The sequence below is a fragment of the Eriocheir sinensis genome, chromosome 26 (assembly GCF_024679095.1).
Source record: "Eriocheir sinensis breed Jianghai 21 chromosome 26, ASM2467909v1, whole genome shotgun sequence".
Taxonomy (NCBI): Eukaryota; Metazoa; Arthropoda; class Malacostraca; order Decapoda; family Varunidae; genus Eriocheir; species Eriocheir sinensis.
The window spans coordinates 10,379,079-10,450,693 of NC_066534.1; the positions used below are offsets into that span (position 1 = coordinate 10,379,079).

A 71,615-nucleotide genomic window follows, 5' to 3' on the forward strand; every position below is an offset into this window, starting at 1 on the left:
TAGGATGCGCGCTCACGGCTTCAGCGCTGCGCTTGTTGGCCGCGAGCAGCGTGAGCTTTACCATCAGGAACATCCAAGCGACCTCCCAGAGCAATCGCTGCGTTCGGGAGAATCGTACTAGCGGGTACCGGAATACTCACGTGTGGTCACGTTTAGTAGCGTCCCGGACAGGCAGCCATATGGTGCGACTCTTTGAATACCAGGCTTGAACTGGACACGACGGCCCGCTTGGATAAGGCACTAGCTCCCCCACTCGGCACTGGAGTGGGGGAGATAGAGTTAGGTTGTAAATACACTGACGCTCCTCGTAAGAGGGAGGCGGCACTCCGCCTGATCCGTAAGTTGCAAGCCTAGGGAACGAGGGGCGTGGCGGGACCGCCCCACGAATCAGCCCGGCGGGCCCACGGGGAGAGGGTCACCTTAGCAACTTACGCCCCCACGATGTCCGAAGGCACCTGGTCACCCTGCGTGCCCCTTGTTGCGCCTTACGGACATTGTCCTGTGCAAGGTGGGACACGCCTTACGGGCTTCCCTAAGAGAGTACTTGCTGGAGACTGCGAGTCCAACGCGTTATTGCGTGCGGACGTGGTGATCTAAGTGATCGGGGGCTGAACTGTCATGGGGAATTTTTGATAAGGCCGCCGCAGTCTTTTTTTACAAGGCAGCGGCCCCGCATATTAAGATTAAAATGAATATGCGAGCGCCGGAGGCACGAACAGTAAGATGGCATAACCCCCGGAAATTGAATTTCTTTTACTTTTACGGAGCAAAAGACAGTATTTTGTGTTCTTTCAGGGCATTCAAGTGGCGCTCTTGTAGGCGCAGGTACAGTGTAACGGTGCCATATTCTTTATGTTATTAAGATAAGTTTGGAGTCTGAAATAAGAATGCTATGAGGTTTTTAGGTAACAAAGGGAAATCCTTTGCATAACTGGCGCCACTTTAAAAATTGCCTGCGCCATGACGGGCTTGGGCCGACCATCTGACCCCTGAAGAAAGCCTACCGGCGCTGTAGGCGGAGATGTAAAAAAAAAAAAAAAAAAAAAAAAAAAAAAAAAGTTAAAGAAAATGAAGATTTCCAAAACATTATGGGCCATTCTTTATCACTTTATAATGCATAGCACTAAATGGTTAACGGTACATGGTTAATAAAGACACAAACAGATACAATGTGTGAAACACCAAATGTTTAGGGAGCGCACCGAGTTTAACACACCTGGTAGTTCCACGTTATATCAGTTGATTGTGGAGCTGATATTGCATGCGAAACTGCCTGGTGTGTTAAACTGGGTGTCCTTCCAAAAAATGAGATATTTCATAAACAGCTTGTTGTAATTATATACTGCATTCATAATTCCGCAAAATAATGTTTTGTGATGGCCTCTAATGTATGACTGTAGAATAAAAAGTTTTCAGACTTCAGTTATTTACGAACAAGAGTGTTACAATGCAAGGAGCCTGTGAGGTTCTATATGCTAGAGGCAGCCACTGGATTAATTATTTTCTCATTACCAAGTTTTGACAGTAAACTTTTTTTCTGTCGACATCAACATGCAAGCCTCCAAGTGATCATGTGTCATGGTGCTCCTCAGACGAGTCTTAGTGTTCCTCAGAAAAGAATATGATCTTTCACAGGCCACTTGTGATACAGGCAGTGTCAGACGCCGCTTGTAGGTCAGACCAGTGCTCTTGTAGGCATCAATGAAGAGCCTCAGTTCAGTCGAGGTTCGCGCCACGACCCCGACCTCTACTTTTTAATTTGTTTTTGGCTAAGGATGATTTTTTTTTTGGGGGGGAGGGGGTGCCAACCCTTTTCCCAACCAGCCAGATCAGGGGCTGGCCTGACTGTAGGGCAGGGACGCAGGACCCCTGGGAGGATTAGTCCCCCGGTTACCCAAAGAAAGAAGCATGAACAGGAGAGAGAGAGAGAGAGAGAGAGAGAGAGAGAGAGAGAGAGAGAGAGAGAGAGAGAGAGAGAGAGAGAGAGAGAGAGAGAGAGAGAGAGAGAGAGAGAGAGAGAGAGAGAGAGAGAGAGAGAGAGAGAGAGAGAGAGAGAGAGAGAGAGAGAGAGAGAGAGAGAGAGAGAGAGAGAGAGAATTACATAGATAACCAGACCACACAGGCCCTAAGGTCTGTCCTAAACCTAAGTGACAGTTGTTATGCGGCCACCATGGCGTTGAAACTGACCTAGTGAACATTTAGATGGAGGACTCTTCAACGATGCAATCGAGTTACACTGCACCACTGATGGTGGTAATCTGTTTCAATTTCGAACGACAGCATTAGTGAAGAAGAATTTTGTGTAATCTGAATGAACTTGTCTACATTTGAGTTTAGCGCCATTATTTCTCGTTCCCGTCGAATCATCCATCACAAACAGCTTGGTCGGATCCACGTTGGTAAAACCGTTAAGTATTTTAAAGCACTCGATCAGTTTTCCTCTGAGGCGGCGTTTTTCAAGAGAAAACAGGTTTAGATGTGACAGCCTTTCCTCGTAGGGTTTGTTTCGTAATGAAGGAATCATCTTGGTTGCTCTACGTTGAACACCTTCTAATTTAGCAATGTCTTTTGCATGGTGGGGAGACCAAAATTGCACGGCATACTCCAAATGAGATCTGACGAGAGAGAGAGAGAGAGAGAGAGAGAGAGAGAGAGAGAGAGAGAGAGAGAGAGAGAGAGAGAGAGAGAGAGAGAGAGAGAGAGAGAGAGAGAGAGAGAGAGAGAGAGAGAGAGAGAGAGAGAGAGAGAGAGATCGGGGAGGTTGAGGACGCTGCATTCCTCATTCAGATAGACGATTCACCTTTGACCTGATTAACGAATGTACCCATGTCCCTTGTGTTTATCCCGTTTGTTTATGTTCTCATAGCGATAGCAAGGGGCGGCAGGAGGACCGTCAGCTGAAGTCAAGGTTGCTCAGGTGCGTTGGGTACCTACATGTGTAGTTGAGGTGTTTGGCGGCATGCACGTGCTTTCCGTGACTATATAAGGAGACAACAGAGACGACGGACGGCAGTCTGTCAACATGCTGCAGCCACTCAAGCTGACCCTCGTTGTCCTCGCGCTCCTCGGCCTCCATAAAGGTGTGTGTGTGTGTGTGTGTGTGTGTGTGTGTGTGTGTGTGCTTGTTGTTCTGTTTGCTTGTTTGTTTGTGTGTGTATTGTTTCACACATTTTTACTTCCACAGCTTCATTGAACTTTTCTACTTCATCGTCATTATAAGTGAATGTGATGTGAAGTATCTTAAGTTTGCATTTTTAAATCAGCTGGCTAATGATTCGTGCCACTCTTTAGTTGAGTCTTTTAATGATAGCTAATTTTCATAGTGTCACATGTTTTGTTCATATGTTTTCTTCTGATACAAAAAATGATATTTGAAGAACTGGCATTAAAAGAACCATGAGGAAGTCATTCGCCTCTGGTATTATGAAATTAAAAAGTTTACGGCACGTTTACTCTGTGATTGGAGTTTAGAGACACAGCACAAAAACAAATGGAAAGGCTTAGAGGAGGTCTGTGTCCTGCACGGCAATGGGATAAGCTGATGATAGAGCGTTTCCAGTTACATGCATTGCAACTCTTAAACTCTATTTGTCCCTCATCAAGTTTCCCCACCTCAGTGAATCTTACAACAGTATTTCATATTCGGCTGCTCGTCCACGATTACTAACAAGCAGCTTCCGTTCTTAAAACCCGTGTATTATATAGTAAGTGAAAATGTTCAGTAGCCAATGGTGGCCTGGTCTATTGCTCTGGATATTCTTTGCCCGCCTTTGTCCAGAGTGAACCTGATCGCCACCGTAACTAATTCGAAAGGGAGAATGAACAGCTGGGTGTGCTGGCCGCTGACTGCCCAAGCTGGGATCGAGCCTAGGTCCACTTACTACTAACTAGGCGTGTTAACCACTGCACATAAATGCTAGTTTAGAAGCTTTTATGATACACTATGATTTAATATTTCTGTATGCAGAATACTAGGTAAGTGATTATCCTCAAATCATACATTTATTTATTTATTGGATAATCACTCGCTTGGCCTAGATTTATAGGAAATGTATTTATGTCTACTGCTGCTTCATTTCAGCTGAAAACTAAAAATAGCTTTTATACAGAAATGCAAGTGTAATTTATGATATCTGTCCATGTGTGTATGCATCAATTAACTCTACATGCAGCAATATATGACACGATCTTCATTCCATACTCAACAAAATATGATCCAAATCTATGAGCATTCACTTTTCTTAACCCTCTCCTTCAATTATCTAATAAATATGTGATGTGATTATCGAGTTATTGCTTAAAACAATTAACTGAACTTGGAAAAAAATCCAAACAATCACATCAGCTCTCTATAGCGATATTCCCCTGAGCATGCCAGTGCAACAAACCTTCCATGAGTTCAATATTTCTATTCTGGCGACAAAGTCCTTAGAAGTGGGAGCATTGTTTGTGTGTGTGTGTGTGTGTGTGTGTGTGTGTGTGTGTGTGTTTACGTATTCGCCTATGGCGCTGGTGTGGTGTCGTCTGCCATCCTTTGTCGTGAGACATCTCATCCTGAACTTTGCATCGCGGGACCCAATTTTTACTATCACAGAGTAAGTAAGTGAAGCATCTAAGTGTAAAAAAGTACCAAGGAGGACCTAAAAAGCGATGTCACAAGGTCACAAGAAGAAGAAGAGTGATTGTTGCCATCTTTGTTATATACATACATACGTTATCATTTGCTTTGATAATAATATAAATAAACTTGGGTGGGACAGATCCCGACAAGCAGTCGACAAAAGACACGGTACCATGTCGAAATTCATGTATGTATTCAGGATGGGATGTCTCATGATACGGTATGTCTGACGACACCACACCGGTAGCCTTTCTTGTTGGGGCCTGATGGTTGGCCCCAGCCCGTCGTGGCGCAGGCAAGTGTTTATAGTGGAGCCATCTTGCATTAGCTCATGCTGTCCTCCCAAATTCAACTTTGTTCCTAGAATCTAGTGTCCGGGTTGATAGTGGGCTTCTGGACAGCATGTAGGTAGTTTTAGGCCACTCGGTGGTGACTGAAAAATCCCAGCTTGTGGCACTGGGCGGGGCACGAACCCGCGTCATTCTGGACGCGGCGCCGTCACGTGTGTGTGTGTGTGTGTGTGTGTGTGTGTGTGTGTGTGTGTGTGTGTGTGTGTGTGTGTGTGTGTTCTTCCTTTAATATTATTGTTCTAAGTAAAGTAAATCCTAAGTAAGTTGCCCATAGTGTCACACATTATTATATTTCCACACCAGGGGCGGAGGGGCAGATGTGTCCAGTGATATACATCGACAATGAGTGGGACGGCAACTACAACGCCATCTTCTCCATCGTCACCACCATTCCTCTCTTCTACCTCGAGGTCTCCATCACTTTTGACAACCCCTTGGACTTCATGGAGGTGAGTGGCGTCCCGCCTCGTCATGATGTCTGTATTTGTTGTTGAGGGGTAAAGAAATCTAAAATCGTATATACTATGTGGAAATCTTTTTCCCACTGGATAGGTTTGCTTTTTGTTTCGGTCATGTGTTCAGTGCCGGAGGTGCAGTAAGTAATTATTGACCGCATTGCATTTTATTTAATATAAAATATGTTTAAACACAATACTCGCATGTCTAAAAAAGCCCTTTTAGAGAGAAATGGGAAATAATTTGGATCACCGATTACGAACACGTGACGGTTCATCATGATGTTCCATTGGAGGCTTGTTCATAAAAGATTCGTTTCTTGTGTCTTCTCATGGCTCGTGTTTTCCGGATATAGGTATTACCAAAAACTTTCTATGGAACGTCCATCCCTCTTCCGTTGCAGTACTGGCAGGGGACTATAGAAGTGGTCGACAGCACTCACTACGTCCTCACCAACCCGAATCTCATCGCTGAAGCCAATGATGTTGTCGAGTTCAACTTTCACGTGGCCTACTCGGGCGAAAAGCCGTTGGCAGTGGAGGTGGTGATGAACGGAGAAGATGTGTGTGGTAAGTATAAAACATTCCTGATTGCTGTCACATCTGTTTCTAAAGCTAAACTCTTCGCTCAAACTTTCTCTGAAAATTCCACTCTGGATGATTCAGGGCATATTCCTCTTACTAATCCCCCTTCGATTTCACTGTGTCTGTTGAGGCCTGGTAGGCGGCTCCAGTCCTTAAGTTGAGCGGGCAAGTTTTTTTAAATTTTTTATAATGGCACCATTCTTGATTTTCTTATGCGTCCCCCTGGATATCCACTTGATCTTCTTAAGAGAGTTTCGCTTAAGTCCATGCTGATAGGTGTTCATCGGGACAGCATGTGGGTTGTCTTTCGTGACTCGGCGATGCCTGAAAAATTGTCAGCTATAAAAGGTGAACTTGAACGCCGATCTCTGGGTTACTATGTCCGTACACTAACCACTCAGACAGTGCTGATCTATCTCCGATGCGGTAGACTTTTACTGTTCTACCCCTAAACCTATAAATCGTGGTTCTCCGCAGCGCTCTGTTCTATTTTCTGATCTCTTTCTATTCGTCAATACTGAACTTTTCAAAACAAACTGTTTTATCCACTCTTATGCCGATGACTCTATTCTGCATTACTCCACATATCTTAACATAAGACCCTCTCATCAAGGATTACACAACTGAAGGTTGGCCGCTACAAAACACCTTAACTCTGACCTTGCTCTCATTTTTTAATAACAATTTTTTAAACTGACAACTCGACACGATCTTCGAAACACCTATCCCCTATTCTTCGACAACACACAGCTGTCCCCTTCTTTTGCAGTTAACATCTAGGGCTTCTCTCACCTTTTTTTAAAACTTCAACTAGAAACTTATTATATTATCACTTGCTAAATAAGCGTCCTTGAGGTTAGGCGTTATGTATCGTGCCCAGCAATTTTTTTTCACTCTCCCAGAAGCTGAGCAGATGCTTGTTATTTATTTATTTATTTTTTTCTAACGTCTACGCCTAAAGCGCCGGTAGGCTTGCTTGAGGGGCCTGGATGTTAGTCGGCCCCAGCCCGTATTGGCGCAGGCAAGTGTTTATAGTGGGGCCATCTTCTCTTAGCTTAGCATATACAAAGGCCTTGTCCTCCCCTGTATGGAGTATGCACCTCGTGTGTGGGGGTTCCACATACACAACCCTTATAGGACGGAGTAGAGTCATAGACTTCCCTCCGCGCACCGACTCTCTTCTTCCTCTGAAACTCTGCTGCAATGTTACATCTCTTTCTATTTGTATCGGTGTTTCATTGCAGACTGCTCTTCTGAACTTGCTCCTGTGGCTTCGCTGCACACGGCTTTCTACTCTAGCCCACCCCTGTGCTGTCCAAATCCAAGAGTTAAACATCATTCTTTCATCCCTTTCGCTGGTCACCTCTGAAACAGTCTTTCTTAGTCTGTCTTTCCACTTTTCTACGACTAGATCACTCTCAAGAGGGATATACCGATACATCCTCCTCGAATTCTAAGTTTGGATCTCTACTGTTTGCTTTTGGGGAGCAATGCTTTTGCGTTTTCTCCATTATTTATCTTTTTGCCCCTGACTGTCTCATGTGCTGTAAAAAGAAGAAAAAAACCCTTTTCGCGGACATTATGGGTACCGATGTACATAAAAAAAAATCCTCAACTGTTTACAGACAGCTTTCCATTTTATTTCCTATCCGCATTACTTTGCAACCCTTCATCCCAAATAAGTGTTATGTTCCTACATCTTTTCCCTTTTTAAATTTCTTTACCCCATCATTCCACTTCCTCCTCGCGGCCCCGGCAGATGGAACCGGGGCCTGGACGACCCACCCGCCCGTCGATAACCCCTGCCCGGCCACCGGCATGACACCCTACGATTACAGTCAGGTGAGTCCTCGCCCACCAGCGGTCAGTCACAAGATGCTTGGCTGGACCAACAACTTGCGAGGATCCTGGAAAAAATAATTCCCCAAGTTCTTCCTTCTCACTCTATTCCTAAGCCTCGTTTGGACGGGATATTAGTGTTTAGGCTTCGGGTGTAAGCACAAACAATGCAGTTTGTTTCTTAAAATTCAGTATTTTTCTACTCAACCTACATTTCTTCATTCATACTTAGGTGCAGCTTGGCTGGGCTTTGTACATTGTTAGAATTTGAATTCAAATTGAAATTAGAATATGTTTTCAGATTTCCCGGATGCATTTATTTGTTAAAACTGTCCAACTATCGTTAAGTACTTTCAAATGTATTTTACAGTTTAAGTTTCGCTAATACTTAAATCAGCTTCCTCGAGGTTGGGCGTTCTGTCTCGTCTCCGCCAGTTCTTCTCCCCCGCACAGATGCTTTCCATATATAGGGGCCTTGTCCGCCCTCGTAAGGAGTATGCATCTCACGTGTGGAGGGGCTCCACTCACACAGCTCTCCTGGACAGTGTGAAGCCTAAAGCTCTTCGTCTCATCAACTCTCTTCCTCCTACTGACAGCCTTTTACCTCTTCAATTTCGCCGCCATGTTGCATCTCTTTCTATCTTCTATCGATATTTTCACGCTGACTGCTCTTCTGAACGTGCTAACTGCATGCCTTCCCCCCCTCCCGCGGCCCCGCTGCACACGATTTCCTAATCATGCTCATCCCTATACTGTCCAAACCCCTTATGCAAGAGTTAACCAGCATCTCTATTCTTTCATCCCCTTCAATGGTAAACTCTGGAACAGTGTTCCTTCGTCTGTATTTCCTCCTGCCTATGACTTGACCTCTTTCAAGAAGAGTGTATCAAGACACCTCTCCACCCGAAATTGACCTCTCTTTTGGCCACTCTATACTTATCACTATATGAGAGCAACAGTTAGCGGGCTTTTTTTTACATCTTCTTTTTGTTGCCCTTGAGTTACTCTCTGTGCAGTAAAAAAAAAAAAAAGCTGAAACTTGGACAATGATGCGTAGATTACGCCACAGACCGACAAAGTCTGGTAGTGTTCTTTACATTTCCGCTCGAAATTGTACCAGATCTATTCTCCGGCTAATCAAAAGCTCTTTCATAAATAGAAAGTGCCGCAACATTGCTTTCTCTAATTCTTCCTGGGACTTTTGGTACCTAGCTAAAAATGTCTCTTCCATATTAATTTCTTCATTTTCCCTCCTCTTCTTAACCGCCGTCTCGTCTGTCTCTAAGGCTGAACTCTTCTTTCAAACTTTCTGTAAAAAACACTCTGGACGATTCTGGGCATATTCCTCCTACTCATCCCCCCCTTTGACTCCTTTATGCCTGCTATTAATATTCTTAAAAATGATGTTTTCTATGCCCTCTCTGACTTCAATTCTCAGAAGGCTTGTGGGCCCGATGGAGTGTCTCCTATTGTCCTTAAAAACTGTGCTTCCTTGCTGACACCCTGCCTGGTCAAACACTTTCGTCTCTACCTTTCAACATCTATCTTTCCTTCCTGCTGGAAGTGCGCCTACATACAGCCTGTGCCTCAAACTACCGTCCTATAGCTTTACTTTCCTGTCTACCTAAAGCTCTTGAATCAATCCTTAACCGGAAGTTTCATATGCACCTATCCACTACTGATCTTCAATCTAATCGCCAGTATGGGTTCCGCCAGGGGCGTTCTACTTGCGATCTTCGTGCTTTCTTAACTGACTCCTGGTCATCCTCTCTTAGCCGTTTCGGTGAAACTTTATCAGTTGCGCTAGACATATCGAAAGCTTTCGATAACGTCTGGCACAACTCTTTACTTTCTAAACTACCCTCCTACGCATTCTATCCCTCTCTCTGTACCTTTATCTCCAGTTTCCTTTCCGGCCATTCTGTCTCTGCTGTGATAGGCGGTCACTGTTCTTCCCAAAAACCTATCAACAGTGGTATTCCACAGGGCTCTGTCCTATTTCCCAATCTCTTCCCGTTATTCATCAATTATCTTCTTTCCATAACAAACTATCCTATCCACTCATACGCTGATGACTCCACTCTGCATTATTCAACTTCTTTCAACAGAAGATCTTCATAGCAGGAATTACAAGACACCAGACTTGAGGGTGCAGAACGCTTAACTTCAGACCTTGCTATCATTTCCAACTAGGGTAAGAGGAACCTTGTGTCCTTCAACGCCTCAAAAACTCGATTTCTCCACCTTTCAACTCGACACAATCTTCCAAACACCTATCCCCTATTCTTCGATAACATTCAGCTGTCACCTTCTTCTACAATAAACATCCTCGACCTATCCTTAGCTCAAAATCTCAACTTGAAACTTCACATCTCTCTTGCTAAATCAGGTTCCTCGAGGTTGGGCGTTCTGTATCGTCTCCGCCAGTTCTTCTCCCCCGCAATAGATGCTTTCCATATACGAGGTCCTTGTCCGCCCTAGTTTGGAGTATGCATCTCATGTGTGAAGGGGCTCTACACACACAGTTCTCTTGGACAAAGTGGAGTCTAAGGCTCTTCGTCTCATCAGCTCCCTTCCTCTCACTGACAGTCTTCTACCTTTTATATTCAGCTGCAATGTTGCCTCTCTTTCTATTTTCTATCGATATTTTCATGCTGACTTATCTTCTGAACTTGTTTACTGCATGCCTCCCCCCTCCCGCGGCCCCGCTGCACTCGATTTTTTACTCTAGCTCATCCATATCCTGTCCAAATCCCTTATGCAAGAGTTAACCAGCATCTTCATTCTTTCATCCCTTACACTAGTAAACTGTGGAACAAGTTTCCTTCGTCTGTATTTCCTCTTGCCTATAACTTGACCTCTTTCAAGAAGAGTGCATCAAGACACTTCTCCACCCGAAATTGACCTCTCTTTTAGCCACTCTACTTTTCACTTTTACATGTAGGAGCAGCAATTAGCGGGCTTTTTTTCCTATACTTTTGTTGCCGTTGAGTTGCTTCCTGTGCTGTAAAAAAAAAGTGTGCATGAGAAAGGTCCTTTCCAATAGTGGTTGTCATGCATGCTTTGTGCTGGCTACTTGTTGACAGAAAATTGCTGGTTGACACATCATAGATCAATAAATCAAAATTCTCTTGAAACCAGTTTTTTCTCCAAGAAATAATCTTTAAGTTAAAACACCATAGGTATTCCGTTAAGCGGGATCGCTTTGAAAGTTTAGAGCAGTGGTTCCCAACCTTTTTCTGTCGTTTCCTCCTTCAACCAGTTCAACAATCCGGATTTCCTCCGTTCAAATAGACAATGAAAAAAAGTAGCCAAAACACGAAATTCATTTGGTTAATAACACAAATATCATAATAAACAAATAGTAGTCAAACAAATTTATTTGTCCAAAAACAGAAATCAATCATTCAATGCTCAGCTTCTGCCCGGAACTCCCTCCATCGGGTTGGCCATGACAAAAGAATCTCCAGTTTTCTCTCCAAACATATATTTCTCCCACATCTCAGTCCTCGCATCTCTCTTTCACCCCTCTCTTTCATGTATTCCTCAACTCTATCCTCCCAACTCACTGGGGGTCTTCCTCTCACACCTGTCCCCTCGATATTACTCACATATTCTCTTTCTAATATCATCCATGTCCATTCTTTACACATTGCCAAACCATCTCAAGGTATTTCCTTTTACCCTCTACACAATATCATACATAAAATATAACAAATAGTAAATACAAAAAAAATCTTTCTTATAGGTTAATTTTCCCCCCTGGAATCCTGAACTTTCTTCCCTGGGTGAAATTTACCCCGGGTTGGAAAATGCTGGTTTAGAGCGTATCCTATGGGTAGTCCTGCTTTGTAAGAGTGTAAATAAACTAAACTTTTCACACCTTTGATCCACAGGTTCTTTGTATGTCGTACGTGTTTTACGAGGCCCAGCGGTCTGGCTCCCTGCCGTCCACACAGCGCATCACCTGGCGGATGGACTCAGCCCTCGACGACGGCTCAGATGTTGGACACGACCTGACGGGCGGCTACTATGACGGTGTGTGTGTGTGTGTGTGTGTGTGTGTGTGTGTGTGTGTGTGTGTGTGTGTGTGTAGACATATTTACGAATCTTTGGGTGCAGTTGGGATCTCACACACCCCATCCATCTTGTTTAAGGGGAGACCGTACATCTCCCTGTCAGCGGAATAATCTTTCGACCTGAACAGGGCTCGAACCTCAGCCTGTCAGATGGGAGCATGGCAAGGCAGAGCATTATTAGTCCACTGTACCATGGGAGAGGTTTGTGTGGGTGGGTGTGAGCGAGAGAGTAATAAACGAATAACGAAGGAACAGGTGAAGGTGACGCCTCTTTCTTGCCCTGCAGCCGGTGACCACGTCAAGTTCGGCTTCCCCATGGCCTTCACCGCCACCATGTTGGCTTGGGGCCTCGTCGACTTCGCTGAGGGACACGATGCTGCTGGTGAGTTTATATTTTGCCCTTTTCTGCCGCCACTACCTTTTGCCAAATGGCTAATACCTCTAGCGGTTTTCGCCACGACCAACCTTTGCATAATTTACATCAGCGTTGCCACTACCACTGCCACACCTTTAAAAGTTCTTTACTATTACAACAATCATCAGCATCCCTTTTACTGTTGTCACCGCCGCTATCACTACCACCACGACCACCACCACCACCATTCTATTAATACTACTATTACTACTTCTTTTCTCGTCAGCTTTTTACCTGTATTCATATGGGGTCACTGTTTGAGGGTTGTGGCTTGGAGGTTTACGACCGGATGCCCATCCTGGCGTCACCTGGCGGCACTGGGGTTCAAACCGCCTTGCCACGGCTCTTTGCTTTCATGGCTTGACACTCTGACCCACTACGTAAATCACCCCATTCCAGCACTACTACTTCTACTAGTCTTCATTATTAACACTCTCTACAGCTCTACCACCATCATTCATTCACTCATGGGACGCTCGTCATTCTTCCATTTCTTGCAACGATGTCCCGAGAAACGTTTTACATGAGTGTCAAACCAAAATAATGAAGGTTATTCTGTTAACTATTTTATTACGCCAGGTTGCATCTTTAAAGCATGGGCGGCCAACTCAATCACCGCTTCCAGAATCATCACTCTTTTCCACATCTAGCCTCAAGCATCCATGATAACTTACAACACCTTTCACCTTTCACCACCATCACCACCACCTCCGTCACCACCATTACCATCACCCCCGTCGCCACCTTCACCCACACCCTCACTCTCACCATCACCGCTGCAGGGCAAACAGACTATGGCCTGGAGGCCGTGAAGTGGGCGACGGACTACTTCCTGAAGGCGTACACGGACACCACGGAGTTCTACGGACAGGTGAGCGTGGGATGTCTTGTTAAGATTGGATATACAGAAAAGTAGGTATGAAAAAGTGCTGTTTGCTTTACAGACAAGTGAACGGCCGTTGTGATTTGTGTTTATGAAATTGTAAGGAGGGAAATGTATACTAAAAATATTGTGCTTATAGAGTCATCGTCAGGTGTATAAAGTTCTAATGGTAGAAAGCATCACGAAGGATTAACTATTGATCACTGAAGGATAGGAAGAATAACCTAATTATTTGATTTATGAAGCAAGGTGTTTGGTGAGTGTGTGTGAAGATTAACAAGGCCGAGTGTCTAGGGCAGGTCGGACTAGGGTCGCCTGACCACGGCTACTGGGGCCCGCCCGAGGTCATGACGATGGAGCGCCCCTCTTTGAAGATCGACGCCTCGGCTCCGGGTGAGTGTGCTCGCGGTGACTATATCGCCGCCATACCGGAACACCTTTGTAAAATGGGCTTTATTTAACCCGACCACTGCGATTAGCATGGATTTGGCCTTCACTGGTAGCCTGGTAACATATACTCCCAGGTCTCTCTCTGGCTCTGTAGTGGATAGTGTTTCCCATGTGGTATTGGTGTGCTGGACATCTCCTCCCAAGGTGCAGGACTTTATATTTTTCTTCATTGAATTGTAGCAACCCCTTTTTGTTCTATTCCTGTAGCTTGGTGATATCTTCTTGTAGGAAATCCGCAGTCAAGGGGTTAATGTATGTATAGGATTGATAGATCGATTTTCCTTCCCTGCAATTCTTAGGAAGTGAAAGTATTATCTCTCTCAGCAGCCATCCACACCCCACTCCTGACGCCGTTTAAAGTGGTTATAATTAAGAAACCTGTCCTTGAGCATATTTTAAATCCCTCATGTTAATTTCTCTTCCCCGAACTGTGTAATTTCTCTGTCTGATGGCCCTCTGTTGATGCCTGCAGGGTCCGAGCTGGCGGGAGAGACGGCCGCCGCGCTGGCCGCTGCCTCCATTGCCTTCAAGGTTTGTACACTCACGCATTCAACTTAATGATCTATTTAGGGTGTGGAGCCAAACCTAGTAAACTAATTTCGTTTGTAGTTGTTTCAATGATAAAAGTTGCTGAAAACATCCAGTATTGTAAATGATGTAGTATATTTCCTTATTTTTTTTAGTAGTATATTTCCTTACTTTTTTCAATAACTTCCAAAATTACATATCAGCAGAAAAAATGTGAGATCGAAGACATAATCCAACTAAATCTATTGAATCTAAATATATATGACACGTGGCCACCACACGCTACCCGCAGGACGTGGACTCAGCCTACTCTGACGAGCTGCTGGCGGCGGCGAAGGGCCTCTATGACTTTGCCGACCAATACCGAGGAGACTACCACAACGCCATCACAGACGCTGCGGCCTATTACAGGTGTGTGTGTGTGTGTGTGTGTGTGTGTGTAAAATTATAGCCCTGGTTGGGTGTCTAATAAGGCTTCACTAACACGCCCCAGGTCGTGGAGTGGGTACGGGGACGAGCTGTGCTGGGCTGCTCTCTGGCTCTACCGCGCCACGGGGGACGCGTCCTACCTGGACAAGGCTCAGGCTGCGTGGGACGAGTTTGAAATGGCTGGGGATGAGGTGTTACAATTCTCTTGGGACGACAAACACGCCGGCGTGTTTGTAAGTCATACCACATGTTGATTGTTGTTACAAAATTTTGAGAAAACATTGATAATTGATAATATTGGGTTTCTATAGGTAACTGATTATCATTTCAAGTTAAAAAGAAAGTATCGTTTGCAAGTTTTCAAATTATTGAGCCTAAAAACTTGCAAACGATATTTTCTTTTTAACTTGAAATGATGATAAGTTACTTATAGAAACTCATCATGTCAACCTTATCTTAAGGTCATTTACTAAAAGGTTTGTGCCACAATGTCATCTTAATGACGTGTTGATGCTTTCAAGGCCTTGGGCTCGATGGTTGACCCAACAAACAGCCAGTACGAGACTGGGCTCAAGACCTTCCTCGACTTCCTGAAGAACGACGCTCCCTATACTCCCGAGGGTCTCGTCTTCCTCGACCAATGGGGCGCCAACAGGCACGCCGCCAACGTCGCTTTCATCGCTCTTTGGGTATTCGATTGATTTGCATTTTGTGTTGTTATAAGCATCCATCAATAGCTTTGCATGTTTCATCTACGCTTTTGATTCGTTACCATTATTGTAAAATGCTCACAGTGTGAAACTTAAGGTAGTTTTGTTTGTGGCAAAATATTAATTGAATTCAGGCATAGACAAGTTGGACCTTGTGGGCCCTCCCGGAGCTGACTTGCAGAGTTCAGTGGAATGTTTAGAAATTACTATACAAAACAGTTTTTGCAATACGCACCTGATCAGCAATTTTTTTTCGAATGTCTTTTCCCTGTATTCCATATGTATTAATTACACCCGTATTCAACTTCTAATTGAACACGCTGTTTGACCTTGTTTCTTCAGGCGGCCAAGTATGGTGACTCTGCCGAGGCCGCGGACAACCAGGCGTGGGGGACTGGGCAGATCGGGCAACTGCTTGGCGACGGCGAACGCTCCTTCGTGGTGGGCTACGGCGCCAACCCGCCCGAGAGGCCCCACCACCGCTCCAGGTGAGCCCCTCCTTACTTTTTTCTCTCATTCTTATTACTGGCAGGAAGCAGAAGTATGATTTGACCAGGAGCTCCTTGACTTTTAAGTTTCCTCACTGGCAAAGATTAGGAACAGAATGTAAGTTTTAAGTTTTAGCATTATCTCTGTGTCGGGGAATACACACATTTGTCGATAAAAGTTTCAGTTTAAACTTTACTCACAATTATGATATATAGATTCTTAACTGATCAAGAAAGTGTTGGCCTTCAACTCTCCAGCCTGGATTGTTCGTTTTTCCCATTGTCATGAGCACTATGAACACTATGAACAGTAATCTGATAACAAAATATTGACATCTAATTCCTCCCTCCATGGTCAGCTCGTGCCCGTGGCTCCCCAACCCCTGCGACGTTAACTGGGCCCAGCAGCAGCCCGGGCCCAACCCTCACGTGCTGTGGGGCGCGTTGGTGGGCGGCCCATCCGAGGTGAGTGCGGGAGGGTGATGTGTTTGTACGTGCGGAGACTCTGGTTGGTATTGTCAGATGCTCCCACCCCTCACACCAACTAATCCAAAGGGCCAAAAAGGAGGTTAATCGAGTTCTAATGAGTGTTCTTTTAGGTTCACGGTACAGAAGAAGACTCAGACTACCACCAGGGTCATAAAAGTACCCCTGGAAATGCCCTAAACTCCCACGAAAGACTAGTAAATTACGTGTTCTTGGGCGCAAAAATGTTTAAAAATATGGCCCTTAGACACATAGATCGTTGAAAGATCCAATTCAGAACGAAGAACAATCTGGTGATGATAATAAAAGTCTGGACAGTTACAAGCAGTTATTTAAACACTGATACATAAAATGCCGTATTGTCCACTTAGTTACTACCTTCTAGTCTTCTAAATGTTACAGCGCTTCATTCCATATACAAATAATCGAGATATAGCGGCCAAAATATTTTATAGTTATTTTTGACGGACTTTATGAGGTCTGTAACTCCAAGGTTCACAGAACTGAATATCTTTTAGGGATAACTTGAGGTAAAAATAAATCAGCATTTGGCCGGTAGTTTCCGCTTTAAAAAGTTCCTTGCTCTTTATGCATTAAAGGAGACAACTTGAGGGTAAAACAGAAACAAAATAGCACACAAAACACTGCCTCTACAAACAGTGGGAGAGGAAAATTCCCAAAATTATCGTTTTCTATTCTCGTAATGGTGACTGTCCTTGCTATTTACTATTCGTCCGTTTGTAGGGTTGGAGTCATTCCATGAACTCAAATTGTGCAGTGCGATCTCGCCACACACCTTTCTTGTTCTCCTGTTTGCACCTCAAACCTCAACGTTTCAATTTTTCATCACCATAATTATACCTCTTCCATCTCTCGTTGCTATATCCCTGAACCGAATTTTCATAAAAAAGGCACGTGTAAAATGTCAAAAGAAGAAAATAAGAAATTATAATATTATGATAAAATAATAATTTGTAAAACCAACAAACAAAAGAGAAATTACTCCGGTAAATGGAAAAAAAAAATGTTGATAAATGGTAAATATGAAATTCGTTTCAGTAAAGTCAATGCAGTCATGGAAACATATACATAACAATCACAGTTAAAATGACATGTACCTATTATGAAAACCTTTATTTCTAAACCTGATGTTAAACCCACTTCACGTAGAAGCTAAGTAAGGTCTATAATAATTATAATTGGAGTCATTGCAAAGATTCCTCAGTCGCTGCTGAAGTTCTGTGTGCTATGTACGTTTATACCCGTTGTGTCCATTTAACGTGTTCTCCTGTGAGATATCTTGCTAAGATTCCAACAACGATGCTTTGTTGTTGCAAAGCTTTGATGCGCCTCCAGATGGAATAGATGACGGTGTTCTACCACACACACGCACACAAAAAATCAACGGTCCATCATTCACGCTAGATATTCTAGATACCAATCAGCAGACAGGTGTGCCAGTCTTTCTCATGTGTCAGTTTTGTCATTGTACCTGTGCTATACATGTCACGCCTCTGTGGTGTAATATTTAGCACTTCTAGCTACGAATCCGAGGGCCTGGGTTTAGAATCCCGCCAGTCAGCGTGCAGCTCACCCAGCAGTTCATCTTTCCTCTCGGGCTGGTTGGTAAATGGGTACCAATAGAAACCTGGGGCAGGTAAATGTGGTAACCCAGATGTTGCACTTGCCCTGAGTCATGGGGTAATGGTTCTCCCTCACACAGACTCAACGGCCAATCTGAAGGAGATGCAAGAACACCGCGGTAAGACGTAACTATAGATGAATGTGGATCGATGCAGGTGGAGGGAATTTTTCTTCAACCACATCTTTACCTCCCAGAAACTGCACGTCTCTGTATGACTTGAGATAATGTAACTTAAATACTAGACCGATCGGGGTAAGTTGATGAGGAAACGCGATGTCTTAAGCTGCCCTCGACGAACTGACAAGGACAGCTGCACGGGGTCGCCGAGAGATTTATTGCTGGTCCTTCCGCGACAGACAGACAGGATAGTTGGGGCAATAGGTCTTGAGTTAGTCTTCCCTTCCCTCCTCCACCTTTTCCTTTTTAGTTAGTTCTACGCGTGTTCAGACCTTCCAACACCGATCACACCGGCTGCCCCAAGATCACTATTACTATGGCAAAAGAAAATCTCTTCCCATTTTTACTTGTGCCATTTTTGCCTTTTCTGTTTTCACGTGTGCTCTTTTTACCTGTTATTTTTACCCGTGCCATTTCTATCGCGCACCTGTCTAACTTCTCCTATCGCGCACCTGTCTAACTTCTCCTATCGCGCACCTGTCTAACTTCTCCTATCGCGCACCTGTCTAACTTCTCCTATCGCGCACCTGTCTAACTTCTCCTATTGCGCACCTGTCTAACTTCTCCTATCGCGCACCTGTCTAACTTCTCCTATCGCGCACCTGTCTAACTTCTCGCCCCATCACTGATTGAATGAAGTTCCATTCTGCATCCTCCCTGAACTGTCCATCTTATCCTCAGGACGGTACATACGTGGACGAACGAATGGATTACGTACATAACGAGGTGGCTTGTGACTATAATGCTGCCTTCTCCGGTGCTCTGGCCGCCCTGGTGGAGCTGAGCTGAGGCGCGCCATCGGCTTCCCTGCAGTGCCGCACGGAGGGAGCGGGATGATCCTTGCCCCACCTACATTGTGCCCTGCTGCATGTAAAGGGAAAACATTTACTAACCAACGATCACATCTCTTATTATCCTCTTTTTGTCATTTCTCTTGTCTTTCCCCCTAACGCCTCTCCTATATTAATCCTCATTGAATGTCTATCTAAGTGCTATGGAGTTGTTATTGAGGTTCATGGATACAATGACTGCACTAAGTTTTAACGTAAAGGGGCTATTACACTGGGCAAATTTTCCGTGGATCTTCAGTCAAACCACGATTTCCGCTGGCGTGGTTCTCATTTGTTTCTTGTTATTGCTGCTGCTGATGATGGAGAGTAATACCGGCGCCCTTCGCTGAAATCTATCGTTGCTTTGGAAGATCGTGGACACGTCAGAAAACCACAGAAGTATGAGAACCACGCCAGCGGAAATCGTGGTTTGACTGAAGATCCACGGAAAATTTGCCCAGTGTAATAGCCCCTAAACGTGACTCCAGAATTCTACCGATACTGACATAAGGGTGATCAACTGTAAATTTCCTCAACTCTACATACTATATCGGCAGTGTTACCAGAGTTGTCTGTTCTCAGAGCTTCCGGTCTTCATTCCCTTTTTTTAAACGGTCTGTTTCCGGAAAGCAAGAAGAAATGGAAAGAAAGGCGTATTTCAAGAGAAGTCTGTTCTATTTTAGGCAGTATGCTTCCAACACATATATGCAATGTGAGAGTTGATAAATGACATGCTCCTCTTTGTGATGTCTCCATAACTCGAGGACCACCTGTGCCTTTTGAAAATTAACACGCGAAAACCATTGTACTACTTATGACCAAGACAGTTCATCAGCTGCAATCTTCTTCCTGGACGAGGGGTGAGCAGCGCTGCTTCAACCCTTCCAGCGTGCTGCCTCGTCCCATAGATCCATATTTGATCGATGAGCACCGTAGGCCTTTCTGGGGACCGCCTTTCTTTACCAGCACCGCAGCGAGCGTCGGTATAGTGTTATCTGAGTATGGCTATGGAAGAAGAGAGTAACGCTTTCATATAAAAGTTATTTCTGAAAGTTTATCAATTACTGTACGAAATATTCTTGTGAAATATGAGCTTCATGGTTTTTTTTTCTCTTTTCCACAATTATGGCAACAGCACGGCTCACGCTTTGCAAACTGCTTGAGTAAAAGTTGTGTCAGGCAGTCAGCGTCCTGCCCTCTCAGGTTTGTTCATCCCTTTATGTGATTTGCAATGACCAGGGACACTTGGTGAGAACAGATAGTGCCTGTGTTGCGGGGTAAGGTGTCTTGAGAGTCCTACTAAGGGAGCTGAATAGTTAAATGCATCGTGGATACACATTCTTAGGTTCTTTTATTGATGCTTGTCGCTTGGTTCACTAATATAGTCAAAGATATACCAACAGGTTCGCTTCCCTCGATGTTCAGCACGCATCATATTTTTACGAGTTTGTGGAAAATATAATGAGACAAAACGAGCAAAGAAGAGGAGTATTATAAACAGTCCCAGCGAGTAAAAGCCATATTTTTATTCGTGAAGAACATCGTGTCATTGCGTCAGGAACTTCTGAAGATCGTACCGGAATTGGTTTCTCATAATTAGAATACAAGTTTGTCGGGAAGAAAATTGTCAAGCATAACTACTGCAAGGGCCGAGGTGTTTAAGGCAATGAGTCACTAGTGGCGTGTTGAGCAGCTCTTCAATGTTCTCATGCAAGTTTTTCTCCCTACAGGATTAACTCGTCCACTGCGATTGGCACTTATTTTGCCTTCACTGATAGCCTGGTAAATTACAGTCCCGTCTTTCTGTGTCTCTGTGGTGGATAGTGGAGTGTTTCCCATGTGGTATTGGTGTGCTGGATATCCCCTCCCAAGGTGCAGGAGTCTATACATTTTGCTTCATTGAATTCTAGCAGCCACTTTTTGTTCCATTTCTGTAGCTTGGTGAGGTCTGACTGTAGGAAATCCCTAGTCAAGGGGTTAAGGGCCAGTTCGACAGTCCAACACAGTCATTGTAAGCGCCCACAACAGACTTTATTTTCCACAATCATCCGTTATTTCTACTCAATACCAGATATTAAAGAGGTTTCCTGTGCGGCTTCCTAAAGTTTCCTCTTTCTTATATGAACGTCAAACACTATATAAGGAATTTTCATCGTATTTTGTGTTTGGTTGTGGAGCATACAAACTTGCTGTACTGGACTGTAAAACTGGCCCTAAGACGATCTATCTAATCATACACTAAGATTGGAATACAATGCGGACGTGTGTAAAAACAACAACTGCAGAATGAATGCAAGATATATTGGCACAGATGTAAGTACAGTCAGTGTGTTGGAAGTGTCCTCACTACAACACACACCATGATGATGCTACATTGATAATAGATGATGGAGTGCAAGGAGTCTTGAGGTTAAACTGTGCAATCCTGGGGGGGGGTTAGGGGTGGGGGTGCTGGGGGGAAGAGAACTAGCCGACGCGCCAGCAGGTGGGGCGTCTGTAGCCGTGACGGAGTGGTGGTTCTATTGACGGCGAGCCCTGCGTCGCTCTCAAAGCTTCTCATAAAGACAGTGTAGGCGTACGCGAGGATATGAAGTCACAGATTAATTCAAGCGTGTGTGTGTGTGTGTGTGTGTGTGTGAGGCCCAGGGAAAGGTAACGCTGGTGTTGCCCGACAGCTCTTTGCAACGTGATGGAGTCTCGGCGTTTTGTGGCAGGAGGCGAGCGTGAAGCGGAATCTCAAAAGGAAGTGTTGTGCTGCTCCGCTAAAATTGCTTATCAACCAATGGGGCTCAACCACATTTTTTCGCGGAAAGTAATTAGTAGAAAGAGGTAATGAAAATCCAGGAAAATACAATAACCCCAAAACTTGTAGCGTGTACGATATGTTGGGTCGAGACGAGCTGAGAGTTGAAGGCGGCTGGCGGCTGGCTGGCGCTGGAGGACGAGGCGGGCCAGTTGGTCACCAGGTGTAGTGGGTGTTAGGCGTAACTTACGTGATGTCTCGTACCTGTTGAGCGCGTGGATACTTTCAAACTACTTTTCTAGTGCTATGTGGCCGATAACTCAGTCTCGCTCGTGTTACTTGTAGTGTTTAGGAGCGTCTGAAGAGTCCGCGCCGCACGTGACACGGCTGCCCACGCTGAGGTAAGTACGAGATGAAACTTGTTATCTACTACCCTTGTGATAATTGTAAGTGAAATCTGTGATGTGAGTGTGGCTACAGCGAAGACTGGAAGTGGTTTTGAGTGAGGTGATTGTAAATGGTGGTGTAGTGTTGTCTACGGTGGTGATGTAAGAAGTTACTTGTGGTGATATCGTGTAGCGGAGACAAGGACATGGGGAAGAAATTATGGTGTTAATTAATAAGGCGCAGGTGAAGTTGATGGTCGCTTTTATCGTCGTTCATGTCAAATATGGCTGTGGTAATAGACGGTAATGGTGTGTTAGGTTAGGTGGTAGTAGCTGTGGTGCAGTGATGTCGTGGATTGGAGAAACATGGAAAGGTGAAAGTCTTTTTGTTTGTGTCAGTTATGGTGGAAGTTATAGTGGTTGTTTTTGTTAGGTCAGTCCGCTAATTGGCAGTCATGGCGGTGTGACGATGGCGTGGGATGGAGGAACATTCAAAGGCGATAGGGTGGTGGTGGTGATGACGGATGGGGATGCCAGCGCTCTAGGAATAATGGAGTTGATGAGTTGGTGATGATAATGATGGTGATGATAATGATGGTGAGGGTATTGAAGGGCCGGAGGGAGGAGTAGGGGGGTGGTGATGCTAATTATGGTGGCGTTAACGAGCTGTTCGGCGGGATGGTGATGGGTGATTAGAAGTAGCAAGTAGTTCCGTGATCTTAGTAATGTTGAGGTGGTGGTGGTGATGGTAATGGTGTTGTAAGGAGGTGGTGTGATGGTGGTTAGTAGTTTAGTGATCTCAGTGGTGATGGGGGTGTTGTTGGTGATGATGTTGTAAGGAGGCGGTGTGATGGTGGGTAATAGTTTGGTGATCTCGGTAGTAATGGAGGTGAGGGATATGGTGTTGGTGATGATAATGGTGTTGTAAGGAAGTGGTGTGACGGTGGTTAGTAGTTTGGTGATGTCAGTAGTAGTGGAGGTGGTGGATGTGGTGTTGGTGATGGTATCTGGTGTTGTAAGGAGGTGGTGTGATTGTGGTTAGTAGTTTGGTGATCTCAGTAGTGATGGGGGTGGTGTTGGTGATGGTGTTGTAAGGAGGCGGTGTGATGGTGGGTAATAGTTTGGTGATCTCGGTAGTAATGGAGGTGATGGATGTGGTGTTGTTGATGGTAATGGTGTTGTAAGTGTGATGGTGGCAATGGCATGGCGGCGGTCACAAGCACTTCGACATTCCCTCCCCCTTCTCCCTTTAGCCACCTCCCCCTCTCTCCCCGTCTGTCATTTCCCCCCCATCCCAGACACCCATTGCCAGGCGTACGGCTTAACCCTAGACGCTGTACCATTATGATGAACATGCCGTATCTTGTTTTATTTTCGTTATTTTCAAAGTGCTAACGTGTCCATCCCATCGTAGCTTTTGGCAGTCCACTATCAAATATTTCGTGTTTTGTCCAAACTCTCACAAACTACACGACTATTGCTCCTTTCGTTACCTAACACCCTCCTCCTGTCTCCCCGAGGCCTCACTCTGCCTCTTCCTATGGCGACACCTCTCATAATATTGCGTCAATTGAAGGTTTCTGCTATTTTCAGGTTCACCGTCAGGGAGGGATTTGTCACAGTAATTCTGTGAATTATCATATTATAAAAGCTAATATCCTGGCCGTCGGTAAATATTGTGTGGTTCATGAGGTGTCGAAAGTCACGATTACGAACCATATTTTCATGTAAATAAATACGAGTATATGGCGTGAAATAATTTTCTTGCAATATTCACAAATCGTTCTCATATTGTCAAGCGGGAAATGACTTACCACCAATACCAACACAGCTGTGGCAGTGACAAACGCGTGCGGTTCGTCCTTGGAACCAATCGAAACGTGGTGAAGCTTCATACTCATCAGTGTTACCATGTTCAGGGAGCATCACACCTCGCGGGTGACGGGTTTGTTTCATATTATGTCTCCGACTGTACCTTATTCCGCCACTACTACTACTACTACTACTACTACTACTACAGTGGGTTCTGCTGCTGAATATTCGTATTTTGTTTATCATTGATTTTCTTTTTCTTTTTGTCTGTATTATTATCACTACTGCTGTTACTATTACTTCTTCTATTATTACAGCCCCTACAAGCAACACCTACTTCTACTCTGTTAGGTGCTGCTGATGATGCTGCAGTTTGGTAATGTTTTAATTATTTAAGTTTTGTTTGCTTTATTTTGCTTTCCATCAGATATAGTAAACTTTCCTGGTGCGTGGTGGTGGTGGCGGTGGTGACGATATCGTGTTGGTGGAGCACGCTGGGGGTGTTTTATAACTGTCTCGGTGGCAGTGAGTGGTGGTGGTGATGGTGGTGATGATGGTGACTGTAATTGTTGATATCAATTACTCCACCGCTTTATTGTCCTCACAGACTGCCGCACGCGTAGAGGCCCACGAGAAGCGAAAAGTGTGAACCGCTGTGAACCGTTGTCGTGTTGAAGATTGAAACTTGGAGCCTCAATATTGACCTTGTCTTGATTCTCCTTCCCCTCTTCTACATGATTTTTCTTACTCTTCCCTTCTTATCTTCCTCTTTACCTTGCCTGCTCCTACGTAAATGTTACCTGTGTGTGAGATACTGTCACGGAAAAAGGTTGTTAGCGAGAGCGCACGTTATCGCTGGGGCATGTTAGGGGTCCTTTCCGTCACCTAACCCCTTATACTTCAAGAGTGTTTAACCGTAAAAGAAAGAAAACGAGGAGTAACCGTTCACATGGCGAGCTCACGTGGGATTTGAATGTAATAAGAAGAAATATAACACAGATTGTCTACACTGAACAAGAATACTTAACTCTTCTCGGCGTCAAACTTAATTGCAACATTTTTCAAGATCGTGTGTGTAATTTACAGCAGGCTATTGCGTTCATTAAGGTAAAAATCGGTGTCATTTAATCTGAAGCATGGAATTAAAAAACAACAACGACAGAATGTATATATTTTTCAAAGTGAAGTACCTTTTGTTGTTCACGAGGGGATTGCAGGCGCCAGTTATTAACCTCGGGCCAGGAAGCTTGTTATATGCTGATCAGTTTTCGTATCGTCGTTGATTGTGACTGAGGGGGCTTATTCTTATATAGTTTATGTATTTCTGTGTGTATATTTAATTACTTACATATCCATTCGTGTGTTGACACTTTTTTTGTTGCTTTTTTTCATTTTTCTTCCCTTATCTACGCACTTTTGCTTTTATTAACCCCTCACCGTTTATTTCATTTATTCATTTATCTATTTTTTTTGTCTTCTGCGTGCCGGTACTCCACTATCCGGCACTGGAAGTAGAGAAGGGACACCAGTGAGAGGAAGGGAAGGAGGTTCACGGGACGGGCGCGCGTGTCCGTGGGTCGACGGCTAACTGCAGGAAGGATGGAGTGAAGGAAAGGGCTGGGCCAGGAGGGTGTGGGGAGGCTACTCCTGGATGGGCCGAAGAGGGAGGCGAACCCCGAACGTGTCTTAAATCTCCTTGGTGATGTTAATAAAAAGGATCGAATTTAATGTAGTCATTCTTATATTCGCTTACCTTTTTTATTTTCTTTATTTTTCTCCTTTTTTTTACAGCAAAGGAAACAGTTCAAGGGCAAGTTCTCCTCCCGAAATTGACCTCTATTTCGGCCACCTCTTTTGATTTTTTTTTTTAGGAGTAGCGAGTAGCGGGCTTTTTTTTTATTATTGTTTCCTTTTTTTGTGCCCTTGAGCTGTCTTGTAAAAAAGAAATAATGAAAAAAATGCATTTACTCATGTATTTATTTACCCTTCATCATTCATTTTCATTTCTTTATTCTTCTTTAGCCTTGTGCCTCTCCCTTCCCTAACAGCTTATACAGTTAATAATACGACCTCTCTACCCACATGCAAGTAATATCTATCTCTTCACCTTTCTATCGTTTAATCAACTCCACAGCTCACTCATCGCATCGCTCCGGGAGTCACGTGATAACCCCCCCATCTGATATAATGTCATTACGGTTCAAACATGTTTTTAATCAGTATTACATATGGTATACGTAACTTGATTTTGTGCGCTTGCTGTGTGATGATGATGTAGCTGCAACGATGGTGCTATATGGGGGGAAGGGGGGGGGGGGCAGTGTAGCTTGAACGACGGGAATGGACGAACAGCTGGAAAAAAAGTGTAGCGTGGACATGTTGGTGTTAGTATAAGTGGTTGGTATGTACGTGGGTAGACAGTTCCGTAGACTGAATGAATGCCAAGTATAAGTGGTTGGTATATACGTGGGTAGGCAGTTCCGTAGATTGAATGAATGCCAAGTTTAAGTGGTTGGTATATACGTGGGTAGACAGTTCCGTAGATTGAATGAATGCCAAGTATAAGTGGTTGGTATATACGTGGGTAGACAGTTCCGTAGATTGAATGAATGCCAAGTATAAGTGGTTGGTATATACGTGGGTAGACAGTTCCGTAGATTGAATGAATGCCAAGTATAAGTGGTTGGTATGTACGTGGGTAGACAGTTCCGTAGATTGAATGAATGCCAAGTATAAGTGGTTGGTATATACGTGGGTAGACAGTTCCGTAGATTGAATGAATGCCAAGTATAAGTGGTTGGTATGTACGTGGGTAGACAGTTCCGTAGATTGAATGAATGCCAAGTATAAGTGGTTGGTATGTACGTGGGTAGGCAGTTCCGTAGATTGAATGAATGCCAAGTATAAGTGGTTGGTATGTACGTGGGTAGACAGTTCCGTAGATTGAATGAATGCCAAGTATAAGTGGTTGGTATGTACGTGGGTAGGCAGCTCCGTAGATTGAATGAATGCCAACGCTGGTCGCGGGTTGTTTTGCTATGTGGTGAACAATGTGCAGCATGAGCATTAGGCAATTATTTATAGAAACAGGCAAAGATAAAGGCGACAAGCTGTGTAGGAATATATATATAGATTGTAAGTGGGGCGGAGCGTATAGATGCGATTATTAGAGTAAATATTTTGATCTGTACGCGTGATGATAGGTGTCAAGGTGGGTAGGTAGGTATATACATGTAGATTAAGAGTGTTACAGTGTGCAGAGGCGGGGAATAAGGTAAAAGTGTGGCCTGGACATCTACAGGTATACAAATAGCACCAAAGTGTGGCAGAGTGCTTTACAGGTGCGTTTTCAGGTGAAGATGTGAGTTGGGTGTGTACAAGTGGATATAAACGGTAACGATGATAGGTAGAAGGGAGGCACAGAAGGGAACTGAAGGATTTTTAACCCCTTGACTGCGGATTCCCTACAAAAAGACATCATGTTACAGGGATGGAACAAAAAGTGGCTGCTACAGTTCAATGAAGAAAAATCTAAAGTCATGCACCATGGGAGGGGATACCCAGCATACCAATACCACATGGGAAACACTCCACTATCCACCACAGAGGCAGAGGAAGACCTGGGACTATAATTACCAGGCTACCATTGAAGGCCAAATCCGTGCCTATCGCAGTGGACGGGTTAAGAAAATGTAAAGGAGAGACAGGAACGGGAAAAAAGAATAGAGGAAACAAGGAAAGGATTAATATTAGGTGGTGAAGGCGACGATTGAATACGTGACTGAATTTGGATGGCTGTCCGCTATGTTTAACTCGAGAAGGATTTTGAGTTGCTATTGCTAACAGCCTTTCCCATAGAAGAGACATCAGTTGTTGATTATGTGTTTTTGCATTATTCACTATTATTCCTAACCCGGTAGCAGCGACGGGCCAAATTTGTGGCTTTACCGTGTAGCAGCGACGGGCCAAGTTTGTGCCATGATTTAAACTCCCCAAAATAGAAGATACATAAACTGATCGCAAGGGGACCATTAAGAAACATGATCCCCTCTGCTACCGGGCTAAAGTCGCAATCCCTCCAGTAAAATTCCCTCTCCATACGCCAAACGTAAATGAATGTGGATCGATGCAGGTGGAGGAAGTTTTTCTTCAACCACATCTTCACCTCCCAGAAATTGCACGTCTCTGTATGACTTGAGATTATGTAACTTAAATACTAGACTGATTGGGGTAAGCTGATGAGGAAACGCGATGTCTTAAGCTGCCCTCGATGAACTGACAAGGACAGTTGCACGGGGTCGCCGAGAGATTTATTGCTGGTCCTTCCGCAACAGACAGACAGGATGGTTGGGGCAATAGGTCTTGAGTTAGAGCCGATTTCACAGTCCAACACAGTGTCTTCGTAACAGCCCGAACCAAACTATAGAATCCCATACAATCCAAAATGGGGAGGTCTTCGATGCTACACTAAATACACAAGACTTTTCCTGAGTAGTTTCGTCAAATCTGTGAACTTGAATATAAAGACCAGACACTATACAAGGAAAATTCGAAGACTGGTATTGGTTTGGGAGCTTACTAACCCATCTTGGGGAACTGTGAAACTGGCCCTTAGTCTTCCCCTCCCTCCTCCACCTTTTCCTTTTCAATTAGTTTTACGCGTGTTCAGACCTTCCAACACCGAACACACTGGCTGCCCCTTAAACAGAGCACTGACCCAACTCACCCGTGTAATGAATTGCAAGAAAAGGAAGAATTTTTACAGGTTTATTTAATCTTAATTTTCTAATATTTATTTTGTGAGCATTTAGGATTTAGATTGCAAAGGTTAGCAATTACTCTTTTGTCTCCAATTTTAATATCATGTTCCAAAAGATGAATAGATGGGTAGATATGTATACGTATGAATGAGTAAAGGAAGTGAATGGATAGAACTATATAGGTGGATAGATACGTATATTTAGAAACGAATGGGGTGAGTGAGTAGGTGGAAGAATGGAGATTGATGAATGATAGGACTAACAGATAGATACGTAGGTGGATTGAGCGTTGTGTGTGTGTGTGTGGGGGGTGGGGTGGGGGAGGGGGGGAGAGGATTGTTGAAAGTGCAGATGTGAAGATGGCCAGGATTTATGTGCGTGGGTATGGCAGTGAATGGATATTGATGAACGGATTAGGTAGACACAAGGGTGACGGACGCAGCTTTTACAGATTTTTCCTCGATTATTTTTTTCCCCTCATTAGTGAACGGGTGATAACGTTCTCTTAATAACGGGAAGGTTAGATAGATGTCATACACAGAATCTCACAGAATCATGAAATTGTTTATCATCGATGACGAACGAAAAATAATGGCACAAAATTGAAATGTATGCAAGTAAAATCATACTGCACTAAAATGTTCTTCACCAACGTTGTAGTGCGAGAATGGAATAAATACCTTCAGTGGTCCAATGCAACACGTTTGACTCCTTTAAAAACAAGCTCGACCGACACTCCCTTAACACGATATTTACTAATGTAGAAATTCAAAGTCTTGGTGCCATATTTCACTTAGGTTTGAGGACAGACTACCTTGCCTGGACCATAATGTGTGCGTGGTCTTAATGTCGATGTAAATATCTATTTATGTTAATCTCTCTCTCTCTCTCTCTCTCTCTCTCTCTCTCTCTCTCTCTCTCTCTCTCTCTCAAGTCGCCAATTATTGTTTATTTCTTGCATAATTATAACGCGTCTCCTTCCCTTGATTTTTTCCCCTCCATTTGTCTTTTTTTATCTCCATCTTTTCAGCCGTTAGTTTCCCTCTTCTCTTCTTTCTTCCTTTCCCGTTACTTCACTCCTTTCCAAAACTCTTAGCTTCCTATTAATATTTTCTTTCTCTTAAGCTTTCTTGTTATAAGCTGATTCTTCGTCTGTCCATTTTTTCCCTGCATTATTTTCCTCTATTTTTCTTTGATTCTACTACTGTCTCATTTTTTTTTCCCATCCTCGCTTTCCTCCACTCTTCCATCATCCTTTCTTGTGTCCTTTTCTTCTCTATCATTTTCCTTTTCGACTCTTTTCTCTCTCCTCTTGTTTACTTCTTTACTCTCACTCCCTTTCCTCTTCATCCTTCTTTCCCTTCCTTTCCTCCCTTCTTCCTTGTCCCCTTTCCTTGCCTCCTCTGTCCTCTTTCTATCCTTCCCTTTCCTTTCTTGTTTACTTCCTCTCTATCTCTCCCTTTCGTCTCTCTCTCTCTCTCTCTCTCTCTCTCTCTCTCTCTCTCTCTCTCTCTCTCTCTCTCTCTCTCTCTCTCTCTCTCTCTCTCTCTCTCTCTCTCTCTCTTCTGTGCCTCTAATTTCTCCTAGTCTCCCTTCTTCATCTCTAATTTCTCCTAGTCTCCCTTCTTCATCTCTAATTTCTCCTAGTCTCCCTTCTATCTCTAATTTCTCCTAGTCTCCCTTCTATCTCTAATTTCTCCTAGTCTCCCTTCTATCTCTAATTTCTCCTAGTCTCCCTTCTTTCTCTAATTTCTCCTAGTCTCCCTTCTTTCTCTAATTTCTCCTAGTCTCCCTTCTTTATCTAATTTCTCCTAGTCTCCCTTCTTTACCTCTAATTTCTCCTAGTCTCCCTTCTTTATCTAATTTCTCCTAGTCTCCCTTCTTTACCTCTAATTTCTCCTAGTCTCCCTTCTTTACCTCTAATTTCTCCTAGTCTCCCTTCTTTACCTCTAATTTCTCCTAGTCTCCCTTCTTCATCTCTAATTTCTCCTAGTTTCCCTTCTTCATCTCTAATTTCTCCTAGTCTCCCTTCTTTACCTCTAATTTCTCCTAGTCTCCCTTCTTCATCTCTAATTTCTCCTAGTCTCCCTTCTTTACCTCTAATTTCTCCTAGTCTCCCTTCTTTACCTCTAATTTCTCCTAGTCTCCCTTCTTTATCTAATTTCTCCTAGTCTCCCTTCTTTACCTCTCATTTCTCCTAGTTTCCCTTCTTCATCTCTAATTTCTCCTAGTCTCCCTTCTATCTCTAATTTCTCCTAGTCTCCCTTCTATCTCTAATTTCTCCTAGTCTCCCTTCTTTATCTCTAATTTCTCCTAGTCTCCCTTCTTTACCTCTAATTTCTCCTAGTCTCCCTTCTATCTCTAATTTCTCCTAGTCTCCCTTCTTTATCTCTAATTTCTCCTAGTCTCCCTTCTTTCTCTAATTTCTCCTAGTCTCCCTTCTTTATCTAAATTCTCCTAGTCTCCCTTCTTTACCTCTAATTTCTCCTAGTCTTTCTTCTTTCTCTAATTTCTCCTAGTCTCCCTTCTTTACCTCTAATTTCTCCTAGTCTCCCTTCTTTCTCTAATTTCTCCTAGTCTCCCTTCTTTATCTCTAATTTCTCCTAGTCTCCCTTCTTTCTCTAATTTCTCCTAGTCTCCCTTCTTTCTCTAATTTCTCCTAGTCTCCCTTCTTTATCTCTAATTTCTCCTAGTCTTTCTTCTTTCTCTAATTTCTCCTAGTCTCCCTTCTTTACCTCTAATTTCTCCTAGTCTTTCTTCTTTCTCTAATTTCTCTTAGTCTCCCTTCTTTACCTCTAATTTCTCCTAGTCTCCCTTTTTTCTCTAATTTCTCCTAGTCTCCCTTCTTTACCTCTAATTTCTCCTAGTCTCCCTTCTTTACCTCTAATTTCTCCTAGTCTCCCTTCTTTACCTCTAATTTCTCCTAGTCTCCCTTCTTCCTCTAATTTCTCCTAGTCTCCCTTCTTTACCTCTAATTTCTCCTAGTCTCCCTTCTTTATCTCTAATTTTTCCTAGTCTCCCTTCTTTCTTTAATTTCTCCTAGTCTCCCTTCTTTTTTTAATTTCTCATAGTCTCCCTTCTTTATCTCTAATTTTTCCTAGTCTCCCTTCTTTCTTTAATTTCTCCTAGTCTCCCTTCTTTTTCTAATTTCTCCTAGTCTCCCTTCTTTACCTCTAATTTCTCCTAGTCTCCCTTCTTTACCTCTAATTTCTCCTAGTCTCCCTTCTTTACCTCTAATTTCTCCTAGTCTCCCTTCTTTATTTCTAATTTCTCCTAGTCTCCCTTCTTTATCTCTAATTTCTCCTAGTCTTCTTTCTCTAATTTCTCCTAGTCTCCTTCTTTCTCCCTTCTTTCTCTAATTTCTCCTAGTCTCCCTTCTTTACCTCTAATTTCTCCTAGTCTCCCTTCTTTACCTCTAATTTCTCCTAGTCTCCCTTCTTTACCTCTAATTTCTCCTAGTCTCCCTTCTTTACCTCTAATTTCTCCTAGTCTCCCTTCTTTACCTCTAATTTCTCCTAGTCTCCCTTCTTCCTCTAATTTCTCCTAGTCTCCCTTCTTCCTTTAATTTCTCCTAGTCTCCCTTCTTTCTCTCTAATTTCTCCTAGTCTCCTTCTTTCTTTAATTTCTCCTAGTCTCCTTCTTTTTCTAATTTCTCCCAGTCTCCTTCTTTAGCTCTATTTTATCCTAGTCTCCCTTCTTTCTCTATAATTTCTCCTAGTCTCCCTTCTTTACCTCTAATTTCTCCTAGTCTCCCTTCTTTACCTCTAATTTCTCCTAGTCTCCCTTCTTTACCTCTAATTTCTCCTAGTCTCCCTTCTTTCTTTCTAATTTCTCCTAGTCTCCCTTCTATCTCTAATTTCTCCTAGTCTCCCTTCTATCTCTAATTTCTCCTAGTCTCCCTTCTATCTCTAATTTCTCCTAGTCTCCCTTCTATCTCTAATTTCTCCTAGTCTCCCTTCTATCTCTAATTTCTCCTAGTCACCCTTCTATCTCTAATTTCTCCTAGTCTCCCTTCTATCTCTAATTTCTCCTAGTCTCCCTTCTATCTCTAATTTCTCCTAGTCACCCTTCTTTACCTCCCTTCTTTTTCTCCTAGTCTCCCTTCTTAATTTCTCCTAGTCTCCTTCTTTCTTCCTTTTCTTTCCTTCTCTTCCTAACGCCCTTCTCTCCTCCTCCTTTCTCTCTTCTCTCCTTCTATTTTTCCTCCTTCCTAAGTCCCTTCCTCTCCCTTCTCCTTCCTCTTCTTCTTTTTTCTTTCCTAACGCCCTTCCTCGACCTTCCTCCTTTTTCTTTTCCTTCTCTTCCTAACTTCCTCCCTTCCTTCCTCCTTTTCTTTTTTTCCTTTTTTTCTTTCCTTCCTTTTCTTTTCTTTTCCTCCTTCTTCCTTTCTCCTTTCTTTCATTTTGCTTCCATCTTCGTCTCTCGTTCCTGATGCCCTTCTTCCACCCTATCTTTCTTTCTTCCTTTCTTTTCTCCATCCTCTTTATCCTTAATTTCTTCCTTCTCTCTCTCCTAACGCTCTTCCCCCACCGTCCCTTCACTGTACCTTCTTCCCTCTTTTCCTCCCCTTTATAATGCCCTTCCTGGACCTTCCCTTCGTTGTATCCTCTTCCTTTTCTCTTCCCTGTCGTCACTCCTCCACCCACCCTTCACTGAACCTTTTTCCCTCTTTTTCTCTCCATAAGGACCTTCCTGAACCCTCCCTTCCCTTCCCCTTCTTCCTTTTCCTCTTCCCTGACGCCCTTTATCCACCGTCCTATCGCCTTATCTACTTTCATTTTTTTGCTCCTTGCTTCGGCCTTCTTTGATCCTTCCTTCGGTTTATTTTCTTTCTTTCTTCTCTCTTTCCTAACGCCCTTCCTCCACCCTCCCTCCTGTTTTCTTTATTCCTCTCCTTCCTGACGCCCTTTCTCCACCCTCTCTTTGACCTTTTTCCTTCTCCGTTTTCTCTCGTTCTTCCTCCCTCTCTATCCTTAAATTCTTCCTTCTCTTTGTCAACGTCATCCTCTCTTTCTTTTATCTACTTCGTTATTCTCCTCGTTTTTCTAAGTTCCTTCCTTCACCCCCTTTTGCTTGACCTTTTCCTTCTTTTCTTCCCTTACCTAATGCCCTTTCTGAACCCTTTAATCCGTTTACTTTTTCCTTCTCTTTCTTAACGCCTTTCCTACTCTCTTCCTATCCTTTACTTCCTTCCTTCCTTCTCTTCTTCTTGCCTAACGCCCTTCTTCCACCTTCCCTTCGTTTTACCCTCTTTCTTTGCTTCTTCTTCTCTAACGCCGTTCCTCCGCTCTCCCTTCGTTTTACATTCTCCCTTTTCCCTTCGCTTCGTTTTACCTTCTTGCTTCTTTTCCTCTCCTTTCTAACGTCCTTCCTCCACTCTCCGTTCTTTATACTTTCTCCATTATTCTCTTATTTTTCCTAACGCCCTTCTCCCGCTCTCTCTTTTCTTTAGTTTCTTTCTTTTCTCTTTTTCTTAACGATCTAACCCTTCCCTCTGCTTCCTAAGTCCTTTCCTCGACCTTCTCTTTCCTTTCCTTTCTGAAGCTCCTCGTGGCTGATGCTCGCATGTAACCTTTTGGGATAACAAGATCAGGGTTATTATCACCTACCAAGTTGCCTCTTTATGGATTGTGTTATTAGGTTCGGTTATTTGTGTTTCGCTTATTTGTACGACCTTTATTCATTTATTTTGTACTCAGTTTATCTCGTTTCTACGTAAGGGATTGTGTTATGAGGTTCAGTGATTTGTATGGCACTTATTGTTTCGTTTATTTACTTTTTTTGCAGTCGTTTTTTTCTTCTTTATACACTGTTTTATATACTTGTTTGTTCCTTTACTCATATACTTTGCTTTCACCATTTGCATTTTCACATACGTCCCTTTTTACATGATTTGATTTACTCTTATGTGAAGGCATTGTGTAGTCTGCAGGGGATGCGGGCGCTGCCTGTCGAGAGATTGGATTCTTTGTGTACAACTCGCTCCTCCTTTATCCCCCTCTCCTCTCGTATTGTGAAGGTCCGCCAGACTCCTTGTAGAGTAGATGGTAGGGCAGTGTGTCTTCCTTGTCATGTGCACCCCAAGCCCTCTCACTCCCAACCGAGGAAAGTTTAATCTTGTTTAAAATTGCCGCTTCGTGTGAGCAGATTTCTGTTCTCCAGGATGCTATTAGTTTTCTTTGTTCCTGTCAGTGTCGCCAGCTTGTAGCGCCGTCTAGCTAAATTATATTCTTTACTTCCTTATTGCTTTCCATCTGAAATCCATTTTGTTTAACCCGTCCGCTGCGATTGGCTTGGATTTGGCCTTCACTGGTAGCCTGGTAACATATAGTCCCATCTCTTTCTTTGCCTCTGTGGTGGATAGTGGAGTGTTTTCCATGTGGTATTGGCGTGCTGGATATCCCCTCCCAAGGTGCAGGACTTTACATTTTTCTTCACTGAATTGTAGCAGCCACTTTTTGCTCCACTCCTGTAGCTTGGTGAGGTCTTCTGGTAGGGAATCCGTAGTCAAGGGGTTAACATTTATCACTGGCAGGCTGTAATCTCGCGAAACTTAACTGTTATTACATTTTTTTCATGGCCCTGACGGTATTGCCAGCAACTCATATTTTTCAGTATTTTTTGTGACAACTTTGATATATTTATGAAGTTTTATCTTGTCTTATCCTTTGTATTGACGACTCCCGAAATGTCATTGTCATCTTCTGGTATGCGTTGTCCCAGGATGTGGTATGCTGGTATAGGTTGTCTGTTTGCAAGGTGCTGGTAGCTAGTTTTATTTTCAGGAATCCCGAACCCCATCATGATCTGTTGGTTAGCGTTCTCGAAAAGGATTATTCTGAGCCTTAGAACACTGTAAGGGTACGGCCACACTGCACGCGGTTTGCTGGGAGGGTAGAGGGTAGCGGGACGCCTAGCGGGTCAGTGGCAAGAACAAACACATGTTATCTAATACGAGTGGCCATATCGGACGCGGGTAGCGGGCTCCCTCCAAGCTCACCCGCTACCCTCCCAGCTACGTGAACCCACATGTCGGATAAAATCGCTCAGTAGCTTGTAGGACGCCAGGCGATCTACACCTACACCAGCTAAGACATGAACAGTGACATGAGTAGCGGACGTGTTACACTATTGTCTTGTCTGTAAAATATTAGTAGCTTGTATTACTGTTATTTTCAGGGATCTTGAAGCCTCATCGTGATCTGTTGGCTAGCGTTCAGAAATAGGAATGTTCTGAGCCTTAGTAAACTTTGATAGATGCGAACCAGACAGGGTGGATATCTATTTGCTTGGATGGACATTTTACTTTGTTTCGTGTGACTCGAAGCCTCCTCGTGATCTCTTGGTTAGATTTTTGAAGTAGGAATATACGCGGTCTTAGTAAACTCTCAGGGGTAGAGAAGACGGTTGCACTGTTAGGACGGCATTCGTAGACGCTTCCGCCTTTTACGTCAACTATTTCCAAAGAAGTCCACAAAGGAGATTATTCACGGTCTCCTGTCTTTTTCTCGCGTTCACGGTATAAAGGCTTCGTCAGACTATCAACAGGATTTTACAACCACCCATGGAAATGCACACAACTCTTAGGAAATCCTTGCCAAATGTGTGTGTGTGCTTGGGCGCTGAAATGTTTGTGTACATGGCCCTTAGTCTCTGCATGTGTGTAGGCCAAGCCAGCGGTCCATCGCGATCTACAGGTGGTCAAGTCCACGGGGAATCGTGATCTACAGGTGGTCAAGTCTAAGGGGAATCGTGATCTACAGGTGGTCAAGTCCATGGGGAATCGTGATCTACAGGTGGTCAAGTCTAAGGGGAATCGTGATCTACAGGTGGTCAAGTCCATGGGGAATCGTGATCTACAGGTGGTCAAGTCCATGGGGAATCGTGATCTACAGGTGGTCAAGTCCATGGGGAATCGTGATCTACAGGTGGTCAAGTCCATGGGGAATCGTGATCTACAGGTGGTCAAGTCCATGGGGAGGTCAGGGGAGAATAAGCTATGTAAGATCTAGTGTTTCAGTCAGCCATGTTACCCGTTCACACTGTGCCGACTCTGGGCCCCGACTGTAGGGTACACGAGGTCTTGGGTGTTGATGTGAAAGGGTCTGGCATGTATTGAAAGAGGTCTTGAGACTGTTGCCGAATGCTGAGCGGACGTCGGGAGGGGAGTGTGGAGTCGTGAGGGTTACTGGCAACTAGTTGGCCGAATGTCCTAGACAGTCGGCAAGACACCAAGACGCCAAAAAAACCTCCTACCCTTCTTGGAGCGTGGGAACCAACTTGTCAAATGGAAAAGTCGCTGGGTTGTCGCGGCCCAGAGTCGGCACTTTGTGAACGGGGCTTTAGTTGTCTTGACTTGCTGGGCGTTCTAAAAATTGGGATCTATTATTGACTCTGAGACTTTCCCGTTGGCCGACTTATTGTTTTTGTAAACGGGTTCATGTCTTATAAATGTCTTCCTAGAGTTCTGGAGGGCTTTGTTCTGTTATCACCCGCTTTCCCTTTCACTTCATTTTTCATTCGTTAGGCTTTGAAACAGTCTTATTTCGGCTTTTTTTTTTACTTCAAGGGATTATCAGAACTTTATTAGAACTGCAGTGACATTTATTATAATCTAGATGACTGTTATGCTTTTTTTCTTTAGTAGCAGCATTTTGCATTTGTTATTATTATCATCACTTGGTCTGTCTGCATACCGTACAACAAGGAACGTATCTTTCTCAGTCAGCCATCTGTCCCTCTATAATTTTTCCTTGAACTGTCTACCAGGTGTTGAGCCCACGACAAGGGGGCGAACAATGCAGGGAGTGGCTTTACCCGGTAGCAGCGGAGATCCTGTTTCTTAATGGTCACCCCAAGCGAGAAAAAAATAGAAAAAATCACCCCTCACACAAACCATTTCATAATACATATTAAAGCATTTGTGATCAGATTATGTATCATCTATTTTTGGGGGTTTATATCATGGCACAAATTTGGCCCGTCGCTGCTACACGGTAAAGCCACAAATTTGGCCCGTCGCTGCTATACGGTAAAACCACAAATTTGGCCAATCGCTGCTACACGGTAAAGCCACAAATTTGCCCCGTCGCTGCTACACGGGAAAGCCACAAATGTGGCCCGTCGCTGCTACACGGTAAAGCCACAAATTTAGCCCGTCGCTACTACACGGTAAAGCCACAAATTTGGCCCGTCGCTGCTACACGGTAAAGCCACAAATTTGGCCCGTCGCTGCTACACGGTAAAGCCACAAATTTGGCCCGTCGCTGCTACACGGTAAAGCCACAAATTTGGCCCGTCGCTGGTACCAGGTTAACGATAGTCCTCCATCAAACCTTTTACTTCGAACCCAGTGTGAACCCGGTGCTTTTGTTATGTCTGTAGGAACCCTTGCTCTCTTTGGATATTTTTAATAGGAAATATGAAGCTCAAAGCCCCCCCCCAAAAAAAAACTACCTATCTAAAAGTAAAATTCCTAGGTTCCATAGTCCCGGAGGCGTCCTAATATCCCCACCTCTTCTTGGAAACGTTGGACTTGTACAATAGCGGGAACAAAGGTGGTCCCGGAGTGGAATGCCCTCGTGTGCTGTAATAGGTGGAAGGGGTGAGCCAGGAGGCGAATGGAGCTGGCGAGAAGAGGCCTATACTGCGGGGGGGCTCGGGCGAGGCGGGCGTGTTACTGGTGGTGTTGGTGGTGCTGGTGGTGGGGGTCGTGGTGGTGGTGCTTCAAGCTTCGGTGTTTTTGTAGTGACTCTCATTCCCCTCTCCCCCTCCCAAGAGAGAATTGGTATATATTGTTGTTTTTGGTGGGCTCCGTCAGTGTGTGTGTGTGTGTGTGTGTGTATGTGTGCGTCGTCAGCGTCTCTCTCTCTCTCTCACACGTCACCTCAGGAATAGTGGTATCATTTAAAACCTTGATAGGATCTTTTTCTTTGGCAGAACACTATTTCCAAGAGCACTATCTCGTGGAACAATTAATAGGTTGGATAGAGGTGCAATAAACAACTGCCGTCACCCGATAAATTCCTACCAGTTCGGCTTGGCTCAGACACTTGCTCCGTAATGAAACACACAAATCGAAGAAAAAGATGTTTGGGAAGTAATTTTTGCGTACATATAGAATGCATGATTTGAACGTCACTGATAATTATATAATCAATACTGTGTAACCATATATATTTTGAACGGCTTTACCACCGATGACTTCAATGAATATCTGAGTAAGTAATCAGAATCCGCTTCGTGTGAGGGAGTGGAACTACAACCAAGCATGCATGAAAAGGAAGCATATCAGTGTAATGGCAAGTAAATCCGAAGTCATCCTAGTCGTGCAGCAATTATAAAGGAAAATATATACGTCAAAAGAAAAATGGTGATAAGAGAGGCTTCCATAAACGTAGGCAACGCAGGCATGTCGTTCCCGAGTACTATTTGGGCAGAGATTGTTGCCGCGATTAGTCTGTCGACGTTCCCGAGGAGGCTGCACGTGTCGGGTGCCGCGATAAGGCCGTGAAGGCGTCGGGGAACGAACAAGAAAGGAATTACTTTACCTCTAACGTTGAGAGTGACGGGCGATTCCTCCTATCTCCTCTTTATCATGGGCAGGTGGTGGGGAAAGGCGCTACGTTGTGGCTGCTGCGAAGAAAACCTGAGAGCGAGGAGTGTTTGTGGTAGCACTGTGTTGTGTTGTGTTGTGTTGCAGGGCTGTGCTGGTGTGGTGTCATCTGTCATCCGGTATCCTAAGACATCCCATCCTTAATTTCGCATTGCGGAACCCAATCTTTACTATCACAGAGTAACTAAATGAAGCATCTAAGTGTGAAAAGGTACCAAGGAGGACCTAAAAAGCGATGCAGAGCGGAACAGGCCACAAGAAGAAGAAGAGTGATTATTGATATCCTAGTTATGTACATACATACCTCATCATTTGCAGTCTACAAAAGACACGGTACTGTGTCGAAATTCATGTATGTATTCAGGATAGGATGTCTCCTGACACCACACCGGGTAGGCATCGTGCGCTGTTTGGGGACGTTGTATCCTAGTGACTGGCCCGGTGTGGCGTCATTCATCACACTTATTACTTTGTTGGCTCTGTTAATTGTTACTAGATTGTTGGATGGAACGTCTCCTTCATACCAACTAACAAGGGCAGGGGGGGATGTTTCCAGTGACAAAAGTGCTTCCTATAAAGTGGACGGCATGAATGTTATTGTGGCAAGTTTGCAACAGTGGAAAATACAGCTTTGGAATTTAACGGTGGGTTGTTTAGCTTCGGTCGAGCATCACGTGTTCAAGTAGTGATCTTTCAGTGTCACGTAACGTTGAAATAAACTGCACTAAATAAATTACAGCATATTAAAGATAGAAGATGAGTAATGGAGATGACGATAGATTTGGCGGGACACGAGTTACATAATATAAGCTCCCGAAGATAAGCAGCAAGAAGAACATTAGCCGGACTTAGTGCACGAGTGAGGCAGACTTAGGATATGTGTGGGCGGAACAGTAACTAAACTAAACATATGCAACACAGCAAGATTTATGAAAGTTTAATTAAGAGAAACCAGATGAAATTAGAGGCTCCAAAGCACGCGTGAGGCGGCCGTGATGCTGTGTGAAATAAAGTGTTCGTGCGCTTCTTTCCCTGTACTGTATAATGAGCAACACGTGGAATGTCTTTATGTAAAATAGCCACAAGGAAATTACATACCTGCGTGTTTTACCGACGACGGGATGTTGTGAGAATGAAATGCCTTTTTTTATTGTGTGTGTGTGTGTGTGTGTGTGTGTGTGTGTGTGTGTGTGTTACTATAAGTTATGCAGGAATGATTGCATTGTGGTTCAAGTGCAAATATGTAACCAAATGTATGGAAATAACATGATTACTCTGCTACTTTCATTTGTCAGCAATTACTCATCACCATTTAATATAGACACTAAATGGAATCATCAGACTTTTCATGATTATTACTATCATTTTCATTTTTACGTTCCGCCCACAGCACCAGTGGACTTTCATAATGGGTCAACCCCAGATTGGTAGTGGCGCGAGCAAATCTTTTATAGTGGCGCCACTTATGCTTGGCTCGTGCTGTCCCCCGGTGGTCCACTTTATTTTCCTTAAGACAGTTTTGTTTGAGTCTGGGTTGATAAGTGTTCATCAGGACACCATGTGGGGTATTTTTGGCCACTCAGCGAAGACTGAAAATTGTCAGCTTGTAGCGGCGGGCGGGACTTGAACCTCGGTCTCCAGAATAACACGCCCGCACGCTGACCACTCAACCTCCGCTTGGGCTAAGAAGATATAGATTTACTTTGATGGTGGAACCACAAATTTTCGAACGTGTTCCTCATCACATCTTCCTTGCTCGTCATTGCTAAGTAAATCGTCTCCGATTCACAAACTCCCCGCGTCAGTGAAGGCTGCACCATAGAGCAGTACAGGCTTACAGAATTTACTACATTCCGAGTCTGCCTAATTCGTGTTCCGCGTATGCTCGCCGCTAGCATTGCTCTCCGCTGTGAGGGATAATGTAATTATTTCATACACTTCACAGTACGTCTCTGTTTTAATCTGCTATCTTAGTCCTCTTATGTTATTAACACTCGGTCTATGCCTTCGTTAATTAGTGCGTTCATTAGCTGGCTGCAAAAGTTGCCACACGCTGTGAGAAGGCATTTAATTTTGGGTGTCAGGTAAATCGTATAGTTCAACGTTTAATAGCACAGTGATGGCGTGGCATGTTGCTGATAGTCAAGCGTTCAACCATCTTAAGCTAAAATAATATGACATTTATTTCATAACTGACTCGCGACACTAAGCATTTTGAAATTATTAAATGCTGTCATGGAGAGAGGTGATTTATTCAAAATAATAACTTTACTCGTACTTGTTACTGAGTTCGTAAGGTTGCCCGGCACAAAATTGATTGATGGACTATTTAACTTTTAAATCTTGAGAAACATCGTTGGTTTAGAAGGCTCCTACCTCTGAGTTTACCTTTGCGAACATTGTACTTCACTTGGCAAACGTACAGTACGCAAACACGAAAGTAAAGAGGAAAAGTACGATCTCACATTCTTGAATTCATGCCGTGTATTCTTGTGGCCTGGCTGCCCTAATGCACCTCCCGCCAGCTAACCGCGGCCGGGCGTCCTTGGCCCAGTGAGGGAGCGGCCCAGACAGACGCCAACTCTTCCGCGGCCTTCTTGTCTGCAGGACCGCGTCGCCCGGGGCTGCCAGGCTGGTCAGACGCACCACGGCGGCGTTTAGGGGAAAGGGAGTGAGGAATACAGCGAGGGAGAGGAGGAAAGAAAGAAACAGATTTGGGTGTAGGCAAGGGGGGAGAAAGGAAGAATGGAGGAGAGAATGCACGAAGGGAGAGGAGGAAAACATATAATTAAGTCAGGGTAAAGGCATGAAGAAGGAAAGGGAGGAGATTTTACATTGAGGAAGAGGAGAAAAGAAAGTAAGCCTGACAAAAGAGCGGGAATAATGAAGGAAACGAAAGAATGCATAGAAGGAGAGGGTAAAAAGGGAAAATGAGAGTAAGGGAAAGAAAGGCAAAGGGGAGAATAGCAGGAAGGTGAAAGTAAATAATTAACACAAGAAGAGAAGGAAGAAGAGAGGCGAGGAGGGGGGTGAGGAAGAAAGGAAGATATCATGTACCGCTAAAGGAAAAGAGGGACATGTTTATCGAGGCCGTGTCCCAGTTCGGTGTTGGTGGCCGGCCTGGTATACACACTCGAGGCTTGGGAGGAAATGAGCAAGATAGGCCAGTCGCTTCGAACTTCCTGGACAAAGTTTAATTGCGTCGAATCTGCTGAAGCGTTCCCTCGACTATTGCAAGGATTGTTCACAGTAGACTTTCCCTCGTTTATGTCTTCAGGCCAGTGGTGTAGCTCCGTATGGCCGGGATATACAAGGGGGGGATATATTACGTCTCGTCTTCAGGAAAGTCTTCGATCCATTCCAGTCTTGAATGTCAAATGTTAAGGTCTTTCTTGGGCGATGGATGGAAGTGTATCTTTATCCTTCTTGCTGCGTCCTGAATTTCTCAGCTTCCTCAATTCCTCCTCTCTCCCTCCCTCACTTAATGGATAGAAGTGTATCTTTATCCTTCTTGCTGCGTCCTGAATTTCTCAACTTCCTCAATTCCCCCTCTCTCCCTACCTCACTTGCATTTTTTGGGTTATATTTGAATCTGATTTAAGTCGTGTGAATTTCTGAGCATGCAGCCCGACATTTTATTCTCCGTCATGACCTTGCCTTAGCCGATAATGTAAGGAAATTAAGGGTAGGATTCTGAGTTATTCCATCTTCCTCACATTTATTTTTTCACGGTGTTATTTATTTCAAAATGATTTAAGTCGTGTGAAATTTCTGAGCCATGCAGCCGACATTTTTATTCTCCGCCGCGACCTCCTTTTTGCCTTAGCCGCAGCACTTCATCGCACAGAACAGTGATGGATGGCCCGGTGAAAAACAGGTCGGTTAATGGTCTTACCGCTGTCCGCTTACATTCACTTGTCCGATCACCTTGTGTCTGGCGCAGGGGATGAGAGTGCGTGATGTTCATATGTTGGAAAAAAGTGCTATATTTTGAAATCCTTCTCTGCTACTTTGCGTGTCAATGAAACTAGCTTCGAGGATTGATATATAGAGTGAGCACATGCAGAGATGAAATAAATAATGTCGCCAATATGGTAAATGTTAAGCACAGTATATTGAAACTTTCATTACAATGTCCGTAGACTTTCATGCATTAATTGAATACCGTGAGTTTCTAAACGCTCAGATGAAAGTATGATAAGAGCACATTCGATTTGCTAACTTGTACCACACGTACGACAGAGACCTATCAACAGAACACTTCAGAGGAACACGGGTTTTCGTACACAGTTACCTCCGTCAAGGACATTATACCCGTGACGTGTTATTATCACATGATACTAAAACTTACCTTACGTAAACATAATTTTGCGAGGGGATGAGCGTGTTCATTTTATTTGCCACTAATGTATCAATCACTTGAAATGATTAATCAGTCAATCAGTTGAATGTATTGGAAAGTTTGAAAGTTTATATGAGGCTGCTTCCAGATATTACTCCGGAGAGAGAGAGAGAGAGAGAGAGAGAGAGAGAGAGAGAGAGAGAGAGAGAGAGAGAGAGAGAGAGAGAGAGAGAGAGAGAGAGAGAGAGAGAGAGAGAGAGAGAGAGAGACAGAGAGAGAGACAGACAGACAGACAGACAGACAGACAGACAGACAGATGACAGACAGACAGGCAGCGACGACAACCGTGAGAGAATGAAAGCCAAAGAATCTTGATAAGGACGACATTGAAAAGTAGTACACCACCGCGACACAAAGGAGGTCTGGAACAACCTACGTACACTACACTTGATACCGGACAGATCCCTTTTCACTGATTACCCAGATAGTTAGGCGTATTGCAGCACTCAGGGTGTGGGGGAGGGGGGGCAGGTGGTGGTGGAAACAACGGCGCAGCAAGGAGCGGTGGTCGTGTATCATCGTTATTGCTGTTTCTGCTGCTGGTGGTGGTGGCGGTGGAGGTGATGCGACTAACACCACGGCTGGGTTTGTTCTGCTCCTCCTGCTAGTTACTGCTGCTGCTGCTACATCTGTTCCTGTTGCTACTACTTTTCCTACTACTCTCCGTCTCCCCTGCTGCTGATCCTTCTACTACTACTACAACAATAATATCAACCACAACAAAATCAATTACTTAATCTTTTTCTTCTCTACTACTACTACTACTACTACTACTACTACTTCAGTCACCACCACCTCCATTCCACCACCACAATAACACAACAACCACGATCATTTGGTCCATCCATCTTCTCCCCGGACGCAGCGGCCCGGCGCTATCCTCACCGTCACTTCCACACCCGCGCTAGTAGAAACAAACGACCTGGCAGCAAAGAAACGACGTGTGTGTGTGTGTGTGTGTGTGTGTGTGTGTGTGTGTGTGTGTGTGTGTGTGTGTGTGTGTGTGTGTGTGTGTGTGTGCCTGCCTTTCCTACTCATACTCCGGCATGCTGTCTCTCCAAACCACCGTCTCCCGCTCTCACGTAATTTCCCTCATTTACGCCGCCTTTTACTCACACACGGGGTCTATGCTGTCTTAGTGGGCTACTTTTAATGCCTGAGTGTAGATAGAGGGCGGCAATGTACATTATCAGAGGAACGGACACATTACCTAACCTTTGTTTATTTGCAAAGGTGTGAGGCACAGCACCATAATATTTCATTACAATAAGTCAGCTTATCATGAAAATAGGATAAATAAGAAAGCATTCCTCGCCTTGATTTATTTCTTGTTAAATGAAATCATGACAGGAAAAACTTGGCAGCTCTATCTTCTACGTTCTTCCATGAACCTGATGCAAAGGTGACTAAAAATCAGGCTTCCCAAGATTCTGATTCCTTCTAATGCACCAGCTAAGCACGAATTTCGATTGTGTCGGCATCGTTTACGGCCAGACAAAGATTAAAATCAATCTCTTACTTTGTTTACTTTATCCTAAATCACTGGTGGAAATGCAGCCCGAGTTCTGTACTGCAGTCTCCTAACACGTGACCATAATTATTCATTAATATAGAATTTTTGTAGAGTATTCTCTCTAACTCGCCTTCATGACTGAGGATGTAGCTGCTGACATCTGTATCCATCTTTCCACCAATTGTTTTTGATGCAGTAATCTTTAGTTTGTTTCTGAATATTGCGTCCCAACATGCTGACACAGTTGAAAATCATGCTTAGCGGATGGTTTGGTATGAGCCAGATATCCTAGGAAGCCTGGTAATAATGATAGGACGAAAAAAAAAGATTAAGTTGTTGGGTTTTTCTTATTATAACTTTTTACAAGACATGAAATGAGATGAAACACTTTTACAGTCTTATTAAGTTTTCAATCATTTGAATGCAATGGTACTCTGCCAGACAACGTTGTAGGTCCGCAAAACAGAGGCTGTGAGTCTTTTTGTGTGTTTCGGGCAGGAAACTGTGAGACAGTGTTGCCACGTAAACTTAGCCTTGAAAATTCTTTTTTTATTTTACCTCTCTGACACCTTATTTGAACCCTTGAGTCCAGAACGGTTAACACAGAAACAACTCTGATCAAGAAACGCTGGAGTACCTACAAACAAACTTTTGGTTCTCTTCGTTTTTTGTCTTTTACGGACTTCAATGGAGCGTATTGGCTATACAGGCAGCGCCACATGCGGCCACCCAACTCTAAGCTGTATTTTCCATAGAGTTCAAGTTATTATAGACTAGAGTGCGTCTGAGGCTGTCTCAGGGATACACGGCCATGATGCCGCCGTCGCCCCAAGCCGATGATTGCACACACTTCACTCCTACCCGATTTCAGTTTTTCTCCAGGTCAAATAGTAGAGTCAGGAAATCGGGTAGGAGTAAAGTGTGTGCAGTCGTTGGCTTGGAGCGGTGGCGGCACCAAGGCCTTGTATCCTGGAGGCAGCCTCAGACGCACTTTAGTACATAACTTGAGTTCTATGGAAAGTACTGCATTGACAGTTCACTGAGTGGCCACGTGTGGCGCTGCCTGTATAGCCAATACGGTCCATTTTGGACCCTTGGATCCGAAACATTGAGTACACAGGAATACCGGCAAATTATTCTCACCAGCAAACCTGACCACAGAGATTACAGCAAAAATAGGAACAAGGAGAGTCTGGACTGCTTTGACATTTTGAAGGATTGATGGATTTTTTGTACATCCAGCAGTTCTTCATAAAGTATCACAATCTTGTTTTCCTTTTCTTTAATGATTTTTTTTTTTATGATTTCGCCTGTAGCGCCGGTAGGCTCTCTTGGTGGGGCCTGGTGGTCATTCTCAGCCCGTTGTGTCACAGGCAAGTGCTTATAGTGGCGCCACCATTTCTAGGCTCATGCTGCCCCCCGGAGCTCATTCTTGATTCACCGTGACAGTTCTTCTAGGGTCCGGGTTGATGGGTGGTCTTCAGGACAACATGCGGGTAGTCTTAGGACACTCGGCGGTGACTAAAAATCCCAGGTGGTAGCAGCGGATCCGAACCCGCGTCGTCCATGACGCGGCGAACGCGAGGCCACTGTCTAACCACTCAGCCATCGCCTCCCCGATATGCGTACCCAAAGTCTTTTGTTTTTGCCTTTGACCTTTTAATTTCCATCTTTTTCCTGAAGAAGTGCCATTACTGCCAAGTCTTGTACACCAGAATTCTTAAACACTGTCAGCGCAGAGATGCACTCTCTCCTGGTACAAGGACAGGATGGTGCTGTGACCGTCACCGTACCGCGGGAGGCCAGACATTACAGTGTGAACGAACAAGCTGTTGCCGGTCAATGGCAGTCTGGTGACGGTCCGGTCAAGGCCTGTTTTCGTGCTGGTGTGGTGTGGATCCACCCGAATGCGAAGAAACCCGAGACAGTAAACATATTTTTTTCTTCTGCACCGATTTCACGGGTTTAAAGTTGGGCGAGTCTTCAGCCGCGAGCGAGTTTCATCTAAGTTGCGTTGGTGTTTTCTATTCCCTTATTCGTTTTACTTTTTGCGCAGAATTGAGTTCAACAAAGGGGTGAGGAGTGAAAAGAATGTGCTATATACATTCTTCCATCTTTGATCAAGTAGCACACGAGTTTATGCAAGCACTATTAGTTATTTTTCTTATTCTGCCTTAAAGCGCAGAATGTTTGTCTGAAAAAGATTAAAAAAGAGTTCGATTCGTGCTTCTCTCGTGGAGTCGCGTAAGTAGGGGAGGGAGGTAAGAACGAACGAACGGACGAGTGTGGAAAGGAAGGATGAGAGGAAGAATATGAAAGGAAAAAAGGGAGGCAGAGATGAAGGAAGGAAGGAGGTGGCGGAAATACAGACACTAATACGCTTTAACAGATGGATATACTTTCGTAAGCATTAATAGCCGTACATTTTAGTGACAATTATTCCTTTCTACCTGTCATAACTCAGACGGTGGACCCGGCACAGGGCCATTCTTGCCTTATTTGCCGTCTCGGGCTCTCCGGAACAAGCTGGCGGTTGGTGAACATGGGTGAACTTTACTGCTTGTTTACGAAGGCCATTAAGTTTATTTCCCTCTCCGAGTGTGTGGGAAGGAGCTGTGTTATGCTGACTTGATGTGGAGAGAGAGGGAAAGTATTAGGCTAAGTTTGGTGAAGGAGATTGTGTGAGGAGGAAATATTAAAGGCAACGGAGAAGGGACTAAGAAAGGAATTAAGGAAGGGATGAAGGAATGTGGGAACTAAATAAGACTGGAAGGATAAAAAAAAGTAAAGGAGAGAGGCAGAGAAAATAAAGAACGAAAGAATAGGGGAATAGGAATGGGAGAAGAGATGAAAGATGTACGGAAGACAATAAATGGAAGAAATCGAGACGGAGATGAAAAAATTAATGTAGAAAGTGAAGGGGAACAGGAAAGGTGATAAGGAAGGAATTAAGGAAGGCAGAGAAAAATGGAAAGGAAGGAAAACAGACAGGTAGAAAGGGAGGAACGAAGAAAGGAATAATGATAGACAGAATGGAAGGGAGAACGATAGCAGAAAGGCAGGAATGAAAGATAGAGAAGATGGCGGGAGGGAAAAGGTGGAAATCAGTTCTGTGGAGTGAGATTGGGTTGCAGGGGCTCAGAGGGAAGGAAAGAAAGACAAAGGAAGGAAAGGAATGATACTGTTAAGATTCTGTTACTACTACTACTACTACTACTACTACTACTACTGAGAAAGAGAGTTATGTTAGAAGAGGGGAGGCTGCGATGTAGAGTTGCTGAAAGGATGGAGAAAAATAGGGAATGAAGTTGATACGAGTAGGAGTGAAGGAGGCAACATAAAACAGCAAAGAAGATAAGGTTAGTATTGGCGTTGTAACAGTTCGTGAGGAAAGGTTTATAGGGCCCTTGTGTGTGTGTGTGTGTGTGTGTGTGTGTGTGTGTGTGTGAGAGAGAGAGAGAGAGAGAGAGAGAGAGAGAGAGAGAGAGAGAGAGAGAGAGAGAGAGAGAGAGAGAGAGAGAGAGTTGATTTTCCCTTGTTCTCCTCATCCATAATTCAGTGTTATTGCCACTGTTATTATTGTTATTATTATTATTATTATTATTATTATTATTATTATTATTATTATTATTATTATTATTATTATTATTATTATTATTATTGTTGTTGTTGTTGTTATTATATACCAGCTTTAATCCTCTTCCCCCTCTAAACTGATCCTTTTTCTGTTATTCCTCCTATCCTGACCCAACCTTTTATCTCTTCATTGCTGGAATGTAATAGTGCAATAAATGCTACATCATTCTCTCTCTCTCTCTCTCTCTCAGTGTATGTCTGTCTGTCTGTCTGTCAATCTGTCAGTCTGTCTGTTTCGAGGTTGGTACAACAGGAATGAATATTGTGTGTGTGTGTGTGTGTGTGTGTGTGTGTGTGTGTGTGTGTGTGTGTGTGTGTGTGTGTGTGTGTGTGTGTCCGTCCGTCCGTCCGTCCTACTCTCTTTCTGCTACTACCGATGTTGCCACCACCACCATCACTTCTACTACTACTACTACTACTACTACTACTACTACTACATATTACTACCATCGTCCCCACTCCATAATCTGTCACGTTACATTACGCAAGTCGACCTGTTCTTCACCTCACTCCTGTCCCTTCATTCCCTTCCTCCTGTACTTCCTCCCCTCCTCCATATTCCATTCTTCTTTTTCATCATCTTCTTCACCTTCTCCACCAGCAAGGCAGCCTCATAGTACGGTTTATAGTACACTCACACGGAGGAGTTTACGAGGTGATTCTCATCTTTTTCCTCTTCCACCTTCTATTCTTCTTTTTCCTCCTCCTTCTCCTCTTCTTCCTTCTCTTCCTCCTCTTCCTTCTCATGAGCGAAAGTTGTCGTGTTTTATGGGACTGGGAATTCTTGTGAGGAGGAATGATCCGTCTTTACTGCGGCAGAAGGAGGAGGAGGAGGAGGAGGAGGAGGAGGAGGAGGAGGTGGTGGAAGAGGAGGAGGAGGAGAAATTGTGGAAGGATACATGTGTGAAGAAATGGAGAGTAAATGAAAATGGTCTTGAAGGAGAGGCGGAGGCTGATGATGTGATGGTAGAAAGGAAGGAAGGAGTGGATAAAGGAGGAGGAGGAGGAGGAGGAGGAGGAGTAATGGAGATGAAGGGTGATGGATGGTATCGGATATGACTGGAGGTAGAAGTTGAGAAATGGAGGGAAGGTAAAGAAGAGGAAGGGAGAGGAAGAAAAAGGGAGATAAATAAGGAGAAACATGAGGAGGAGGAGGAGGAGGAGGGGGTCGAGGCAAAATAAGAGGAAGAGGAGAACTGCAAATGTAAATAGGCCATAGAAGAAAAAGAGGAGGAGGAGGGAAGGGAAGAAGGAGTAGGAAACGAAAGAAGAAGAAGATGAGAACTACAGATGGAAGGATACCAAGGAAGGAAACTAAGGAAGAGGAAAAGGAGGAAGAGGAAGAATGACGGCTTAAGGAGGAGGAAGATATGAGTGATTACGGGTGACCTAATTTTGTAGTAATTGCCAGATAATGAAAAGATTACCGAGCATGGCCGTCAGGCAGATTAACCCTCGCTGATGATGCCCAACCTTTTCTATATAATAACTTTTTTTTTCTCTCATTTTCTCTCTCTCTCTCTCTCTCATGTCTTTACTTTCCTGAAAAGTGGTTTCATACTGACATAACCGTGCATGTAAGTTCAATGTATCTTCTTCATGGTTATTATTCTGAATGTATGTATTCTGAATAGTTGGCAGAGGGGAAGGGGATTGTTCGGACATAGAGTATATATAGGTTCATTGTATTATCTTCTACATTGCGTGTTAGAACAAATGTTTTCTGAAAGAGTTGAGTTCGTATTGACAAAATCGTATACACCCTCTTTCACTTATGAGTTAGAATTTGCACTCATGTTACTTTTGTCCTTTACTGTATTGGTCGTTAACGTTACCCAGTCGTATTCACTCCTTCGCTTTCCGTGGTCGTCAGAGTCCAGTACCTTAGCTACGTTTTCTTCTCCTCTTGCTGATGTCTCCGTTTCGGCGGCAAAAGCAAATAAGTCACGTGTCCCTAAAACGATGGTTCTTCTTAGTCGTGTTCGTCCCCCGTCAGTGCTGTTCGTCAAAATGTATCACTGTCATTTCAACCTTGGCAGCTCTCGTTTCGCTTTGCTCAGCTTCTCCCGTCTTCTAATTGATGGTAAAGACGAAGAAGGGGAGGAGGAGGATGAGGAGGATGGGGAGAAGGATGATGATGAGGAGGAGGGTGATGATGATGAGGAGGAGGAGAAGGGGAAAAAGAGGAGGAGGAAGAGGTGGAAAATGAAAAGGAAGAAAAATAATAAGATGGTTAAGGCGAAGGGGAGGAGGAGGAGGAGAAGGATGATGATGATGATGATGATGAGGAGGAGGGTGATGATGATGATGAGGAGGAGAAGGGGAAAAGGAGGAGGAGGAGTTGGAAGGGAGGAGGAGGAGGAGAAGGATGATGATGATGATGAGGAGGAGGAGGAGGGTGATGATGATGATGAGGAGGAGGAGAAGGGGAAAAGGAGGAGGAGGAGGAGGTGGAAAATGAAAAGTAAGAAAAATAATAATATGGTTAAGGCGAAGGGGAGGAGGAGGAGGAGAAGGATGATGATGATGAGGAGGAGGAGGAGGGTGATGATGATGATGAGGAGGAGGAGGAGGAGGAGGAGGAGGTGGACAATGAAAAGTAAGAAAAATAATAATAAGAAAAATTAGGAAAAGTAAAACAGCAGGTAAAGTAATTTATTATTCTCTAACAGTGTCTCCTTACCTCCCTCTCTACTTAATTTTATCTCTCCATCCCTCCATTCATCCCTGGAATGGAAAGAAACAGTAGATTAAGGGATGGACAAGGAGAAAAAATGGGGAAAGGGGAGAAAAAAAATATATATGGACTTAAGGTTTAGTATGACACACATTCGCGCCCCCCCCCTCCCCCCCCCCCACACACACACACTTGTTATCACGAGTCTATCGCGTGGTGAACATAAGAACATAAGAACGCAGGAGTCTGCAAGAGGCCATTGTGAGTCAAAACCGAGCGATCTGGTGATCGATTCTCGGGCTGAGTGCAGACGGAAGGTCATTGTTTTAATTCGTGACCCTCTTCGCCCAGGAGTGAATGAATACCGGGTGTCATTTCCGGGCTGTATTCCACTTCCTGGGTGTGCGTGTGTTTGTGATGTTGGCTTTATACATTTGTCGCACCCAAAGATCCGTCACTTGAGCTCCATACTCACTTGCTGAGGGCCGCAGAGGCTGGAGATCGTGAGTCCAGCGCGTGATCAGAGCATGGTAGATAATGACATACACTTCCACCGGAGATTGGGTTAAAGGTGACACAGTGAAAGACATGCGTTCTGAAGGGATTGTCATAAGTTATACACACACACACAAAAAAAAAAAAGGAGAACAAAAACATCCATTTTCAGTTATGACTCATAACTGAAAATGGATATGTTTTTGTTCGTTTTTTGTTTTGTTTTTATATTCATTTAAATGCCCAACATGTGTATCTTTCAATAACAGGAAAGAGAGTGATGGGGTGGGAAGGAGGGAGAGGACAGGGGAGGGCTGTGTGCTTTGATCAGCTATTATACGGTCAAGAAAATCTCCACCGTCATTCTGTCAGCCGTTCATTTTTTTTTACCGCTTTCTTTTGTTTCCGCATCTTACCACGACCGGTGTTTTTCCTTCCTTCTCTCTCGCCTCTAATCCGGATAAAGGGAGCGTGTATTGAGTTGTTTTACACTGGCAACACGCAACGCTCTGTTTTTGTTTTCGTTCTCCTTTCAAATGTATTGTTCTAACTTCTTCTACAGCGAGACAAAATGAAATGAGAGTTGTTGTAAGGAAGTAAAATATTGGGACTCTCTTCCAGATTGTCCCACTGCTTCTATTTTTTTTTTTTTTTTGCACTTCGCCTGAGTAAAATTTTCTCATTCATCGCCTCAATATTAATTTGCCCTATACCACCAAAAAAACGCGGTCACACACACACACACACACACACACACACACACACACACACACACACACACACACACACACACACACACACACACACACACACACATTACGTAAGCAGTCGTAAGGGAAATAAAATGTTCCTAAAATCTATGTTGTATTCTCCGTTTGCTTTCCCATAACCCCTATATTAAAGGTGTGCTTCCCTTTGTCGCTTCTCTCCGTCGCTTTCTTCCTCTATTCCCCCTCTCCCCTTTATCCCCCGCGCATCTCTGACCCAGATAGAGCGTGTTGGTGGAGGTCGTAAGGAGCGGGGATCGCCGTGGAATTAGTAAACGGTTCCACGCATGCAACATCTCCTCTCCCTTACTCTTTACCAGCGCGATCTCTGGGCCCATGCATGCAGTCTGTTGTCCGACCTTTCTCGTGCTTCTTTTGCGCTTCTCCAAGTAAGAGGGTGATATAGATGAGAATTAACCCGGTAGCTGGGGGGGGGTGTTTTAGGTTAGGTTAGGTCGTTTAAAGGCCTGCCCCTCCCTCAAAATAAATAAAAATCACACTCATCACAACCAATCCTATCATAATATATAACGCATTTGGATCAGTTTATTTGCATATATTTTTTTTTTTGGAGGTTTGGCGAGGAAATTTGGCCCATCGCTGATTGGTACAAAGTAAAGCCTACAATTTGGCTCCGTCTACTAAGAAGAGTCAGTGGTGGTGGTTGGAGCGTGATATGAGAGAAGAGAACGTCGATGGTGCTGGGAAAAGAATAGAGAAAATGAGTTACAAAAGCTTGAAAATGTGTCTCTTGGCTGAGGTTATTTTTTGCTTGGTTGGATTCGGTTAGTTTAGTTAAATTAGAGCTCTTTATTGCCCTTTCCTATTTTCTGTGTTTTTTCTTTCATTTGATTGTTTATAAGCTCAAAACTCTCAAAAGAGCTTCAAAACTATCAAATGGAAGACACAAAACGAAAATGGGAAATGGCAATGAAGGAAAGAAATGCTGAACTCTCTCCTACTCTTCTTTGCTCCTTTGCTCTCCTCTAAGTAAGACCAGATTGAAATTTTTGTATATCTGCTGAAATTGTCTAGTATAGGTTAGATCTCTTCCCGACCGTTTCTGATTTCCTTGCTCTCTTCGAAGTATAGCCAGCGTGGAAATGTTGTATATCAGATGAGGTTTGTTAGTTTAGACCTTTCTCCGGCCATTCCTGATTCTCTTCCCTCCTCGAAGTGAAGCAAGCGTGGGAAATGTATATCAGCTGAGGTTGGCTAGGTTAGATCTCTCCCCGACCGTTTCTGATTTCCTTGCTCTCTTCGAAGTATAGCCAGCGTGGAAATGTTGTATATCAGATGAGGTTTGTTAGTTTAGACCTTTCTCCGACCATTCCTGATTCTCTTCCCTCCTCGAAATGAAGCCAACGGGGAAAATATATATCAGCTGAGGTTGGCTAGCTTAGATCTCTTCCCGACCGTTTCTGATTCTCTTGCTCTCTTCGAAGTAAAGCCAGCGTGGATATGTTGTGTATCAGATGAGGTTAGTTAGGTTAGATCTCCCTCCCACCCTTTCTGGTTCTCTACTCTCTTCGAATTAAAGTCAGCGTGAAAATCTATCATGTCGCTGAGATTGATTAGGTTACATATCTCTCTGACGCTTTCTGGCTCTCTGGTCTCCTCGAAGTAAAGCCAGCGTAAAATGGTGATATTTCATCTGAAGTTACTTTTCATTAGACTAGGTTCATTAAGTTTGCATAGCCTAAATAGATCTCTGCCCGCCCTTTTCTGGTTGTCTTCCCCTCCATGAAGCGAGTGCAGGGTGGACGAGAAGGCCGTTGGGTGCAAGCTGAGGGTGCTTAGGATAGGACAGTCCATAGCGTTGGTGGGCTTTTCTGCGGTTCACGGTGGTCGCCCCCAGAGGCCGTTAGGGAGCGTGAGGTCAGGCACTCTCTTCATAGGAGGAGGAAGAGGAGAACGAGGACGAGGACGAGAACGAGGATGACGAGGAGGAAGAGGAGGAGGAGGAGGAGGACCAGAAGAAAAAGGAGAACAATAACAAGTAACAATTACAACAATATAAGTAATAACAATAGTAGTAGTCGTAGTAGTAGTAGTAGTAGTAGTAGTAGAACGAGGAGGAGAAGACCCAGAAGAAGAACAACAACACGTAGTAGTAGTCGTAATAGTAGAAGTAGTAGAAGTAGAAGTAGTAGTAGTAGTAGTAGTAGTAGTAGTAGTAGTAGTAGCAGAAAAAAAGTGAAAAATCCATATCCATATCTAAATCCCGTGAAATCACTACGTACATAAAATTAATTACTATCCTGAAGTTTACACACGTTACGCTGCTGCTTAACCATGATTTTATTTGTGTGTGTGGGTGTGAGGAAACGGAGGAGGGGAACGAGTGAATGGAAAGGAGAAAGAGGAAGGGAGGAACGGCATGCAAGAGAAGAAGAGTAATGAGAGCGAGAGACTAGAAAAAGGGATGAATGATAACTGTGTATCGGGTGGGAGTGTGGACTGACAAGGAAGTGTGGCAGAGCGGAGAGGTGAGGGCTGATGTTTGCGAAGAGACAGGAGAGAGAAACGGAGGAGGAGGAGGAGGAGGAGGAGGAAGAGGAAGGACAGGAGGAGAAACGGAGGAGAGAGAAGAGGAGGAGGAGGAGGAAGGACAGGAGGAGAAACGGAGGAGGAGGAGGAGGAGGAGGAGGAGGAGGAGGAGGAGGAGGAAGGACAGGAGGAGAAACGGAGGAGAGAGAAGAGGAGGAGGAGGAGGAAGGACAGGAGGAGAAACGGAGGAGAGAGAACAGGAGGAGGAGGAGGAGGAAGGACAGGAGGAGGAGGAGGAGGAGGAGGAGGAGGGAGGAGGAGGAGGAGGAGGAGGAGGAAGGACAGGAAGAGAAACGGAGGAGAGAGAGGAGGAGGAGGAGGAGGAGGAGGAAGGACAGGAGGAGAAACGGAGGAGAGAGAAGAGGAGGAGGAGGAGGAGGAGGAAGGACAGGAGGAGAAACGGAGGAGGAGGAGGAGGAGGAGGAGGAGGAGGAGGAGGAGGAGGAGGAGGAGGAGGAGGAGGAGGAGGAGGAGGAGGAGGGAGGACAGGAGGAGAAACGGAGGAGGAGGAGGAGGAGGAGGGAGGACAGGAGGAGAAACGGAGGAGAGAGAAGAGGAGGAGGAGGAGGAGGAGGAGGAGGAGGAGGAGGAGGAAGGACAGGAGGAGAAACGGAAGAGAGAGAGGAGGAAGGACAGGAGGAGGAATGGATTAAATCTGAGAATCAAGAACAAAAAAAAAAAAAATGGTGCACGCGTATTAGGATGAAGAAGAGGAAGAAGCGGAGAGGAAGAAGAGGAGGAGGAGGAGGAGGAGGAGGAGGAGGAATTAGAATACCGCAGTGCGTGCCATGACCCGGGTTGACCTCAATGCGTGCGAGGCGGAGCGGCGTCACAAAACCATAATCAGGACTCAGTCAACTTATCGATCTCCCTCACACCGCTGACCTACTCTTGCCAAAAGCAGTCGCTGAGTCTCCTTTTTCTTCCCTACCCGCTAATTTACCTCCCCCTATTACCTCTTATGACAACCCTTTGCATGCTCTTCTGAACCCTTTTCCTTTCTTCCCTCGTTTTCTTTCCCTTATGTTAACCTAAAATAGTCCTCATGTCTTATACCCCTTTTTATTCCTTACCTCATAACTCGCTTCCTCACCCTGCCTATTGCTTCTCAAAACAGCCTTCTACATGCTTATTTCCTTTCTTTTCGCATTATTTCTTCCCTCTACATTAACCTCAAACAGTTCCTATGTACTATTCTCATTTTCTTCCTTCCCTCATAACTCTCCCCCCTGCCTACTGCTTCTCAAAACAGTCATCTGCATGCTCTTATTTCCCATTTTCCTTCCTTTCCTTATAATATTCTTCCCCTTTGATTAGCTTTAAGCAGTCTTCAAGCCCTTTTCTCCTTTTCTTCTTCCTTTATTACTCTTCCTTTGCCTGATACTCTTGTTCAAAATAGCTCTCTCCATGCTCTCATTACCCATTTTCCTTCCTTTCCTTATAATATTCTTCCCCTTCCATTAGCCCCAGCCAGTCTTCATGTCCTTTTCTCCTTTTTTCTTCCTTCCTTCATTACTCTTCCTTTGCCTGATGCTCTTGTTCAAAATATCTCTCTCCATGCTCTCATTACCCGTCTTCCTTCCCTTCCTCAGGTTTTCTTCCCTTCCTCATTTTCTTTCCTATTAACCTAAAAGTCTTTGTCCCATTCTCCTTTTTTCTTCCAACCCTCATAACTCACTCCCCTTCTCCCTGCTATTACTCAAAACTGCCCTCTGGTCGTGTTCCCTGTTCCCTTTCCCTCCCTCATAATTCACCTCCCCTGCTCTTACCTAAAACAGTCCTGCCCTATTCACCTTTCCCTTCCCTCCCCTTAATCATTTCTCCGTACTATTGTTTAAAGCAACCTTCTCATCTTATTCCTTCCCATTTTTCTTCTCCCTAACTTACCTTCCTCCCTACTGCCTTAACTTGCTTCTCACAATCTCCGTTCTCGTCGTTTTCCTTCTTCAAAACTTAGTGCCCTCAAGTAATGCTCAAAACACCTGTGCTCTTTTTACTTTCCATCAACTTTTCCTTAACCTGCTTCCCTTTACTAATAGCCTCAAATGCCCTCTGCTTTTGTCCCCCTGTCTTCCTTCACAGCCACACTTCGCTCCTACTCACTTTTGCAACTCGATTTCTCTATTCTTCATGTTTATTCTTGTCCCAGTACCATCGAGCTTCACTTCTTATATCTCTCGCCCCGACAACCTCCACTGACTTTTTAAATTTTCATCCATTTCACCCTCTGTCCTTATGTCCCCCTTTCTTCCTTGGCAACCACCCTTCGGTTTTACCTCCTCTTTCTGTAACTTTTTCTCTATTTTTAACCCACCACCACTGACCTCTTCTTACATCTCTCGCCCTCTCCACCACCGCCATTTACTTTCTTAATTCGTATATACTTCACTCTCTGCTCTTATGTTCCCCTTTATTTCTTGACAACACTCCTTTTCTTTCATTCTTCCTCCTTTTGTAACTTATATTGACTTTTTAAACTCGTATATACTTCAGTCCCTGCTCCTATGCTCCCCCTTTCTTCCTTGGCAACACTCCTTTTCTTTCATTCTTCCTCCTTTTGTAATTCACTTCCTCTATTCTTGTTTCACCATCATTGACTTTTTCTTCTTAACATCTTTCGCCCTCACTACCGCCAATAACTTTCTTAATTCTCATCTACTTCACTCTCTGCTCTTGTGTCCTTCCTTCTTCCTTGACAACGATTCCTTCTCTCCTCCGTCCTTTTCCTTCTCCTGTAACTCTCTTCCTCTATTCTCATTCCACCCCCATTCACGTTCTTTTCTTAACGCCTCTCGACCCCACAACCGCCGCCATCGACTTTCTTAATTCTTGCCTTCTACTCCATCCTCTTTACCTTCCCTTCTCATCCCTCCCCTCCCCTCTCCCTCCTCCCTTCCCTCACACCCTCACGACATCAAATGATTTCAGGGTTAAGCCGCAGCGGAACTTTTCAGGGCAGTGATTAATTTTACTTATGTAGTGATTTTACATGATATTCTTACTGGATATTTTCACTTTTTTTCTATAGCTACTACTACTACTACTACTACTACGACTACGACTACTACTACTACTACTACTACTACTACTACTACTACTACTACTACTACTACTACGACGACTACTACTACTACTACTACTACTACTACTACTACTACTACTACTACTACTACTACTACTACTACTACTACTACTACTACTACTACTACTACTACTACTACTACTAACACCATCATCACCGCACTCAGCAGTAATCACCGAGGAATAAAAACGGATACCAAGATTGAATGAATGAATGAAATGAAAGATGAATGAATGAAAGAATGAATGAAAAGGTGAACCATATATGTAGTATCATCTTTTTTCCGCAACTCGCTCAAGACCTCGCTGGTTCTGCAAAACGAACCCTCTTCCTTACCTGCTGAGCCTCGTCGAGATAGCCGGAAGTGGGGCGCTGACAAGGGATTAGGCCGCATGAGATGGTGTTGTAAGGGAAGGAGCAAGGAGGAAGAGGAGGAAAAGGAGGTGAGATTGTGTTGTATAAGGGAAGGAGGAGGAAAAGGAGGAGGAAAAGGTAGTTGTGAGGTGGAGGGGGGGGGGGGATGAGGGAAAAAGAAGGATGAGGAGAAGGAAGAGGAGGAAAAAGAATATGGAGGAAAACAAAAAAAAAACGATAATATAGAGTAGTAGTTAAAGGAGGAGGAGGAGGAGGAGGAGGAAAAAGAGGAAGAGAAAGAGGAAGAGGAATAAGAGAAAGATCGGGAAAAGGACAATATTGGGTAAATAGGAAAAGAAAGAAAAAAAAGAAAAGAAGAAGAAGAGGAGGAGGAGGGATGAGGAGGAGGAGGAGGAGAATGATTGGAAAGTAGGAGGGAGAGGAAGAGATCGTGTCGCTGAGGCATTAAGTTTTCCTGAACCTTTTGACTTATCTGTTTTTTAGTCTCTCTCTCTCTCTCTCTCTCTCTCTCTCTCTCTCTCTCTCTCTCTCTCTCTCTCGTCTCGTCTCGTCTCGTCTCGTCTCGTCTCGTCTCTTCTCTTCTCTTTTCTCTCTTCTCTCCTCTCCTCTCCTCTCCTCTCCTCTGCTTTGCTCTGCTCTGTTCTGCTCTCCTCTCCTCTCCTCTCCTCTCCGCTCCGCTCTCCGCTCTCTTCTCTCCTCTCCTCTCCTCTCTCCTCTCTGCTCTCTCCTCTCTCCTCTCTCCTCTCTCCTTTCTTTACAATCTTTACAATCAATACAATACAATACAATAGAAATATTCAATACAATACAATACAATACAAAAATTCATTACAAATACAATACAATCAATCTTTACAATCAAATCTAGATCGACTTGCACGTTGGGCCAATCATTGGCAAATGAAATTTAACGTTGACAAATGTAAAGTGTTGCACATCGGAAAAAATAACAATCGCGATCGGTACGTAATGAATGGCAAACAACTTTCTGCAGTAAGTAAAGAAAAGGATCTTGGAATCACTATATCAAGCGATTTAAAGCCCGGTCAGCATTGTTCAGAGGTAATTAAAACTGCAAACAAATTGGTTGGCTTCATCGGACGAGTCTTTAATAATAAATCGGAAAAAGTAATATTAAAACTGTATAATTCGTTGGTTCGACCCCGTCTAGAGTTCTGTGTACAGTTTTGGTCTCCCTATTACAGAAAAGACATAGAAAAGTTGGAACGGGTTTAACGAAGAGTAACAAAGATGATTCCTAGGTTGATAAATTTATCATATGAACAAAGGCTTAAAGAAGTAAATTTATTCAGCCTGTCAAAACGAAGAATGCGAGGCGATCTAATAGAAGTGTTTAAAATGTTTAAAGGATTCAGTGATATTAATGCGGAAGATTACTTTACAATTGATCGATCAAATAGAACAAGAAGGAATCACAATTTGAAGATAAGTGGTAAAAGATTCTCGCCGCACGAAGCTAAACACTTCTTCTTCAATCGAGTTGTTAATGTTTGGAACTCTCTACCCTGTGATGTCGTTGTTAGTACAACAGTTACGGCCTTCAAGAATATATTAGACAAGTATTTTGAATCCAACCAGCAACTAAGATATTACTCATTGTCGTAATAACGTTAAGTTCTTTCGAATACTGGTGTCCTTGTCCGTTTTTATCGAAGAAGAAGAAGAAGAAGAAGAAGAAGAAGAAGAAGAAGAAGACGAAAATAAGTAGGAGAAACTAGAGGAGAAGTAACAGGAGAACAGAAAGAAAGCAACGAGGATTAGGAGAAACAGCAGGACCAGAAATAGGGAGAGGAGACTAGGAGGAAGAGTAGAAGAGCATATAAGGAAGAGTAGAAGGGGAACAGGATAAAAAATAGGGAGAAGAGAAGTAGAAGGAAGGACAGGAGAACAGAGAGGAGGGAAGAAGAGGAGCAGAAAGAGCATAGGAGCAGAAGTAGGTAGAAGAGAAAAAAAAAAGGACGAGGAGGAGGACAAAAAGAAGGCTGACGAGGATGAAAACGAGAACGCATACGAGGACGAAGACGAGGACGAGGGTGAAATAGTCTAACGAGGAAAAGATGTAGCCAAAGATTGAAAACGATGACTAGAGTAAGAGAACGCTGACGAGGTAGAGGACGAGGACGAATAGAAAGACAGTAGCAGGATAAGAAAGGAAGTCTGACGAGGGTGAAAACGAAGACCAGTAAAAACACACCGACGAGGACAAAGACGATTAATAAGGGAAGCAAGAGGATAGATATAAGGAGGATGTTTGAGGCGGGCGCGGCAGGGATGGGGTCTGTGGTGGGGCCGCTCATTTCAATACAATAGCCGCGGGAAGGAAGGAAGAAAGGAAGGTCGGCAGCGTACACCTGGTGATGAGAGGCGTGCATACCTGCCTCTAAATTAGTCCTGGTGTGTGTGTGCGTGTGTGTGTGTGTGTGTGTGTGTGTGTGTGTGTGTGTGCGTGCGTGTGTGTGTGTGTGTGTGTGAGACAGCCTTTGTGTAGATGGGCGGAGTAAAGAAAGAGAAAAATAAAGAAAGGAAGGAAGAAAGAAAGAAGGAGGTGAATGAAGGAAGAAAGAAAGGGAGGAATGAATGAGAGAAGGAAGGAAGGAAGGAAGAAAGAAAGACCATGAAGTAAGTAAACAAAAAAGAAAGTGATCAAAGAAAATGAAACATTTAAAAGAAATAAAAAAAAGAATGAGTGAAGAAATGAACAAGAATTAAGAAAAAGAACAAGAGATAACATTTATGGAAGGAAGAGAAAGACAGTGAAAGAAAAGAGAGAGAGAGAGAGAGAGAGAGAGAGAGAGAGAGAGAAGATCAACGCTAATACACATCTTCCACCAGTTTACGGGCGTCAGTATGTCAAAAGTTTTTCCGGGACGCAGCCAACGCGAAATCATTTTTGCGGATTTAACAAGAGAGTATTAATGTCCGACGCTATTCTTTTGCGGGATTGTGAAATTTGCCAAGAAAGGAAGGCGTGAGGAGAGGAGAGAAGATAAAAGAATTGGAGGGAGAAAAGGAGGGATGGAGGGAGGAAAGAAGGAACGAAGGAAGAGATGGAGAAAGGAGGAGAGCGAGATGGAGAGATGAGAAGAGAAATGGAAGAACAGAAGATTGGAGGAAGAAAACGAAGGACAGACAGGTAAGCGTTGGACAGGTGTGCCGGCCCGACCAGGTCGTGTGTTGGTGTGTCTGAAGTAAGTATGAAGAAGTCTCTCTCTCCTTCCCATCTCCCTATTTCTTCTATACACTGCCTGCTCCTCTCTCCCTCTCCCATATCCTTCACTTATCTTTCCTCATTTATTGAAGTCTATTTTGTTCCCCTACAGTTCTTCTCCGCAAAATCTCCCTATTTTCATGCGGTCTTCGGTGTCAGGCATGTATCCCTCTTTCGCTCTCTCTGTTTCTTACCCTCTCACTCACTTATTTTCATTTCCAGTTGCTCCACTTGCTCTTTCATTATGCGTGTAGTTCAGGTCCTCGCCCTCCTCTGCTGGTCATGGATGACCACCTTGGCCCAGGAGTCCTGGGTCATTGCACCCGTGGGTCTCGCCAAAGATGAGGACAGCAAGGGCGACGTCCCGCGCACGGACGGGTCCTCCCTTTTCCCGACTAGTCCGTACGCGTCAGAGAGGACCAGGCTGCTGGGCATAGCCCGGTTATGCCTACAGGACGCCGTCGCCCTTCGGGGCAGAAGCTATGCACATCAGGAGGTCCTAACAAGCCTCCTGCAGCAGCAGGACAGTTGGCGGAAGGCCTTGGAATTCCAGGGGCAGAGACTCCTCCAGCTGCAGGAGCGCCACCAGGAGCTGCTGGGCAGGCACTTGGTCTTCGCCACCCAGTACGCCACCCTGGAGGAGGATCACGCCGCCCTCCAGCGGCAGTACACAAGACTGCTGGACGAAACGTTCCCGCTGCGTGCTGCCCTGGAGAGGGACCAAAGGGCCGGCGAACACCTCCGGCTGGAAAATGCTCTCCTTGCCTCCTCCCTCCAGAAGACACGCCAGGAAGCTACCGCCCTGCATAGGGTTATTCAGGCACAAGAAATGGCGAGGAGGGAACAGGAGAGAACAAGGCATTATGCCAGTGGCATCTTCATCGGTGGCATATTCAATTGTGTCTTCCACCTCGTCATTCATGCCACTGGTATATTCATAGGTGACATCTTCACCGTCAGGAAGGGCGGAACTATCTTGATGTAGCAAATTTCATTTGAAATTTGCTACATCAAGATGCCAATGGCATAAATGACGAGACTGAAAAGCCAATTGAATATGCCGCCGATGAAGATGCCATTGGCATGAATGACGAGATGGAAGAGACAATTGAAAATGTCAACAATGAAGATCCCAATGCCATGAATGACGAAATGGAAAACACAACCGAAGATGATACAGACTGTTCGGACAAGATTTCTCACAAAAGCCTGTGACAAACCTTAGACCCGGGCCTTGAGTTCGCTGTCTGGACTTGCATTTCTTACATTTCTTAAAACCTTTCTATCTATGAGTAAATCGTCCTGAAGGTAATATTTGAATCACAGAGTTTTACATTTCTTACATTTCTTAAAACCTTTCTATCTATGAGTAAATCGTCCTGAAGGTAATATTTGAATCACAGAGTTTTACATTCAGAATTACATGCCAGAGCGCGCGTCCCCCATCCCGCTGCCTCGTGCCGGGTGGTGTCAGCCGCCCCCGCATCGGCCATGGCTGTGCCCAGCTCGTCCCAAACCAACGACTTCACACACCTCGCTCTTTCCCGGTTTCCTGACCACGCCATTCATTATCTAAAAAAAGCTGAGACCGCCATCGTCTTTCTGGGAAAATTCTTGCATCACACTAGCATGAATTTGAAACAATACTATGAAAACCAAATGTACGAAAGTGATAGATAAATAGAGTGGCGCATAAACATTTTCCTGGACCTCTTTCCCTTCAACTCCTCATACTCGGCTGTTTTTCCTCCATGCAGGAATATTAGCGGCAGATAAATAGATACAAATAATTAAATAGAAGGTTCAATAGTTACATATAGATAGATAGATACATAGATAGATAGATTGCCAGGGAGATAAATAGTTCGATAGAAAGATATTGGAAAGAAAGGAATAGAGAAAACAAAAAAAAAACGATAGAAGTGTTTAGGTAGATATATAGAAGATGGAATAGAGAACTAAACAGATCAAGGGACACAATGACAAGCAGACAGATAGACAGTTAGATAGAAAAGTATAGAAAAAAAAAGAAATAGAAATCAGGACTTGACCTGACATTTCATATGCACCCATTGCCTTCTTGCCATCTATAGTCTTCCCAATATAAAGGTGGGGTGAGAAAGATAAAGGAAAAGAAAGACCAGAGAGATAAAGGAAGGAAAGGAGAGAGCGAAAAGAGGAAAGAAGGAGGAGGTTGGCGTTGGAGGAAAGAGTGGAGAGAAGGCAAAAACAGAGGGGTGGAGGGAGGAAAGAAGGGACGAGAGAGACACATAAGAGAAAGAGGAGGAAGCAGGGAGAGAGAACAAAAAGGTGGATAGACGTAATAGACATAATAGACGGGTGGAGAGACGGAGTGTACGAGAAAGCGAATGAAAGGGAGAACAGAGAGCCAGAGAAGAAAGTGGAGAAATAAAAGAAAGGAACAATATATGAAGGACAAGGACAGATGTTGAAGATAAGAACGTAGATAGAATAATAAGAACAGAATGAGGAGGAGGAGGAGGAGAAGGGAAAGGCGAAGATGTGTCAGCCAGGGCGTGTAGGAGCTAATAAAATGTGGTTGTTTATGCTGTTGTGGGTGACCGTTTAAAGGGCATTACGATATTTTGGCCCCTGGGTACATCTGGCTACACTCTTTTCATGACACACACACACACACACACACACACACACACACACACACACACACACACACACACACACACACACACACACACACACACACACACACAAAAGGTACATCTGGTTAAACTGTTTTCATGACACATACACACACACACACACACACACACACACACACACACACACACACACACACACACACACACACACACACACACAAAAGCTTCATCTGGCTACACTGTTTTCATGACACACACTCAAAAGTAAAATAAATTGAATAAAATAGAATAAAATAATAGAAAATAAAATGAATTAATAAATAAGTAAAATTATAGGAAACAAACTTCTTTCATTGCAATTCCTCCCTCTCCTCCTCCTCTCCTCTCCTCTCTCTCTCTCTCTCTCTCTCTCTCTCTCTCTCTCTCTCTCTCTCTCTCTCTCTCTCTCTCTCTCTCTCTCTCTCTCTCTCTCTCTCTCTCTCTCTCTCGCGCTCTCTCTCTCTCGCTCTCCTCTCTCTCTCCTCTCTCTCTCTCTCCTCGCCTCTCTCGCTCTCTCTCTCTCTCTCTCTCTCTCTCTCTCTCTCTCTCTCCTCTCCTCTCCTCTCCTCTCCTCTCCTCTCCTCTCCTCTCCTCTCCTCTCCTCTGCTCTGCTCTGCTCTGCTCTGCTCTGCTCTGCTCTCCTCTCCTCTCCTCTCCTCTCTCCTGTCTTTACAATCTTTACAATCAATACAATACAATACAATACAAATATTCAATACAATACAATACAATACAAAAATTCATTACAAATACAATACAATCAATCTTTACAATCAGATCTAGATCGACTTGCACGTTGGGCCAATCAATGGCAAATGAAATTTAACGTTGACAAATGTAAAGTGTTGCACATCGGAAAAAATAACAATCGCGTTCGGTACGTAATGAATGGCAAACAACTTTCTGCAGTAAGTAAAGAAAAGGATCTTGGAATCACTATATCAAGCGATTTAAAGCCCGGTCAGCATTGTTCAGAGGTAGTTAAAACTACAAACAAATTGGTTGGCTTCATCGGACGAGTCTTTAATAATAAATCGGAAAAAGTAATATTAAAACTGTATAATTCGTTGGTCCGACCCCGTCTAGAGTACTGTGTACAGTTTTCGTCTCCCTATTACAGAAAAGACATAGAAAAGTTGGAACGGGTTCAACGAAGAGTAACAAAGATGATTCCTAGGTTGATAAATTTATCATATGAACAAAGGCTTAAAGAAGTAAATTTATTCAGCCTGTCAAAACGAAGAATGCGGGGCGATCTAATAGAAGTGTTTAAAATGTTTAAAATATTCAGTGATATTAATGCGGGAGATTACTTTACAATTGATCGATCAAATAGAACAAGAAGAAATCACAATTTGAAGAAAAGTGGTAAAAGATTCTCGCCGCACGAAGCTAAACACTTATTCTTCAATCGAGTTGTTAATGTTTGGAATTCTCTACCCTGTGATGTCGTTGTTAGTACAACAGTTACGGCCTTCAAGAATATATTAGACAAGTATTTTGAATCTAACCAGCAACTAAGATATTACTCATTGTCGTAATAACGTTAAGTTCTTTCGGATACTGGTGTCCTTGTCCGTTTTTATCGCCCGGTTAGTGGTAGCAGTAATGGTAGTTCTTTCCTCTTTCCTACATAAATTCCATGCAGTTTTTCCATGCTGCATGGTTCTTTTTATTTCCTGCCAGCCTTGGCTGGAGGGATGGGGGGATGGGGAGGAGCCTTCGCCTTTGCTGTCCTTCATCTTCCACCTTTGATTAGATAGTTAGTGTAGCTTGTCACAAACAGCCTTGTAAGTACCAGCAGGTCTGCTGTTGTTTGTTCTTCCTTTGTGTTCTTTTGTGTTCCTCTCCTCTCCTCTCCTCTCCTCTCCTCTCCTCTGCTCTGCTCTGCTCTGCTCTGCTCTGCTCTGCTCTCCTCTGCTCTGCTCCCCCACCTTCCCCTCTGAGCTGCCTGGTTTTGTGGGTTACGTATTTTCATTCATTAAGCGGAGCCTGCAGAGGTTGCGGGTTGCGGGTTTTGGTGTGATGAGTGTCGGGCTGTTTTCCATTACACACTCCGGGCGAGGAAGTTGTGATGCGGTGCAGTGGTTTAGTGGCGGTAATTAGGAAGCGCGGTGTGAGAATTAGGGGGAAGAGAAGGCATGTAGATGATGATGCCGAGGAGGAAGAGGACGAGGAGGAAGATAATGCGGAAAAGTTTAAGGAGAAGAAAAAGGAAGAGAAAGCGTCTGGATAAGAAGAATTGATATGGGAAGAATTAATAGAGGAAGAATAAGAAGAATTAGAAGATGGCGCAGATGAATACTTGGAGGAAAAGAAGATAAGGAAGAATTTGAAGATGAAGAATAAGACCTAGAAGGAGGAGGAAGAACTAGAAGAAAAAAAATGGACGAAGAAGACGCAGAAGACGAAGTAAACGCAGAAGACAAAGTAGACGCAGAAGACAAAGTAGACGCAGAAGACAAAGTAGACGCAGAAGACGAAGTAGACGCAGAAGACGAAGTAGACGCAGAAGACGAAGTAGACGCAGAAGACGAAGTAGACGCAGAAGACAAAGTAGACGCAGAAGACGAAGTAGACGCAGAAGACGAAGTAGACGCAAAAGACGAAGTAGACGCAGAAGACGAAGTAGACGCAGAAGACGAAGTAGAGTCAGAAGACGAAGTAGACGCAGAAGACGAAGTAGACGCAGAAGACGAAGTAGACGCAGAAGACGAAGTAGACGCAGAAGACGAAGACGACGAAGAAAACAAAGAAGACAAAGAAGGCAAAGAAGACAAAGAAGAAGGAGAAGGAGGAGAAGAAGAAAAAGAAGAAGAAGAAGAATGACTGGATGACGAAAATGAAGAGTTAGAGAAAGAAGAACCATTAGAAGTAAAACAATTAGATGATGATGAAAATGAAGAATTAAAGAAGAGGAAGAAAGAAGTCGAAACAGAATAAGACAAAAGAAAAGATGAAGCGTAGATACAAACGTTTTCTTGTTTCTTGTGCTGCTGCTTATGATGATGATAATGGGGGTAAGATGGGCCTAGAGAAGAAGAAGAAGAAAAAGAAGAAGAGGTGAAGGAGGAGGACGCATGTTAAATAATTTCCTCTTTCGTTTGTGGTTCTTATAATGATAATTGTGAAATGCTGCTGCTGCTGTTGTTGCTAATGTTGCTGCTGCTGCTGATGATGAGAGTAGAGAAAGAGGGAAATGAAAACTAGATTCTGGAGTAGTAGTAGTAGTAGTAGAACGAAGAGAAGGAGGAAGAGGAGGCGGAGGCGGTGGAGGTGGAGGTGGAGAAAGAGGATGCAGAGGGAAAAGTAAAGCAGCAAGAATATTGCCCAAGGTCTCATTCACTCTGCGCGGGCGAGGCTCACGTCCGAGCTGACGCACCTGCCTCCACATTTCTTTCTCAGACGGCACGGGTGAAAGCTGCCCGCCACCGCGCGGAGGTGAAAAGAAACCTGGACGAGCAGGTTACAGAAAGCCTGTTGGCTCTTTGCGAGGCTGCCTGCTGTCAGTGATTAAATCAATCCGTCAGCCACTAGGGTGACCCGCCGAGAAGATTAAAGCACTTCTGTCCGTCCTCGTATGGAGTATGCATCTCATGTGTGTGGAGGCTCCACACACACAGCCCTACTGGACAGAGTGGAGTCAAAGGCTCTTCGCCTCATCAACTCTCCGCCTCTTACTAGCAGTTTTCTACCGCCTAAATTCCGCCGCAATGTTGCATCTCTTTCTATCTTCTGTCGATATTTTCATGCCGACTGTTCCTCTGAACTTGCTAACTGCATGCCTCCACCCTTCCCGCGGCTCCGCTGCACTCGAATTTCTACTCTAGCTCATCCCTATACTGTCCAAACCCCTTATGCAATAGTTAACGAGCATCTCCATTCTTTAATCCCCATCACTGGTAAACTCTGGAACAGCCTTTCTTCATCTGTATTTCCTCCTGCCTATGACTTGACCTCTTTCAAGAGGAGTCTCAAGATACCTCTCGACCCGAAATTGACCTCTTTTTTGGCCACTCTACTTCTATCTTTTTATGAGCAGCGATTAGCGGCCTTTTTTTTCTACACTTTTTATGTTGTCCTTGAGCTGCTTCCTTTCCTGTAAAAAACAAAAAAAAAAAACTTTCATACGTTTAGTTCACTTCTGACGTAGCGATGTGGCGATCAATGCGGTTTTAAATGAGTTGGTCGTTTCCGCACTAATTACTTCTGCAGGAAGGCTCTTCGAGTGGCGGACGACTCTGTTCGAGAAATAGCTCCTGCCGATATCCGTACTGCATCGATTCGCTTGAATTGTTTTACCGTTGTTTCTTGTTCTCGAGCTAGTTTGTAACGTGAAAAGTTTCGAGTGATCGACGTTGCTAAATTTGTTCAGGTACTTGAAGAATTCTATCAGATCTCTCCCCGCAGTCGTCTCTTTTCCAGCGTGAAGAGGTTGAGTTTCTTAGTCGTTTTTCATAAGGTTGTTTCCTCAATGATGGCATCATTTTCGGAGCGCGCCGCTATACTCTCGAGTAATTTAATGTCCGTCTTGTAATTAAGGGATCAGAATTGCAGGGCGTACTCCAGGTGGGGCCTTACCAGCAAGTTATACAAAGATAACTTTACTCCCGGCGTCCTATACAAGTTCCTCGCTATGAACCCGAGCATAGTATCGGCTTTTTTGTAGGCAGACTGCAGCTCTTTGTGTGTTTCAAGTCACTGCTGATAGTGACCCTGATGTCTGTTTCCTCCTGTACTGTCTGTAGTGGTTCCCCACCCATGTAGTATGCATGATTAATATTTCTGGACTCAAAGTGCATAACATTACAGTCATTAGTGTTAAAGGAAATTTGTCAGTTGTCGGACCACTGAGTGATCCGGTCTAGGTCTCTGGATGATTTTACAGTGTGTAGTCGTGAGGGCCTTCCCATCCACTTTTGCGTCGTCGGCATGTTTAGAAAGGGTGGATTTTGATCCTAGTTCAAGGCCTTTGATATAGATAATAAGGCTATGGGTCCCAGCACTGACCCTTGTGGCACTCCACTTGTGATCAGGAGCCACTCGGAGGCCTGCCCTTTGAGTACAACTCTGTTTTCTCTCAGCCAACCAATCTTTAAGTCAAGCAATTAGATTGACTCCTAATCCCTCCTTCAGTTTCTTGAGGAGTCGTTCGGTAGGAGGAGAAGGAGGAGGAGGAGGAGGAAGAGGAGGAGGAGAATGAGAAGGAGGAGGTGGAGGAGGAGGAGGGAGAGGAGGAGGAGAATGAGAAGGAGGAGGTGGAGGAGGAGGAGGAGCAAGAACAAGAAGAAAAAGAGCAGGGTGATTAGAAAAGATGATATGATTCTTGGGAGACTGAAGAGGAAAGAAGATGAAAACGAAAAGGAAAAGGAATACACACACACACACACACACTGATGGCAAACAGGTGAATACAAAGTAAATGTAAGAAATAAACATACACTGAACTCTAGACCATCGCTACTTTAGTCCTGCAGAAGGCAGTGACGTCACTACTTAACGACCAATGAGCGCTTTAAGGGAAGAGTAATATAATGCTGTATGCATTGCACACTGTACCCTTTGGCTCCTATGCGAGGACGCGGACCCACGGGTGACCCTCGGGGAGCCCACGCTGCAATTTCGCCCGCACGTGGGCTATCACCCAGGTGCGGGCAACGTCCCCACCGTGTGGAAGGTTAGGTATATAAGATAAAACATAAGTGTGTGGGGGTCTGCACTTAAGCGCGGACGTGGGCGTCGCCCTCACCGTGTGAAAGTGGCCTAAGAGCAAATAGTGAACCAACCTAATTTTTGTTTCTTCTTTTTTCTTCTTCATCTTCTTGTTCTTATTCTTCTCTTTCTCCTTCTTCCTGGCATTATCATTACTTATCATTTTTTTCTTTTTTCGTTTTGTGTTTCCTCCATTCCTTCGTCGTCCAGCACATGTCAACAGTACTACGGATCCGCTCAGCTTCCTCCCCACATACATACCTTTTCCATACTTTGTGCGCGCCGCATCGATCCGCCGCTGCACCATCCGGGGACGGCATTGAATGAACGATGGACAGTCACTCGCGCGTATAATTATAGGGAGTAATTGGGGTGTGTCGAGCGATTAAGCTTCCTTCTGCCTCTAAAGCTTCTATTTCTGGGGAGACTTGAGGGAATCGTTTCTTTTTCCTTCTTATTTTTCTTTCAAGAGTGTCCGTTTAAGGCTCGTCTTATAAGAGGAAGAGAAGGAAGAGGAAAAAAACGTCAGAACATAGAGACATGAAAGAGCAAGCAACGTAGAACTTTTCTGCTCCAACGTAGTGTATGCTATTTTGTCAGGTACATTTGTTACCTGCAGAGTAGTTACGTTAGTTTGCTGTACTTAAAATAAGTACGGCAACATTCACTTATGCTGGGATCACACATCTGCAATTTCGCTCTGCGACGGTTGGCGATTTTGAAAATTTTCGAAATCGGCATATACGCTCGACATCGTAGCGACGTCCCTGCGATTAGTCGCAATAGTCGCGCGGTAAAGTTCGCACGACTTGCGGGTGCCGGCCCGTCGCGCGAACATTTCGAAATGTTCAAAAAGCTCGCAGAAAGTCTGCGATATTGGCCAAATCGCACGATTATCCGCACGGTTAAGCGAGAGACTATCGCAGTATGCGCTCGCATAATAGCCTAATATTCATGAATTTATGATAATAGCATATTATTCCTAACTGCTAAATAATAGCTTAGTGTTCATGAATGGAAAATAATAGAATAGTATTCCTAAATGCAAAATAATACCCTTGTGTTCATAAATGCAAAATAATAGAATAGTATTCCTAACTGCTAAATAATAGCCTAGTCTCCATGAATACAAAATAATAGAATACCATTCCTAAATGCAAAATAATAGCCTGGTTTAACAAAATGCAAAATTATAGGCTAGTGTACAGTAAAATTATTAGCTAGAGTACAC

General features: G+C 44.1%; 2 protein-coding genes across 2 annotated transcripts; both read left to right on the forward strand.

The window, feature by feature from the left end:
* Window positions 1-2,924: 2,924 nt before the first annotated feature.
* On the forward strand, window positions 2,925-19,037 carry LOC127003755 (endoglucanase 4-like). Its single transcript, XM_050870757.1, has 15 exons — window positions 2,925-3,080; window positions 5,275-5,420; window positions 5,831-5,996; window positions 7,771-7,853; window positions 11,747-11,888; window positions 12,216-12,311; window positions 13,127-13,215; window positions 13,527-13,620; window positions 14,150-14,208; window positions 14,498-14,616; window positions 14,699-14,867; window positions 15,156-15,323; window positions 15,687-15,832; window positions 16,192-16,297; window positions 18,822-19,037. Exons 1-15 carry the CDS (start codon window positions 3,023-3,025, stop codon window positions 18,927-18,929), a joined length of 1,749 nt encoding a protein of 582 aa, XP_050726714.1. The 5' UTR covers window positions 2,925-3,022; the 3' UTR covers window positions 18,930-19,037.
* Window positions 19,038-67,057: 48,020 nt separating this feature from the next.
* On the forward strand, window positions 67,058-68,185 carry LOC127003906 (probable DNA-directed RNA polymerase subunit delta). Its single transcript, XM_050871010.1, has 2 exons — window positions 67,058-67,390; window positions 68,078-68,185. The coding sequence occupies exons 1-2, from the start codon at window positions 67,058-67,060 to the stop codon at window positions 68,183-68,185; spliced, it is 441 nt and encodes a 146-aa protein (XP_050726967.1).
* The last annotated feature ends 3,430 nt before the right edge of the window (window positions 68,186-71,615 follow it).

Excerpts from the sequence above, each read along its gene's own strand:
- LOC127003755 (XM_050870757.1), top strand. The coding sequence starts at position 3,023 with ATGCTGCAGCCACTCAAGCTGACCCTCGTTGTCCTCGCGCTCCTCGGC. Across the intron at positions 7,854-11,746 it reads CACCCTACGATTACAGTCAG|GTTCTTTGTATGTCGTACGT; the intron begins GTGAGTCCTCGC and ends TTTGATCCACAG. Across the intron at positions 11,889-12,215 it reads GACGGGCGGCTACTATGACG|CCGGTGACCACGTCAAGTTC; the intron begins GTGTGTGTGTGT and ends CTTGCCCTGCAG.
- LOC127003906 (XM_050871010.1), top strand. The coding sequence starts at position 67,058 with ATGGACGAAGAAGACGCAGAAGACGAAGTAAACGCAGAAGACAAAGTA. Across the intron at positions 67,391-68,077 it reads AAGTAGACGCAGAAGACGAA|ACGGCACGGGTGAAAGCTGC; the intron begins GTAGACGCAGAA and ends TTTCTTTCTCAG.